This window comes from Herpailurus yagouaroundi, unplaced genomic scaffold, assembly GCF_014898765.1.
Source record: "Herpailurus yagouaroundi ecotype Mexico unplaced genomic scaffold, PumYag 100, whole genome shotgun sequence".
Lineage (NCBI taxonomy): Eukaryota > Metazoa > Chordata > Mammalia > Carnivora > Felidae > Herpailurus > Herpailurus yagouaroundi.
The window spans coordinates 35,051,695-35,117,692 of NW_024412391.1; the positions used below are offsets into that span (position 1 = coordinate 35,051,695).

Sequence of the window (65,998 nt, forward strand, 5' to 3'; positions counted from 1 at the left end):
CCTTCAGGTATCCTCACATTTTAGAACAACTATTATTTTAAAATCTACTTGTAAACTCTTGAGAAGAGGGTAGTAACATGTGGCTAGCATGTCTTCATCTGAGAAGCTCAAACCATTTCACAGTGGCCCTGGGAAAAGAATCATTATTCAGTGCCCTGAAGCTAGGGTTGGAGTATTAGAGAAGAACCCAGTGTCTTCCCATGGCCCTGTGGGGTATTGTGCACTTTGACCTAGGGCAGAGAGAAAACAATGGTAATTTAGAAATTGGAATCTCACAGCTTTTTTTTTTTTTTGGCAGAAATCACATGTTTCCAGAATCTCTGAAGGATGAATGTATTGCTTATTGTGAATCAGGGAATCAGTGGCAGAGTCTATGGGGCCTACCAGATTAACTGTTTTGCCAGCGTTGATTTGTTAAGCAATTAGAACATGTGCCAAATAAAGTCTTACACCCATTATGCCACGCTGGTAAATAGCCAGCTTTAATCTTCAGTACCTTTAAATGGTTGCCATTATATTATATTGTCCTCAGTGGATCATGCATCTGTTTATAATCCTTCTCTTTCTAGAATTGTGGTTTGTAAAGAAATAGATCTGACCAGTGAAACCCATAGTATGGAATTATCTTTACTACATAAATTTATAGGGCTTTATGTTTACAAAAGATTTTGTTGTTGCTGCTGCTAGTTCTTTTCAATGGATCTGTTTAGGTAAGTATGGCTATTTTCATTTCACTCCTGAAGGCTGACAGAGATCACATTGCTACAATTTACCCACTAAACTCATGACCCAAACAGAAGTCATATGCTGACACCCAGCCTAGTGTTTGGCCCATTTTTTCTTTCACTTAGGCAAAAGGTAAAAAAATATGGACAATTAACCAATTTCCACTTAACTAATGATTATAGATATATAGGTTAAATGATTCAGACCAAATCCTTTCCTAATCCTCATTCACATCAGTACTAGTATTTCTGGCAAGAATTACTGACTAAAGTAATTGTACTTTAGTAGCATGTGTACTGGTTTTTTATTTTCTTAATTTTTTTTTTATTTTTAAGATTTTAATTTTTAAGTAATCTCTACACCCAGTGTAGGGCCCTAACTCACAACCCGAGATCAAGAGTTGCATGCTCCACCGAATGAGCCAGCCAGATGCCCCTGTACTGGTCTTTTGGTTTTGCATATTAAGATTTGAGTGCAAACATGCTTTAGACCAGGACTGTACTGGTTCTGTAGGGCCATAAGGGCAAGCACAGGGACTGAAGGCCCAGACCCACTTCAAGTGACAGTGTGCTCAAAAAACCACAACATACACACCTAAAATGTCCTGAAAAACCAATGTACCCAAAAGCATGTGATAACATTCAGGTCAAATCCTAACGAATAAAATCCAACTGTAGAAATGCTAAGAGAAAACTTTCTGAGCCACCGTCAACAGCCACCTGGTTTCAAACAATATTTAGCAAACCAAATTCCAGCATACCAAACAAAGAAGGAACATTCTCTAGACTCTGGTGTGATGATATTTGATAGCATAAACTAAGGGAATACACACTAAAACAGTGGTTCTCAAAGTGTGGTCCCAAACCCCAAACATTAGCATCACCTGGAATTTGTTAGACGTACATATTCCCAGAACCCTCCCCAGACTCACCAAATCAGAAACTTGGGCAGGAGCCTAGCAATCTGGTTTCATAACTTTTCCAAGGGTTTCTGAGGCACACTAAAGAAGAGGCATCTGCTTCAAGTAGAATGAGATCAGGAAAATTTCTTGAAGGAAGATAATCTTGAGTCAGACTTCACAAGAAACAGAAGGCTTGCCCAGTTTTCCCTCTTGATAGAAGGCTCTACAAGCAAGGCCACAAAAACCCAGATTAAATATTTACCCTTTCAGATAAGTTTAGGCTCTGTTTAATGCTAAACTGTATCATGCAACTACTTTGGCTGATCCATTTTCTACTGACGTTTCAGCCTAAAATATATACTCCCCAGGAAGCCAGTGAGCTATCTTTTTTTTTTTTTTTTTAATTTTTTTTTTCAACGTTTTTATTTATTTTTGGGACAGAGAGAGACAGAGCATGAACGGGGGAGGGACAGAGAGAGAGGGAGACACAGAATCGGAAACAGGCTCCAGGCTCTGAGCCATCAGCCCAGAGCCTGACGCGGGGCTCGAACTCACGGACCGCGAGATCGTGACCTGGCTGAAGTCGGACACCCAACTGACTGCGCCACCCAGGCGCCCCGCCAGTGAGCTATCTTAAGAAAACTAATAATCACTCTCAAATACTTGAGATTTCACATGTTATCCTTCAAGATGAAATGTGAATTACTTCCCTTACTGGCAATTGTTACTTCTTTTCTTTGTCCATTTTGCAAACCATATGTTTAGTTCAAAGGTGAAATGTGTAGGAAATTTACAAAGAGGTTAAAATTAATGTGAACATGATACTACAAAGATTGCTGAATTCTAGTCAACATTTTTTAAAGTTCTTATTTCTTGCCACAGAGTACAGTTTTTCTTAACACAAATATACTACTCCCTTTCATTAGGCTCCATTTGATAACAATTTTAGTGTTCTACTTCCCCCTTGTGGTGAAAATTAGCATTTTTACTATTTCTGAAATCGAAAGGTTGACAGAGAACAGCAAAGGCTTATTTATACTCAGCATCAAGTTTAAATGGAAATTGACAAATTCAGCCAATCATTTCATGATTTCTCTATAACATTCAAATTCAGATCTTTTTTAAATACCTGATGGTTGGTAGAATTTGTTCCTTTTCATCCAGATATATGAAATTATCTAGATGCAGACAAAAACAAATGATGGGAGTAGCCAATTTTTTTTCAAACAGCATTAAATTGTTGACTTTTTTAGTGTTCCTGAAAATAGAAATTCAATGCATCAGAATAATGCAATCATTACTGTCAAGTATAAAGTCGCTAATGACTCTACAGAGAATTTGTGGTAGGCTTCTCAACATTTATTTTGTAAATACTGCACTAGTTAATGGATAGCTCACTAGGAAAAAAAAGGCCCAGTTTAGTCAAAATTTCACTATAAAATCTGAAATTTACAGCTGTAGAGTTGACTTCTCAATGGTGCAGGATTAAGTGCCATCACAGCAACAAATTTCAGTCATTTATCAGAATGTATTTTGAGTTGAATTACAGGGGTTATGAATGTGGTGTCAAGACTGACAATTTAAAAATATAAAACCCTCAGAAGTCAAAGAAAATAAGGGAAGAATTGACAATTTCAACAGCTATGTTTGCATTCATGTTGCATTCAAGTTGTCAACTCCTATACAGTGTCTGTGTGATAATCTCAAAAGCATTGATTATGTGGGGCAAATGATGAACCATATAGGGGTCTGATTAATGAGGGTGAACTGGTTAGGATAACCAACCTCAATCCAAGAAAAAACTGGGATAAATAACCGTGGACTCAACCTTCAAATAATTCTAGTTTCCTTCATCTCTGATATTGTTAAGCAGTGACATTTTTTTAAACACTTGCTATATTCAGGATACTGAGCTAATGAACCATCTTCTCCTTCAAGGACTAGCTCAAATGCCAGATCTCTAAAGCCAGACAGAATGAATTCTTCCTCTTCAATGGTAAGATAGTGCTTATTCCTACAACTAGGAATATGCTTCACACATGATTGTATAACTATTTTGTGCCCAGCTGTCTTCCTCACTAGGCTCTGAGCTCTTTGAGGAGAGGAACCACATCTTAATCATGTAGAATTACTAAAATCTAGCATAGTGCCTAGCATATAGTAAGTGCTCGATATTTTTTTTTCCTAAATGAATTGAATAAATGAGGGTGAAGGGTGTAATACAAAGGAGTTGAAAGTATAATATTGGCCTTCAATTAGTTTATGGTTTATCTGCATAGGTTCTCTAAGTGTATATTGACTGGTTTGGTCTTTGTATGATTGTAAGAAGTATAATAAAATGTATGTGATCTCTTCTGGGGTTAAGGAGAACTAAGAGAGGGTGTTTATTTGTTAAATGCCCCTTAAATCAGCTTTTCCACTAGCTCTTCCTTAAAGGCACAGAACTTGCTGTGTAGTCAGATGAAACTGGGCACCTTTAATTTTTTTTAATTTAATTTATGTATTTATTATTTTGACAGAGAGAATGAGCAAATGCAGGAGGAACACAGAGAGAGGGAGAGAGAGAATCCCAAGCAAGCTCTTCACTGTCAGTGTGGAGCGGATGCAGGGCTTGAACTCATGAACTGCAAGAACATGATCTAAGCCAAAGTCAGATGCTTAATCAACTGAGCCACCCAGGTGCCCTGGGGCCTCTTTTCTTGATCAATGTTATTTTATTTTCTCCACAATAGCTGTATGACCTCCAGCTAAGTTTGCACATGGGCAGAATTGGAAAGTGATCAATAACATGTGTTTTTTAAGGACATGAAGAAGACCCAATTATCCACTATTTTCCCCACAACTATGTTAACTAAAAATCCACCAAAATAAAATTGATTCCATTGTGCCATAAGTTTCCTCAACCATTTAAAAATGAAATATCTATCCCCTTGGAGGGGCAACCAACACAGTTCTTGACACCTTGGTGAGTACTGATGTTTATTAGACTACCTCCCATCTGTTCTAACTAGAACTGAGAAAGAGCATGAAGATTCTGGGTACTTAATAAAAGAAGGCAAGTGTCGAGGGGTGAGAATGAACATAAATTCTCTGACAGTGAATCACGGAAGCCCTACCATTCTAGACTTCTGCATTCTTGGACTGAGAGGGGACCCATTCAGTTGGCCTTCCTCTACATTTTCTGCTATCACCTATCCACCCACAGTTTATTACTATGATCCCTCCCCTTCAAAGTGACAACTAATTAGAGAGAAATCATTCCTTATACTATCAACCCTCAGAATGTTCTTCTTCCTTCCCAAGTAACATATGCTAGCTTATGTGATGTGGCAGGCTGTAATTAAACCAAACCCAGCCTCAGCTTAACTTCCAAGCAGTAAATGCCATTCCCACCAAGAAGGTTTGAAAGCTTTTATCACATAGCCTTAGGGCAGAGTAGCCTGGTTATCCAGCTAGAAAACAGTCAGCTAAGAGCACACAGACCCAGGGCGAAATGTAGTGGGCAGCTTCACACAGTCCTGCTTCCTCCATAAACTAGCAAAGCCAGCATCTAGCATTTTCCACAGGACACTGAAAAGACACTATGCCCTGAAAATCAGCAGATGGTAAGATAGTTCTGCAAAACCATACTCTGGGCCAGAGCTTAACTGAAGGCCGACAACTCTCTATGATCAGGAATACAAATCCTAAAGCAAGAGGGAGACCTGCTCTTGCAGACAGGGCTCTAAGAGTAGCCTGAAACACACCAGAGAGGAGTCACCTTGGACGGATCACTAGATCTGAAGCAAGGAACTGGAGTCAAGTCGACAGCTGTCATTGTTGTCATCATTTTTACTGCTGGGCCAAACAAGATTTCTTCTTTCCTTCTAATGTTACCCTAAGTCCCTTCAGGGTAATTGCCTCTCCACCTCTCTATTAAGTCTGAGTGGAGCTGTACCTTTACCCAAACCAGAGATTGGGCACCAAGTCATGGAATGGGTGGACTGTGTCCACTCCCTATATTCTGTATATACTGAGAGGGGTGCTACAAATATTGAATATGGAGAAGAGTAATTTTTATTTAAAAAACAAAGTTTGGGGCACATTCATTCCAGGGCAGAACCTGTAAAAGATGGTCAGATACTTTCTATTGCCAAGACTGGCAAGACTGCCCTGGATTTTGCTCTTATTCTATTATTGTGTGGAAGTCATCGCATTTCTAAGCCTATGTATTCTGTGATGAATCCCTCCAATAAATTTGCTTTCTCTAGAGTTAGCAATAACCAGTTCAGGTTACTTATAACTAAGGAGGCCTAATACTCATTGTAACACATACACATGTACATATATAACTATATAATAAATCTGGTTACTCACCTATACCAGGTACCTTAGACTGATTGAAGATGCCCATAGTAAGCAAAATCAGGTAAGCAGACATGCAATTCATTTTTCTGTGGGTATGTCATGTGCTATGTTTTATCAACGTATTTCCAGCCTCTTATTCTGGATGATCTCTGAGTGAGCCAGAAAAACAGAAGTATAATAGAATGTTGAGCATAATCGTCTTGACCTCATTGCATGGACCTATTGAATGGAGAACTCAATCTCAGTCTCTTGAAAGGGAGAGAGGTTATTTCTTAGATGAAGTAAAGGAATCAATACCCGCGTCAGGCTCTGTGCTGACCGCTCAGAGCCTGGAGCCTGTTTCAGATTCTGTGTCTCCCTCTCTCTCTGACCCTCCCCCGTTCATGCTCTGTCTCTCTCTGTCTCAAAAATAAACAAACGTTAAAAAATAAATAAAAATAAAATGAATCCTTTTGGACTGTCACTGGACTGGATTGCCACTAAGGCTCCCATGCAAGAGCTGAAAAGACCAAGTCTTGTCATTTCTTGTGTGTCTTAGTTCCTGGGTGCTATAACAAAATACATTGAGTGGCTTATAAACAACAGAAATTTACTTCTCACAGTTCTGGAGGTTGAAAGACCTAGATCAGTGTGCCAGCACGACTGGGTTCTGGTGAGAACCCTCTTCCAGGAGGTACACTGCCAACTTCTCATTGTATTTTCACATGGCAGAAAAAGAGCAAGAGAGCTCTTTGACATCTATTTAATAAGGACACTAATCCCATTTATGAGGGCTTATGACCTAATTACCTCCCAAAGGCTCCACCTCCTAGTACCACCACATTGAGGGTTGGATTTCAACACATGAATTTGGGGGGACACATTCAGTCTATTGCACTGTGAATGGCAAAAATGTCCCTATGACATAGTAGTGTTGGGTTGGACCTCAGACCATTTTCTGCTCCATCCACTCCAGGCTAACCCACTCCTCCTCAAAATCAGAGTTCCATTTTCATTGACTTGCTTACCCCTAAGCACCACTCAGAGAAATAGGGGTCTAATAATTACAGGAAGAAAATTATTTTCTCATGGTTCTTTAGGGTAGAAATCCAACATCAAGGTGCTATCAGGGTCAGTTTCTGGTAAGATGTATCTTACCAGCTGGGGGTAGACATACAAGGCAGCCCATAACAAAGGCCCACAGATTGGGAGGCTTAAACAAAAGGAATTTATTTTCTCACAGTTTAGATTGGTTTCTTCTGAGGCCTCTAATTGGCTTGCAAATGGCCATCTTTTGTGAATTCACATGGTCATCCTTCTGTACAGGTTTGTGCCAAAATTTCCTCTTCTTATAAGGACACCAATCATATTGGATGAGGGCTTATCCTAGTGACCTCATTTTACTTAATTACCTCTTTAAAGACCCAGTCGCCAAATACAGTTACATTCTGAGGTACCAGGAGCTAGTTCTTCAACATATGAATTTTAGGGGGGACAAAATTCAGCCCATAACAGTAAAATAATAAGTCAAGAAACTGAAAAAATGATGAGAATAAAGAATGAGACATTTATCAAGGTTGGGCCCCAACTCTGCCTCTGAGGCTCAGAGTTGCTAGCACAGAGAGAGAAGCTTGATCAGTTACAAGACATTCATCATGCTTTGTGCATGGATTTAAATGATGTTCTTCCACAGGCAGTGTGGTGTTGTTGTCTAATTAAAAAGTCATGACTCTAAGGGTGCCTGGGTGGCTTGGTCGGTTGAGCATCTACGTCTTGACCTCAGCCCAGGGTCATGGATTTGAGCCCCATGTTGGACTCTGCACTGGGTATGGAGCCTACTTAGAAAATGTCATGACTCTACTGGTAAGAGACTCAAGCCAGGGAAAAAAAGAATAGTACCATGACAGCCCAGTAGGAAATGCATTCTTCAGCAGTGACAATCTTAGAGATTCCTTCAAAATACACAGTCACAAAATACACAATTCCTTCAAAGTCACAGGGCAACTATCTGCATTTCAAGATTCTGGGGACAGAAAGAGTTCCCCCAAAGAAACCAATACTTCATAAATAATACACATTTATATGTGTTTGCATGGCATAATTTTCAAAAATTACCTACTGCAGTTATTTTAAACAACTTCCTAATATTAACCACAGTTCTAATTTCTCAACTAAGTAACAAAATTCATGAGGGATCATAGATCTAAATAGGCTCTTCATAGTCTCCAGCATAAAGACCATCATAGCTCAATGGGTCAGATATGAGGAATGTCCAGGGACTGGAATCGCAAAATTTAACCTTTGATTCTGTGTCCTACAAACCACTTAAATCCTCTTTGGAAGAGAAATAAATATTTGGGAGTGAGGAAACAAGAAGGCATACATCAGGATGAATGGTATAGCCTAGAGATATGTCAGACCTTCCAGTCACATTCAGAGATAAAGTGTATCTACAAAGTGAAGGGAATTATCAAGTAAGCCTCCTTTTCTGCCACAGATAGGAAATCTTATTTAGTGCTAAAGGATCATGAACTTGGGAGATTGTCTGGGTTTGAATTCCAGAATGATCACTTATTTATTTTTTATTACATTTTATTTGAGGAGAGTTGACACACAATGTTACATAAGTTTCAGGTGTACAATGTAGTGATTCAACATCGGTATGTTATGTTGCACTCACCATAAGTGTAGCTACCATCTGTCATCACACACTGCTATTACAACACCATTGACTATATTCCCTATGCTGTCCCTTTTATTCTTGTGACTTAGGCATTCCATAACTGGAAGCTTCTATCTTCCACTTCCCTTCATCCATATTATCCAACCCTCCCATGCCCCCTTTCCTCTGGTAACGATCAGTTTGTTCTCTGTATTTATAGGTCTGATTCTGTTTTTCGTTTGTTTATTCATTTGTGGGTTTTATTTTGTTTGTTTTTTTTTAGATTCCACATGTGAGTGAAATCATACGGCATTTATCTTTTCTCAGTCTGACTTACTTCACCTAACACAGTACCTCTAGGTCTATCCATGTTGTTGCAAATGGCATGATGTCACCCTTTATAATGTGTAATATTCCATATGTATATCTTGGCTATTGTAAAGAAGGCTGCTGCAAACATAGGATGCATATAACTTTTCAAATTAGTGTTTTTGTTTTCTTTTGATAAATAAATACCTAGTAGTGGAATTATTGGATCATGTAGCATTTTAATTTTAGTTTTTTGAGGAACTTCACACATCTTCCATGGTAGCGGCACCAATTTGCATTCCCATCAACAGTGCATGAGGGTTCCTTTTTCTCCACGTCCTTACCAACACTTGTTATTTCTTGTCTTTTTTTATTATAGCCATTTTGGCAAGTTTAAGGTAATACCTGTGGTTCTGATTTTCATGTCCCCGATGATTAGTGATGTTGAACATCTTTTCATTTGTCTGTTAGCCATCTGTACGTCTTTGGAAAAATTTCTACTCAGGTTCTCTGTCTTTTTAGTGGGATGGTTTTTGGTGTTAAGTTGTCCAAATCACCATTTATTAAATGTATGCCTTTGGGAAGTTTCATTAAGCTCTCTACACCCTGGCTCCTCATTTGTTGAGGAAGAGAAACAACTGCATCTATTTGAGGATTTGTTAAGAGGATTTAGTTAATATGTAAAGTGCTTACAACAGTGCCTGGCACGTAGTAAGTGCTATTATTATTAAATAGTTCCTTAAGCTCTGAAAATTATGGGTTGGTATAATCAAATTTCTATTGTCTGAGTAGAAGTGATAGAACAGTTTCAGCCATGTGTGCATATTTACATGTCCCAGAATGTATTTTGTATTCTGAACAAGGTTCATGTATCCAGAAGAGGTCCTCATTCTGTTAGCATAAGAGGGACATGAGTTCCTTTGTCAATGCCTCCTAATGAGACACCTCTGCATTTAAAACCCCAAAGGGAATTCTCCCCTTATGGAGCTGTTGTAATACCTTGCAATTCAGATAGAATTACCTATCTAATTTCACTCCAGGTCCAGACGTTACACATTTCTTCTCCAACTGGGCATCTTTATTTAAGATTATTTTCCCCAGGTGTATTTGTGTTCACTTTTCTTAGTTGAATCTTGTTATGTTTTTGTTCAAATCTCTGAGCTCCCTCAGTCTTTGTAAATGATCTCGGTCTGTGGTGTTAGCACCGTCATTTGGTGCTATATTGTAAGCTTCATTGCATGTATTCTCTCTGCTAGATCATTAATGATGCTTTTAAAATTTACATCCAAGACTTTTTTCAGTCTTTTTCTTACATCCACATGCTTTTCTCTAGAAAATGACACCGCCTGGCTAGTTCTCTCCCTTTGTTCTCTGTCATTCATTCTCTTTTTGTCCTTTTAAGAATGAAGGGAAACTGTTACCCAAGTAAGCTCTGTTATTCCAAGATGGCTTTTCTCCCTTCATGTACTTAGTGCAGATACATAATTAGTGTAGGACATATTTGAATGGGATAATTTGTTTTATAAATTACAGCCACAGGCTCATCTGTTTTTGTATACTTTCTCTTCGTTCCCCTCATATCTAAAGTAATCGGAATTACGCTGCTGCTTATGTTGACTCCCTGTGGTTCTTGCGACATGTGACATCTGTTATTTTACAGTACTTAACTCACGTGCACTGGCAGCCAGGCACCTATTAGAAATAACAATTAAGGGCATAAATAACACACATCTGCATGAGTTCTGGCGCTCACTCAGGTATTAACTCTGCTTACCATCTTCCAGATTTATTCTCTTCTGCATTGTAAGAATCATTTGATTTTGGAGAGTTTAGCTTTCCTTCCTGTGGAGACTTCAGCATATATTTATATAATTGTTTTTGTAAGTTGGGACAAGTGTGTGGTTGCGTTTGTGTTGTGTGCTCTTTGATAATTGCACATTCAGGAGAGAGAGACACTCCCCATTGTATTCTCTTACTGCAGTGCTCGGCTTCCCACCTGAATAGTTTTTACAACAGCATCAAGCATGACTCATTGGTAATCCCTGCTGATATAAAATTCATATGCCTGTGTGCTTCCTTCTGAAGGCAGTGATTTGCATTTCTGTAGAGGTTTGAAAGAATAGGAGAGGGTTATTATCTGTTATTATTTGCTGACCACCCACAGCACTCACAATGGGGTACAAGAGACAGAAAGGAGAAAGGTCAGATCTTTAAAATGTACACGTAACTAGCTCAGAGCCAATGGAAGCATCTTGGTGGCACTTTAATTAGCAGCTTCCAGGGTCAGAGGACTCTAAAAAGCTTCCTAACATCTACTTGGAGCCCATGGAAACTGTCACTTCACAGACTCACGAGATGAGAGGGCTGGCAGAGAACAGCTGCAAATTCTCTCTGCTTCACTGTGAAACAAGATGGTTAGTGCCACCTCACTCCTGCTTTTCAGAGCTTGGGGCTGGGATGCTCCATGGACATCACTGGCATCTGCTGGGTGCAACAAAAGCTTTAAGTGTTTATCCCCCTCAAGAAAAACAGGAATGAAAAAGGAAGGAACCATCTGAATTCAGTGACTGAAGGAATGGTGCTTCAGTGGATGGCATTGTAATGGCAGGACAGGCCAGATCCATTGGGAGAGAACGGAGCTGGAACAGAACCTGAATAAGGAGGATTCTGATGGTTAAGTCAGACTGGAATCCTAAACCCATGTTTCCCATAATTAGCCATCAGAAAGAGAATGAGGAGGCTTTTTTCTTTTTCTTCAAAACAAAAGCATAACTTATAACACTAACAATACTCTTACAGCAATCTAATTTTTTTCTAAAAACCTTTCAAATATTTTTAAATGACAGAGCATGAGGTCAGAGAGTTTTCTGTTTGTTTAGTTTTGGAAGATGACAGATGAATGAGAAGGTTGAAATAGATCATGTATAAACTATGCTTTCCAAACAATATGCAGGATTCCAGCATCAGAAAGGAGAACAAAGCTTTAAGTACTAAAATATGTCAAAATATGATAATACTAAAGCAAAAAATCCAGATATGTAAATGTCCAATGACAGGGAAATGGTTTAATTATGTTATATCTATGTGGTGGAATTATTAGATAACCATCTTCCTAGATGGTTATCTTCCTAGAATTAGGCTTTCAAGTAATTTTGATGATCAGGGAAATGCTCACTATATAATGAAGTGAAAGCATAATACAAAACTACCCCTGCAGTATGATTTTATTTATGAGAGTGTATGTACAGATGTCTACACACACACACACACACACACACACACACACACACACACACACACAGGAACACTGGAAGGAAACACTCCCAAGTGTTGATAACATTGTTATATCCAGATGGGAGGAGCATTGGGAATGATTTAATTTTCTTCTTGACTTTTTTCAATCTTTCTATGATTAATGTATCTTACTATGAAAATCAAAAATAAATGTTTGTAAATGCCTAGCCTACTCTGAAGAGATAACTCATCTCACAGGACATTCACTCATGTGATACTAATTTAACATTTTTAAAAGTCCGTCTTAACCCAAATCTCTTCTACCAGTATCCTGCAGGTGCCCCAAATTCCTATAATTAGAAATTGATTTCACAACATATTTTGAGCAAACAATACATATATTGTATAATCCTATTTCTTCTTGCCTTTTAAGTAAGTATATATCCTAATACTTATTTATCTTGACTTATTTATATTATTATACATGTGTTGGGAACTGACCCAACCCAGTTGGTTCACAAACGTTAGCTTCTTTTTGATAAACAGCTGTGGGCTCTAAAGGTTGGAAGTAGGTGATAGCAAGGGTCTCTTTTCCCACAGCTGCCTTGTCAGGGGGTGTCTGGTATAGTGAACCCAGATCTCAGATGGACTTTTGTACAGGAGACAAAAATTTATTAGCATACAGGTACAAACACAGGCATGCTCACTTCTCTCTGCTCAGAGTGCACACAGGACAGAATGGAATCCTCAACCTCATATGCCAGGCAAAGAGCATAGGATTGGATTTAATAAATTCTTGCTCCCTATTCATCAAGTGCAGGTGTGCCTGCATAACATTTCTAGCCAATTCACACATCTGGAATACTAATAATTTTACAAAGAAAAATTATTTCTAATATCCATTATATGCTAAAAAATAAATGACTGGAGATTTTATAGTGGTTCTTCTAGTGTGTGGCCTTTCAATGGTAACTGATTGATTAGTATATGTCAAAGATTAACTAATCAGCTCTACGGTATTGATTAAAGCCAACACATATACTTAAGTAATTTATAATAAGTTATAGAGCATATAATCTTATGCCTTTACCTAAATAATCTGAAGAATAACCAGTAAATTACTATTAGTGGTATTCTCCAAAAAGAATGGAATTAGGAAGAAGGGACTTTTTTTTTCACGCTCTCCTGTATTATTTGTTTACAAAAGCAAACATTATTTTTGTAATATATATTTATACTAATGAAATTTTTTAAAGGATGGGATACATGATAATGGAGATTTATTCAGAAATAGCGATTGACCTCTGCATGCCTTCAGAAGTATACAGCAGTGTGCTGGGGATTTGGAAAAGCACAGAATGAACAAGCCACTTTAAGAGTGAATTTTGCTGAGAATTTCAGATGGGTTACAGCACTGAGCAACCTAAATGGTAAGCAATTTAAAATAGATGTTGAAGCAGTTTCCCCCCCTTGGTCTTCCTTTCCCAACCCTTATGGCGCTGCCTCCCGCCCTGCCTCCCCCTCAGCCCCTTGATTTTAGTGGGAACATATGAGAAGTTATGCCTGCTGCATTACTGTGCATTAATTCTTGTTGTGAATTAGCTCATCAGATTATCAGCAATCATGATGCGACAATTACCTACAAGGGCCAAGGAGTGAGAAGAGGATGTAACTGGTGGCAGCTAGTGGTTGGGAGCTTTGAGTAGGAAATGCAAGGAGAGAAAGAATGGTCTGGAACTAAAAGGCAAACTGAGAAGGAATACCCTGAACCCTGGGGGCAGCCAACCCATGAGCTCTCAGGTTAGGGGACTAGAGCTCTGAAGTGGTGTGCCTTGGGGGCTGAATAGGAAGAGTGGAGCAGAGAGGTCAGGGAGCATTAACACCAAATAGTTTTATTACACAATTTTATCCCTTCCCAGAAAAAATACAGATGTAAATTCAGCAGCAGACAGCGCTATGTCAGTCATCAGATTTGCTGCTGCTGAAATACATCTGTCAGCTTGTTTGCATCAAGCAGAAGAGCTGAGACTACAATCCGTGTTCATGATAGATGGAGATTTGGAAGACATTTGCTTTATCCAGCCTTTTGCTTACTTAGGCATCATGCAGATACAAAAGACACCGCCAGAATTTGCTTAGACAACACTGAACATGGGATAAGAGTGAGAAGGAAGGGAGAAAATCACTATGAAATATTGCCACTTCCACTGCAATTCTGGAACCATCATTCTAAATTGTGAAATGCTTGCTGCTGCGTATAAGGAGCAGGAGCCTTTCCTGATTCAAAGGCATTGGCAGAAGGCTTCATTTGTCAGGGAAGGAAAATGCCTAATTCAAAATGAAAGTCACCTGGCCCTGATAACTTGAAACAAATGAAGCAAAACTTCATTCTTTGGTTCAGTGCCAGGGAACCACTCCTGTCCCTCTAGAGAGGGTGAGTTTCCACCCCTCACCATTTCTCACTTGCTATTAGACCCTTATAAGCGTAGTGATGGAAGAGAGAGGACAATGGGATCATCAAGCTAATGAAAATTAACTACTTTTTGTGTATTTCACTTCAGTTGCCTTAGGAAAGTAGCACAAATCTCTCACTCTTGCTCTGTCTGCCTCTGTCACTGCAGGACAGCTTTGATTCTGCCTTCCTGTGTCTGAGTGAGTACAGACCACTCCAGAATGTCGGCTTGCTTCCTTCCCCTGACATTCCTCCTTTTCCCCTTCCCTTTCTTCCCAACCTTCCTTCCCATAAACCTAAAGTCTAATTCAGACAGCTGGTGCATGATAACAAATCCTCTATTCATCCATCCCCCATCTTTTTAACAAATATTTATTTACAGCCTGTTATGGATGAGATGTTTGAGAAGGGAGAAAAAGCACTCCCCCAGACCCCCTTCCGCAGCTTATATGCCTGAGAGATTCTGAAAACTCAGCCCCTAAAGTGACTGTAAACAGTTTGCTGCTGTTTTCTGTATAGATCTATAAAGAGAAAGTATTACATAAAAATTACATATCTATTCTAACAATGCTCAGTGATTCCTAGCTGAATGCTACCCTCCTCCTTCAGCAGCTAAGTAAAATGAACCAGCAGAGCAAATAGAATCTGGTGCCCATGGCAACATACATTCCTGCTTTGAACTTGTCAATCCACCACAAGGAAATCACATTAATGGAATGTTTTTCCGCTACAAATAGCTTTTGTCTTCACATTTTAATTACAGGAATAGATTTTTCTTGATTTCTAAATTCTTCAAAGACCTGGGCAAAAAGGAGAAAAAGTAAAATAAAAGTAGTGTTGTTTCAAAACGTCCTTGAAATTCCAAGCAGCCTTTTAGTTGAGGGAAAGAAGGTGGAGAGAGAAAAATGATCTATTTGTCACCATTTTTCCCCACTTACATGACCATGAAAAGTCAAAGGCTTAGGTGGATACTCTTTCAGCAATTTGTTTGTCTTTTTAAGATAGTTTCCTCATCTGTAAAAACAGAGATAACACAATCTGCCTCATAAGAGTGTCATGAGGTTTAATTAATGTTTACGAAGTGCTAAGGATAACTGTTGAGGATTATCAATTAATACTGCTGGCTAATCCTGGGTGGGAGAGCCTCGGTTTCACCTTAGGCCCTTAGCTATTTCATTCAGTCATTATCGGCCAGAAAATGATCATTTTGTCTATCTTTAATTGCTTAACCGTGGACCATGACTGTAGGAGTTTATGAACACATTTTATGAACAGATTAGTAAGTTCATGAAAAAGATGAAATTAGAACTAATTTCCACTGAGAAAGCTGGGGAAATAGGATATGGCACCTAGATACCACCATGAATTCTACAGGAAACTCCAAGGAGGACAAATTTGGACGACAAGAAGGAAAGAAACAATGAATATTTAAGTTGCAGATTTTAGTAGTCTTCATTCTGACCTCAAAACCAGCTATATGATAAATAAAGGCTCTAATTGAAAAAGAGGGTTGATAATTTCTGATTTGCGAGAGTCTATCTAACTCTTTCTAAATCTTTTAATCTTGATTTTTGAGAAGAATTGAAAGGACAAGACAAACTTACTTGCAGGCCTTGGCTTTACTTACTTTGTAGACCTATAGGCATGGAAGTAAAAAGGTAGAATATGACCCAGAGCTCTGGGCCCTCCTTGCTCTTAGTTCTTAAGAAAAAAGACTTGCTACTTTAGGACGCTATTGACTGAGGAAATTAGACCAGCCTCAGCCACTGTCTGCTGCTCAGTTTGTTGGACAAACCGAACCCCACAGAGCACAGAGTGCAAGCAGAAAAAAGCTACCTGGACTGCCCTCAACTCTTCACACTGGCTCTCACAGTTTGCTCTTCTGTGCCCTTGGAGGAAATCCTGGGCAGGTCTATAGGTATTCAGGTCTATATAGGTAACAAAAAGTCTTCCAAAGTGTTGGTGAGGATGTGGAGATAGTGGAATCCCTGTGCTTTACTGGTGGGAATGTAAAATGGTGCAGCCGCTAAGAAAAAAAGTTTGGCAGTTCCACAATAAGTTAAACAGAATCAACATAATCTAGCAATTCTACTCCTAGGTGGTGTATACCTCACAGAATTAAAAACAGGAACTCAAATACTCGTAGGCCCATGTTCACAGGCAGTGTTATGCATGACAGCCAAAAAGGTGGAAGTCATCCAAGTGTCCATCCGCAGTTAAATGGATAAACAAAATGTACATGTACCTACAATGGAATACTATTCAGCCTTAAAATGGAAGAAAATTCTGACACATGCTACAACATGGATGAACCTTGAAGACATTATGCTAAGTGAAATAAGTCAGTCACCAAAGGACAAAAACTGTATGACTCTACTTATACGAAGTATACCTATAGTAGTCAAATTTGCAGAGTCAGAAAGTAGAATTGTGTTTACAAGGGGCTGAGGGGAAAAGGAATGGGGAGTTACTGTCCAGTGGGTACAGGGTTTCAGTTTAGATGAAGAAAAAGGTCTGGAAATGGATAGTGGTGATGGTTGCATAACAATGTGAATGCACCAAATACCACTGAACTACACACTTAAAATGGTTAAGATGGTAAACTTTCTATTATGTATCTTTTATCACAATAAAAACATTTAAGTCCCTTAAGCACTTTGGGCAACAGAATATCTGACCAAATTTAAGTCTAAAATTTTAGTCTGCATCCAGTTTTACTCCCCTCTCCCTTCCTCCATCAGCAGGACACACCCCTGTGGCCCAAAACATTGCAGCGGAGAAGCTCAATGCATAAAAACTGTTCAATGAACACAGTATTAGATGAACCAGATATACATATGAATCCAAATGAGGAAATAGGACACTGAAAAGGTATGTCTTGATACAGATCAGGAATGCTGTACATGTATCCTGTATATCCAAAAGCAGGGGACAGGTGGGGGTGATGTGATGGGAAAATGGAGAAACTAAAAGAAAACCTCAGCCTTCCTCACAGGGGAGCTTGTACTAGTACGAGTTCTACCCTCTGATTTCCCTGCTCTCCCCGCTTCTGACTTCATCCTCTTTTCCTTTTATGGCCTACTCCAAAGGACAAGAACATGCACAATGCACAATTGATGGTGAACAATAGAAAGAGCAATAGAACACAGAAGGAAAAGGAAAAACCCTGTAGAATGGTATTCATTTTACAGCACACCCAGGCTGCTCATAGCTTTAAAGCAAAGCAAGGCCTCCATCTAGTGGGAAAGCAGAGGTGTCCAACATTGCAAATGTTAGTTGCAAATTTATGAAACCTTCCTCCACCCTCCATATTAAATTTGGCAGCTGTTCTAAAGCTATATGCCAACTAAATCATGCTTGACAATCATATTTGTTTCTGGCTACTTAATTCATTCATTTAGTCCAGTAATAGATATTAACAACATTATATTCCCTACAGCAATGCAAACAATTACAGACATTTGTAATGTTCCAGCTTCTACTGTGTCACAGATGCTAATGCATCAGTTAAACTCAATGAAAAATATCTGTCCCTCGGGGAGTAGGTTAAACAGAATAAAGGTAATTTTTTCTTCTTTACTAGTAATAATGGAAAAAGTGAAGAATCTGATCATTTTGAAAAAAGTCTTTTCACCTTTAGGCAATATATATTTTAATCCATCTAATTAAAACAAACAATACAGTTCAAACTACAATTCAACCAATATATACCAAGTGATTTTTTAAATAAGAAATACTGGCAAGACTGCAAAGTCACTCTTTATGTGTAGTTTAATGTGGAAAATTCTTCAAGACACTGGTAAGACCTTGGTTTGAGAGCATAATTCGTTCTGGAAACATGCTTGTAATCCAAACCTTATAATCCAAGGTTTTACTATAGTCAGTGGTCTAGCAACTACCCAAAGTTTTTAATTAGAAGTTGACTTGAAACAGTTTATTCAGTTTCTGCTGTGTAATAAAAACACGGAAAATTACATTCAATTTCATTTCATGTGGAAACATACCACTAATTGGACTAATAAACTCTTATATTGGTTATATTTTTGCTGGACCACTTTTTCCCCCCATCTACTCTGAGTAGTGATAGGAAGGGGTAGACTACACCCTCAGACCTTTAATTTTACTTGTTGATTGTGTCTTGGGTGGACAGATGCTAATTTTCATATAGATTAAAACCTTGGATTGCAAGTAACTTGTCCTGCAAGTGTTCTGCAAGATGAGCAAACATTTCTAATAAATTTTAACTTGATAAACGAGTGAAGTCTTGCAATATGAGTAGTACATGATGCCGAATGTCACATGATCACAACTGAGCCAATTGTTCTTGAAATTTGCCTTGGATTATAAGCATGTTTCCAGAAGAAATTATGCTCACAAACCAAGGTTTTATTGTATTTTTTTAATAATGTGTTTAGAATTCAGTGGAAAGTTAGAAGAAAATAAAGTTAGAAAATGGAATAAAAAGAAAGCATTCAACAAACTACAACCAATAAGGTTTAGGAAAAAAAAAAAACACAACAACTCTGCCACCCTCTGAGAAATGTACAGGAATCCTGGGCTAACAAGTGACAGCAAAACAGGTCAGGCCTGGCCTTTAGTCCACATCTCTCATCATCCACCTTCTGCTGCCTGATTTTGCCATTAAGCACTGAACCTCTACTCTCTATGAGACACTGTATTATTTCCTATTGCAGCTGTAACAAACTTAGTGTAAATTTAGTGGCTTAAAAACAACACAAATTTATTATTTTATAGTTCTAAAGGTCAGAAGTCTGAAATGGATCTCATGGGTTAAAATCAAGGTTTGGTAGGTCTGTATTCTTTTCTGGAAGCTCTAGGGGAGAACCCTTTTCTTGCCCCATTCCAGCTTCTAGAAGCTGCCCTTATTCCTGTCATCTTCAAAGTCAAGCCCTTCTCAGGATATTCATTTATCAGATCTGACTCTTCTGCTCTCTCTTTCCCATTTAGAGACTCTTGTGATTGCATTAGGTTCACGAGGACAGCCTAGGACAATCTCGTTATGTTAAAGTCAGCTGAGTGGCGATCTTAATACCATCTGCAAATTTGATTCCCCCTTGTTCTGTACCTGAACATATTTACAGACTCTGGGATTAATACAGACATGTTTGGAGGGCCATTACTCTACCTACTACAGACACTGTGACAGAAGCTCTGCATGGCAACCCTCTTCTAGTGCTTCCCAACCTCTTTTTACACCAGGGAACACAGGGGAAATGAATTATTTTATGAAAATATGAAAATGAAAATACTTTATGGAATATTGAGGCTATTTTTTTAACAACTGGATAACCTAGTCATGCCCCAGCACAATTTTTTGGGAACTCCTGAAGTCTACACTGACCACAGGATTGATCATAGCGGCTCACACTACTACTCCTGTTAAGGCTGAGGCACTCATAGACCAGCATGTACTGTCTCCATGGAGTCTTCCAAGGCAGATAAGTGGGAAGGGAAGCTCTGCCATTTGATTTGCCATCCTACTTCCTCCCATTCTCAGGGGATCACTCTCTCCACCAGGCCAGCACATATTCATCTTCCTACCTAAGCATTACCTTCCCTTGTGTTCCCTTGTGTCCCCTTCTTCCTATGGGGGCAACTTAATGTGATTCCTTGCTGCTCCTGACACTTCATGAAGGGTTTGAGTGACAAGTGCTAGAATTCAACTCAGACTATCTTAAGCAAAAAGAGGACATCTTTGGTCTTCCATAACTGAAGAGTCTAAGGGGAGTTCTGGCTTCAGGCATAGCTAGATCCAGAGCTAAATGGCCCTGAAATTCTCTGTGGACACTTTAAGTTCCCTTGAAGTAGCTCTTGACAGAATCAGGTTGACGTCAGTCTTTCTGTTAGCAGTCCCAGGAGAAAAGATATTTTATAATCTAAACATGAATTAATTGAGATTTCTTTTGACCTACTTTGTGATCTGTTTGAAAATACTCTAGAAGTGTTGGAAAAGACAAAAAGTTCTTTTGTTTATAAATACCAAATAGGGGAAATTATCAGTACACCATTTATTATGGCTTTAAAATGAAATTTAAATCACATGTTTAGGTGTCTGTGCCAATGCATATAGCTCAAAGGGGTTGGGAGAAGTAGGATTCTTTTAAAGGTTTTTAAAAGATAAGCTCACCCAACCCTATTCAGGGAAGAATGTCTATTTAAAAAGAGTTAACACTCAACTTTAATTTCTTAACTCAATAAAGGTTTTTCTAAAGTTCCCCTTTGATCCTCTTATACCTGAGGGGCAGTGTCTTAGTTTTCTGACTATCCAAAGATCCACCAGTATCCATATATAAACTGATTTATCTCCTTTCAAGAATGATCTCTTGAGATAGTATCTCTGACAGTTTAGAGATGGTATATGAAAATTATTTTCTAACACTAAGATGTCTGGCAAAAAAATAATAAAAAATTAATAGTAAAAGAGATGTTACTTGGGATTTTAAAAAATGCTGGATGACTAGGTCAGATTATCAGTGTCTTTATGTACAGATGTCCCTTATTTAGTATAATCGAAATAGCTCTATTCAGATTAATCTTTCATGAGTTGAAGGATTCTGTAATGTTTCAGAAAATCAAATTGCTGAGATAATGTGCATTGTGTAAATTATCTAATTCATTCGTTAAGTATTTACTGAGTATTCACTCTATAGCAGTCATAGATCTAAGCACTTAAGACACATCAGTGAACAAAACAGAGATTCCTATCCTCGTGGAATTTACAGTCTATCAAGAGGAAACAGATAACATAAGTAAGCAAATGAGTACTGTGAAAAAATGGAGATGAAAAGAGATAAGGACTGTGGAAGTGGACAGACACTATGGTATTAAATAGGATGGCCCAGGAAGTCCACTGAAAAAATAACATTTGAGCTAAGACTGGAAGAAGGTAAAAGGATTGGCCATATGGTAGAAAAATGACCCAAAAAGAGGAAACACTAGTGCAAAAGCCCTAAAGAGGAAGCATGCCTGGCATGTTCCTAGAGGGGTAAAGAGTTCAATCTGGCAGGAACACAGTGAACAAGGGGATAAAATTAGTGAGTTAAAGGGAAGGGGTGGGATGATTATAAAGGATTAGTAGACCATTATAAAGGATTTAGCTTTTATTGTGAGAAGGGAGTAAATGAAAAGTTTTAGGTAAAGAAATAATAATCTGATTTACCTTACAAGAATAATCCTAGTTGCTGGTTTGATAACAGACTATAAGGGGTAAAGGATGGAAATTTACCTTTACTCAATAATCCATATGAGATGATAATGATATTTGCATTGGAGGTGATATAAAGTTGTAAGATTGTGGATATATTTTGAAGGTATAGCCATTAGGACTGGCTATGGGGTGTGAGTGCAAGAGCACGAAAAGAATCAAGAATCACTCCAAGGTTTCAACCTAAGCAACTGGAAAGGTGGATTTGCAATCATCTGAGATGGAACAGATTTCAATCAGAATATCACAAATTGTATTTTGGACATGTTGAGTAGAGTTGTACTTTATATAGTTGGATATATGAATATGGAGTTTAGGAGAGACCTGACTTGGAGATAGAAATTTGGAAATGCAGGTAAATTGACAGTTTTTGAACTATGAAAAGAGGACACATAAGGAATGAGCATAATCAGAAGAGAATAGAAGAAAGGAAAGGGGAAGGAAAAGGAAGAAGAGGAAAGGGAGGAGAAGAAGAAAGAAGTGGAAGGGAGGGAAGGACTAGGACTAAGAAGATGCAAAGGACAAGGGGAATAGAACAAAAGAGACTGCCAATGAACAACTACTGAGGGACACGAAAGACCAAGAGTTTGTGTTCTGACAGCTAAGTGAGGAAAGAAGATTAAGGAGAGTATTGAATTGTATAAGATGAGGCCTGAGAAATGATCAACTTATTTATTATTTGACACTGATTTTGTACAGTAGAGCTCATCAACAAGAGAACCCCAACAAGAAAGTGTTGGTGGAGTGGTGTAGCTAAACTTCTCCAAAGAAGTATACATATGAGACAGCAACTAGTTGGAAAAATAGAGTAAAGAGAATTTGTTTTTAATGCGGAAGAAACAGCAATAGGTTTGTTTGTTGGTAGGAATTATTGAATGGAAAGCAAAGTCTTGATAAAAGGGAAGAACTTCTGGAGCAGTGTATTGAATGCTCTGAATGACATGACCCAGTGTAGTGGAGGGCTTGGCTTTAAGTGGGAACATGAAGAGTTTGTCGATGGTAATGGGTTCATGCAAAGGCAGAGAGAGTAGAGCTTGTGCTACCAAATGATGGTGGGAAACTTGGGAAGTTCTTTTCAGATTGCTTCAGTTTTTTTCAGTGAAGATAGATTTCCAGTAATGAATGAATATGGATGCATTTACCTTTGCATGTTTTTCCTGTACAGGTGAAGTTTCTAATTTCCCCAGTACTGGCTTTCTACATTCATAATTTTTATGTCATTTTCCAAGTGGCAAACAGAGACATCAAAGAGCACTCTGGGAATAAGGAGGACTTTTGGGCTTCTACTTTTGAGATTATGGCATTGCCATAATCACAGGCAGTCTATCTTTATAACCAACATCCAAGTTTAATCTGGAACTTCCTAATATTCATAACAAAGAAAAATGAGGTAATATATGTGTACTTTGCACTTTTAACATCATAACCCTTCTCAAATCACTCTTCTAACAAATCTCTCTCTACTAACTACAGTAGCTCTGTGGATACATTAGTCCTAATACTTGTGCATGGAAAGCTTCTAAAGTTTTTAGAAGTTTGCCTTTTCTACAAATGTTTGTTCTTTAATGAAAGATATGTCTAGTCCACAGTTTCCAAAGAGTATCACACAGTATCACACTGGTCCAGCAAGCTGCTCTTGCAAAAGGGTTTGTTGATGACAGATTTTAGAAATGCCTCAAACTGTATCTGCTTCATGGAGATATCTAACATAAATTAGCATATTAATGACTTCGAGAAGTCCTAAAACTCATAATCCAGTGTTTCCCGTATTTGACTGTGGAGTTCTTATTTTCATTAAACACACATATTACACACTTTACAAAAAGCTAGTTTAGTGCTGTTCCTTTTGTGAAAATATAGTATTCCTAATAAAATCATAAGACATTTTATTTTGGTAATATTTAAGAAAATGGATGTGATTAATACATTACTGCAGCATGTCTAGTCTATGCCAACTAACATACACCTCTACCTACACAGGGAAAAAAACAGAGAGGAATTGATCATAGCCTTCCCTGAAAAGCAAAGAAAAATGTTTTTCTCCATATCTTATATCCCAGATCTATGTAGGTCTATACAGTGCTCCTGGTCTGTGTCAGAGAAGGAGATTCGGTATTATCTAAATGACAAGAATGAACACAAATAATCAAATAATATGCATTAGCAAACTCTGGTTCATTCCATTTCTAATTATGAAATATATAACATAGAAAATGCTAAGGTAAAACTCATTTAAAACAAGAAAATGTTGTAGCACTTTTAATTATCTACATATTAATACATTTAGTTGTAACTAAAAGTCAATTGTAAAATATTGGCAGAAAATTTTATTTTAATGACTTTTCCCTAATATAGGCAATGAATCATGTAATGCTTCAAGTGACTATTGCTATGCAAAATTATATTTAAATAACAGGAAATTAAGTTTAAAATATTGAATAGTTGAAAATGTTTGCAATACTGATTTAAACTGCTAATTTATTAAGTGATAATTACATAATGTGTCACATCCCAAAAAAGATTCTATCATGAGGCATCCATGGGGCCTCAGCAGCATAGGTTGCTGGGGGAAAAGATGAAAACAATGAGTTGGCAGCATCAAGATTAAGGGAAATAATCCGGATGTAGATTTGACTCCCTATAGGCCAGTAGATAAAAATTCAAAGCCAATATTCAAATAAATGAGGAAAATTGAGGTTTGACTGAGGTAGGATGGGGCGGAACAGAGAGGAGTGGGTGGCGAAAGATATGATCAGGTTAATGGGCCATAGTAGCAACCATCTTCACACACACACACACACACACACACACACACACAAGGAAGAAAGAAAAAAAAGAAAAAATAGAATAGACTTGACTTTGATGAAAGGGACTTGAACCTCTAATTTAGTGTACACCATTTAGCAAATAACTTCCCTCTTAAAATGCCTACATCATGACAAATACAAATTATCAGAAGATCTTTTGATATATAGATGTTGAATAGGTGGCTAGGCCTGCTTTCTACTTAAATGACTGTATCATGAATAGTAGTAGACTAGTAAGGCAGAGAATTCAATTTTGTACTTCAGAAAAATCACAAATTACTATATTATGGAACTTTGAGGTCTGTTCCAAATAGTTGAAAGCATAAATGTTAAACCTACCAATACCAAGATTCTACAGTATTTAAAGTGAGGTTGGTTCCTGACTCACACAAAAACTCAGCCACCACTTGGGGATATAACGAGAAGAGCCCAATCCTCTGTTAAAACACCTATCTCATAGTGAAGAATAAATCATAAAGCAAAACCATTCAAGGCTACCGAAGTCTTTGTTTTTTAGTATTCAACTATTCATAGTATACACATTCTTCCAATTCCTCCCCTCTATTCTTCCAATTCCGAATAGAGTACCTTTTTTCTCCAGGTGTCAGTATTTTTGCAGGACACCATGAGTTTTAGGGGGAGAATAGCCCCAGCCCCAGCAGGTGGTCATGATTGGCCCAAACCAATCATGGTGGTCATATTTCCCTTGTTAGTGACTAGTCTAGCTGTGGACATGTAACAACATAGAACATTTCTGGCCACTAAGATGGGAGGGAAAGTTTTTTTGAAGGTCTTCCAGAGAAGGTTTTATTGCTCATAATGAAGCCAACACTTCCTCTGATCAGAGGAAGACAACTACAAAGAAGCAAAGCCAGATTCCTGGCAAACTCCTAGAGCTGCCTGACTGACCTCTGGACTCTTTGCTAGAAAAGAGAATAAACATTTTATTGCTTTGTAAATTTAATTTTAGGGGTTTTCTATTAGCTGCAGGCATCCTAATTAATAGACCAAGTTTTTTTTCTCTAAATACATGCTAATGTAGAAAAAAATCCTTTCACAAACAGAAATTCAAACATCACAGGTTCAGGGCACCTGGGTGGTTCAGATGGTTAAGCGTCTGTCTTCAGCTCAGGTCATGATCTCATGGTTTGTGGGTTCAAGCCCTGCATCAGGCTTTATGCTGACAGCTCAGAGCCTGGAGCCTGCTTCAGATTCTGTGTCTCCGTCTCTCTGCCCCTCCCCTGCTCATGCTCGGTCTCTCTCTCTCAAAAATAAAAAAAGACAAACATCACAGGTTCCTATAAAATGCAAATAAGTCTTCCCTGCCTTCTCAGTGCCACATCTGAGAAATTATCAGGTTAGCAGGTGCTCTGGTGTTTATCATTAAAATTCCAATGATATATGCTTAAATCACTGGTCTTTGATTACCTTTCAACAGAATCAATTGATTACCTACCATGAAAGATGATATAATTAATACACTAACCTTTTCTTCCACCTTGCCTTGTCTTCTTTCTCTTTCTATTCCCTAATGTGAAGTACATTTTAGATAATTCCTATAAAAATAAATCTTGTGTACAATTTAATTGTAAATTACAACTTACTTGTAAGTTGAGTAATAGATCCATGAAGGAAACAAAAGTTTTGTTTTCTGAATGAGAAATTCCCATGTCAAATTCTAATCTATGCTCTTGCTTTCTAACTTTCCTTATTTCTTCATGAAGATATATACGCACCTGCCACTATCTCATTTCCCATGCTGTACCCTTTCTATTACATTGTAATTTAAAGTAAAAATCAGCATATAGCATATGTGGGTAATAATCTTTGAGTTCTTGGATTTCTTTAAAAGTTTGTCTGTTTATTTTGAAAGAGAGCAAGCATGACCGTGTGTGAGCAGGGTTGGGGCAGAGAGAGGGAGAGAGAATCCCAAGCAGTCTCCACACTGTCAGCTCAGAGCCGACATGGGGCTTGACCCAACAAACTGTGAGGTGAGATCATGACCTGAGCCGAAATCAAGAGTCAGATGCCCAACCAACTAAGCCACCCAGGCATCCTGAGTTCTTGCATTTTTGAAATGCCTTCATTTTTGTCTCCCCTTCTGTTAATAATTTATCTGGTTACAAAGTTTTAAGTTCAAAAGCATTTTTCCCTAAGCTCTTTGAAGACATTGCTCCATTCCACTCCAGTACCTGGTATTATTTTTCAGATATCTATTAAATTAATTCTTGCTATTCTCTAGGGAAACTTCTTTTAACCCCACTTCCCCCACCAAATACTCTTCATTTCTCTGTAGCTCTTCCCAAGAAAACTATACATCGCTTTTCTAGACTTGGTGTCTTCTATCCTCTTTCTCCTTCTCACTATTTTGCAATATTTTTTTTGGTTTGGTTGGGGTTGGGAGAGAAACTAATCCTTATATTCTCCCATAAGATGAGACCATCTTGCCCGCACATGCTAGAAGCTTTATTATGGAATTCTCAAATTGTATTGCAATTCCAAATTGTAAGGAATTCTCAAGAGACTGTGATAAATTATTCACTTATATTAGTATTTTGATCTGTTTCCATTTACCCCGTTATTTTACAGACCCAAAGGATATTTCACCAAGAAAATATATGTATATGTATAGAAGTGGTGTGATTATTCTATTCTTCACTGACTAGATATAACCTGAATTCACTACTCAACTGTCAGAACCTGTTTGATACCACTAACTGCTAATGCTGGTCCAGTTAGTAAAGGATGAGACTAGATTATAAGAATCATTTGCTCTTTATCCTAATAATCTCATTTTGATTCTTCTGTTCGCCAATACTATCTTATTTTAAAAATACGATTTAGTAACAATGACTAGTTTTTATTTTCTTGGGACAATATGAAAGGAATTTTTTAAATTAAATTGTACTGTCATATTTGCTTGATGATGGCTTTTATAGGGTATATAGTCCTGAAAAAACAATGCTATTTAAATAGCTATAGCAGTGATCAAAAGAAAAGCATGGTGATGAAATGTAAGCTAGAATAAATAAAATTATAAAGGGTCTGATGGGATCTTTTTCAGGTCATAGTTAATTCAAATAGAGAGAGAATGGGAACACAAGCATATCATTTTTGCTCTACTTTAAGAACACATACTATTTAATATGTGTTCACAAATGATTCGTTATGATTTTTTACTCAATTTAGGTTGGTATTTACCAAACTTTGTTGGTGGCACACTTGGATATAGTTAAAGGTACTAGGTAAAAATAGTTCCATGGTCCAATAAGTTTGGCAAACAATACTTGGTATATTGACTAGAGATTAATGATATAGACTAGCATATTGAAAGCTCTGAGAAGCCACTAAGACGGTGTATTCTGGGACCCAAACTTCAAAAGCGTGGGAGCATGTTTTCTCTCCACACCACAAAGCAATGCTCTGGACACTAGCTGGGTGTCCTACAATTCAGCTCAATTCTGACACTATCTACCCGTAGACAGCATCAGATCCCATAGGTTAAGGGCTCAGTCCTATAAGACTGCCCCTCCCTTCAGATGCCAAATGCAAGCCCAGCACATTGTGTTTCTAACCAACTAGCTACATGATTGGAGTTTCCCACCTCTCCCTCCTCAGGTTTGATTAATTTGTTGAGCAGCTCATAGAACTCAAAAACATTTTATTTCCTAGATTACAGGTTATTGTAAAGGATATAACCCAGAAACAGCCAGATGGAAGAGATATAGGGCAAAATATGGGGACAGGGAAGGGACATTCCATGTCCTCTCTAGACACACCACTCTCCCCAAATCTCTATGTGTTCCCCAACTGGGAAGGAAGGTCTCTGAACCTTCTCTTTTTGGGCTTTTATGGAGACTTCATCACTTAGGCATAATAGATTCAATCATTGCCATTAGCTATGGATTCAACCTCCTGTCCCTGTGCCCTATCTGGAGGACTGGGGATGGGTGTGAAAATTCCAACCCTTTAAACACAGGGTTGGCTCTCCTCGCAACCAGCCCCCTTCTTGGGTGTAGTCCCAAAATCACTGCATTAATAAAACAAGAGACAGAGTTATCACTCTCATTACTGGAAATTCCAAGGGGTTTGCAAGCTGTGAGCTAAGAACTGGGGACAAAAACCAAGGATATATGAGAAACATATTATGATCATTTAAATGACCAAATACATATTTCTTATAATTCACAATATAGTGCCTACCTATAAACATATTTAACAAGGTTTGAATCTTAACCTGGATTTCACAAAATTATTTAAACATCATTTTTTTTGCAGCATACTTATTAACATCCTATATAACACTATTCTGAACAACAAGCTATTTGCTACACAGATGGAGTCATAACTGAAACTCAATTAAAATATCCATGTTAAGAATTCTGTCCAGAAATATATTCGCTATAAATTACTTTCCAAATAATTTCTTTGAAAGCACTTAGTTTGGCCACCATTGTCTCTTCAACCTGCTCCAAACAGGTGGGGCATCCCCACCACCTGACAGGAACTGGTCTTGTCAAAGTCATTTCTGACCTCCATATGCTAAAAAACAAACAAACAAACAAACAAACAAACAACCCACAATGGTCAGTTCTCAGGGATTATCTTATTGTACCTAGTGGCAGCATTTTACAAAGTTGATCAGTTTCTACTTTTTGATAGATTTTAGTTTTTGTTTTTCCACTTTCTCCCAGGACACAAAACTCTTAATGCACTGGCTGTTTCTTCTCATGTACCTTTGTAGGTTCCTCATTTTCTCCTTGCACTTTTAGAGTGCCCTGAGGGTTCGGTTCTTAGATTGCTTCTTTTCATATCTAAAAATATTCCCTTGGTGATTTCATTTAGTCTCAAGGTTTAAAATATTTTAAATTATATTTTGACAATTAAATTATATTCTGACAATTCCAAAGTATACATTTCAAGTTCAGCTCTCTTTTCAAATTCCAGGCATATCTCCACCCTCTAGATATTTTCTCAAAGTTGATATGTCCAAATTGAACTTCTGATCTTCCCTCTCAAATGTCTTTCTCCTTTAGCCCTCCCCCTCTTGTTAACAGCAACTATCTTTCTAGTTCTCTATAAACACAAAGCTTGGAATCATCCTTTTCTCTTTCATGTCTATATCCAAACCATAGGCAAATCTTGCTGGCTCTACCTGCAGATTGCACGTGGAATCCAACCACTTTCCACCATCTCTACTGCTATCATCCTGGAACACTGCATGAGCTACACCAATTTTTCATTCTGGAATACTAAAATAATTTAACTCACGTCTCTATTCCACTGTTGCCCCTCCACAGCCCATTATCAACACAGTGCTAAAATGATCTAACATGTATGGAAGATAAAGTCATTTATTTGTTCATAACTCAGTTATCACATCACATTGCAAGGCCAACTTCTTTATAAAAGGCAAAAGCCCTATGTGATATGCTCCTAATCCTCACCACATTTATAAACTCATGTCTAGCTACTCTCCTTGTTCACTGACCTCTAGCTACACTGGCTTCTTTGCTGTTCCTAGAACGTGTCACACATGCTTCCATCTTCCATGCAAATAACTCAAACCTGCGCAGATTCACCTTCTTAGTGAGGCCTGCACTGGCCATTCTGTTGAAAATTGCTTGATCTGCCTGCCCTCTCAATATCCCATATCCCTCCTCCGTGCTACATTTTTTCTGTAGAGTTTATCACCTAACATAGTAATTTACTTATTTGTTGTGGTTATTGCAGGTCTCCTTCCACTAGAATGTAAGCACTGGCACCCTATTATTATAATGAATAACAATAAATAGGACTGCACAACAAATTATCTAGCATGGAGGAGTAAAAATAATTTTCCCTCTTCCTCTCTAGGTTCTTGACTGAGACTCCTCTTTCCCCATCCCTCACCCTGTAATAAAAAAAAAATAAAAAAATAAAAATAAAAAAACCAGATTAACAGGAAAAAAAACCAAAGATATTTAATAACATGTATACCTCCAGTATACATGCGAGACACTCAGGAAAACTGAGTAACTTTCCAAAATGGCCCAACCATCTCCAGAGAAAGACAAAAGATGTTACGGTTGGGGGAGCCAGTTATGGAAGATTTTCAGGTAAAGCACAGTAAAAAAGAGTAAGGTTATTACACAGGTTTAAGTCCACATCTTCTCCATTCATCAGAGTTTCTAGTGATTTAGTTATCTTCCTCTTCCTAGTACAAGGGGAGACACCCTTACAAATTGAGATATTCCTTTCAAATATAAATATCTTTTACAAAAACAACATCCTCTTGTTTTTCAGAGCGTCTCCCATGTCTATAGTTTTTGTTTTTGTTTTTGTTTTTAAAGAAAAGTAATCAGCCTAAAATACTTTTTAGACCTAAAAGGCATATTTAGAGGTGGCAAATTCTGCTCTTCACTAGGTAGTTCCCCATACAGCAAGGTCTGGAGAAAAGCAGGGGAGGAGTTTGAGTAGCAAAGTTGACAGGAGAAAGAATCTGAATTTTGTAGTAGAAGGGTCCAAGTAAGTCCTGCATGATAGGGAACATATATACCACACATCTACAGTTATCTCCCAGTGACTTTGGTTGTAGTTGATGTTCATGTAAATTCATACCGCTTCATCTATCCTGTCTGACACCATCATCACATGGAAAGAAATCTTGGGAGAAGCAGGTTAAGTAAGACAAGGACCTCTGCCTGATTCACTGATGAAATATTTTATCATAAGTCTAGTACTACTAAATTTTTAAATTTAAGTTATCTCCTATTATCCCAATTATTTCCTGAATTATAGTTCTTTGTCAGGGTTGGATGTTGGGTTTTCCTTAAATGTCTGACATTCCTTGGACATCTGTGTTTAAGAAGGACTACATCAAATTCCAGATTGCTGTGAAAAGCAAGTTTCCTCAGAAATTAGATAGCCATTTGAACAGAAACTATGGTTCTGTGTAAGTTGTCAGGGCATCTCAACCAGCAGGCACCTGCAGGTATGTGGATGGCTTACAGAAGCTATTGTTTCCTACACATGCCCAAGTAAGGAGGCTTTACTCTGGGAGTGGAATGGTGTCATTACTCATCCTTCCCTTCCCCAAGCGAAAATTTACTTCACCTCTACTCTACCTTCTATAGCACCCCAATACCCTCACTGAGGAGCCTCCCTGGGAATAGGATAATCTGTTTCCTTGAAAATTTATTGTTTTAGGTTTTATCCTAAAGAAAAAGCTATCTCAGTTAATAGCAGTTTAGCTGGAGGAAAGAAGGGCAGGGGTTCCCAATGCAGTTCTTCAATTAATCAGCATGACTGAACACTGGCCCATTCCTTTTGTCTCCCCCCACCCCCCCCACCCAAACCTGAGCCTTAAAATTTCTCTAGGATACCTGGCCATGGTTCTCTTTTCTCTCAATCCAATCCCTTCTGCTTTATTCCCTCCTGGAATGTCTCAAAAATCCTCCTCTTCTCCAGAACTTTTAGGACTTCATTCTTATATTTTCTGTTATTGGGACCAAGAAAGAGGGAAAACAATCAGGGTTGATTATACTCAATCTGTCACCTGGAATTGAAGGTACCAGCATTAACATAAATATAAAAACTTTGGAGATCTACTGGTGGTACCAACATCTTCTTTCCTAGTGTGTTCTTTTAATTGCTAAATAAACTTTCACTTCAGAAAATTAAAATAACTACCCTAAGAATGTACAAATTTTTAATTGTCCTTCGGCAACCTGAATTCTCAAAGAACTAATCTCAGAATTGAAACTGAAACTCATAGCACAAACAATTGCCTAAAACCAACCGTCAGATCAGGAGTTAATTATGCCAATTCTGGAACACCAAAAAAATCTCATGCCTACTATATGCCCTATAGTATCTAATTCAAGACATATTCAATCCAGAAAACTTGGAAGAATTACAAAAATTCATTCAAGAAAAAGACTAAAAGTCACGTTATGGATATTACTATTTTGCTCAGAAGGAAAAAAAAGACTGGTAGATTTCCTGTATCGATTTGTGTAGGGAGGATAGATTAAGCTATTGTATTGATCATTTCTTAAATATAGTTTTCTATTTTTTACCATACACCTGTACAGACTAAAAAGAAGAAAATGCGTAAGTTATTGAGAAAACTTTTATGTTGATTACTGGTCTAACTTCCAGTTGCTTATATATCAAACTATACACACATAATACACATACCCCCATAGATTACCTAAGTATATTTTTGATATTTAGTTTGTATCTAAGGTGTGCATGACTCAGGGTCCATTTTTTCCTTGCAAAAATTATACCAAAGAGTCAAAAGGGAGGTTTAAAAAAAAAAAAAAGGGACATTCAAATAAATGTTCAGAATGGGAAAACAAGGGGTAATCTGGCCCAGAAGAAAAAGGGGACAGATGCTGACAATGTAAAGTTAATCCTGTTTGAGGTTTTTTGTTTTTGCTTTTTGCTGCATTTGTTCTGTTCATAGGCTACAGATAATCCTCAGACCAAAATTCAAGGTATGGCCATTTTCTTATCAAGCAAAAGAGGTAGATGGGGCATTTGGGTAGCTTAGTCAGTTAAGCCACCAACTCTTGATTTCAGCTTGGGTCATGATCTCACAGTTCCTGAGGTTCATGAGATTGAGCCCAGCATGGGTCTCGGAGCTGTCAATGCTCCCGTTCTCTCTTCCTCCTTCTCTGCCCCACCCCCTGCTCTCTCTCAAAAACTAATAAACATTAAAAAAAAAAAGTAGTAGGTATATCTTCCAGGAAATAATTAAGATTCATTAATTAATAATTTCATTTTCTTCAGTTTGAAAATTAAAGATGATTATTAACAAATATAGCTTTATGTAAAATCTCTTTTTCCCAATCAGGCCTAAAGAGGAAAGAATACTTGCTCCTAGCAAGCAAATACATCAAAATCATAATTAACAAAATCTTTAAACTACAAAAACTTGTGAGGGAAGGATGATAAGAAAGTAAGAGTTTTTCAGGGTTTCAGGTCAAAAATAACTTCTGGAATATGGTCTATGGTCAGCATAAGAAGCCCCATTGTTTATATATCCTCCATAGGTCCAGACTACAGAATAAACTTTTAACAATGACAACTGACGTCATATTGTAAATATTATATTTCTCTCACTCACACACAAGGTTTTATGAGACATTTACTAGTTTTAATGTATCCATAGGATTAATACTCATATGGAGTAGAATGCAAAAAGTGCAGAACTAAAGAAGTCAAATGAAAACAAAAGCACACATTTCTTAGGATTTAAAAATATTGCACATAATAAGTTTGCACAGAAATTACTGGCTGTTTGTATAAACAGAATGAGGTATTAGTCAATCTCTAGATAAAGATGAGTGCAAAGAAGAGGAACCACACACGAGATACATAAATTCATAGAAGACCTAGAGCGCCAATGACTAAGAGAAATGTGAAAAGATGTGTAAATAAGCTATGATTTCAACACTACAAAATCATTAGCCAGGGACCAAACATGTAACAATGTCTTGGCAATATTTCAAAAGTTTTCAACTGTCTTTCAGCCTAAATGGCTATAAGCAATACAATCATTTCCCTTACTCCAATTTTACTACAGAAAGGTATGGTTCTGTGGTAAATATTAAACCGTGACTTTCTGAAACTTTCAGTGGAAAGATACTATTATCCTTTGTTGAGTGACTCAATTACAGTTTCATGTACATTTAGCAACCCAAATCAGAGATGCTGCAGAGCATGCAACTTTAAATTAGCAAAGGTTTCACTGCAAAAACCACTGAAGTTCACAAATTTAAATCTACAGTAAGTTTTAAAGTTTAACTTTTAAATACGTATCAGGTGAACTCAATCTTTTCTCGGTAATAAAACTGGCCACGCAAGTAAGCCCAAGGGCAAGTAGAGAAAAAAAGACCAGGCAGAATTATAATATCTTTTGTTTTTTTTTAAAAAGAATGTTTCCTAATCAGGAAAATTAATAATTATCTATTTCTCTAACTGAATGTTGCTGAATTTTCAAAAACCATTTAAATACATTTAATATCTATATCAAGTTAAGTGAAATCATGCACTTGTCAAAATAGTTCACAGAAAACTGTTTTGCATCAAAGATATTGAAGAAGAGTCAACTAGTTGGATTTAGTGAGGACAAACAGTGAACTACTGTCCTGAACAGTCAGTGTATGTAGTAACCATATTTCCTCTTCGTTGTGTGACAGTCCTGCAGTGCTTGCTAGATCCATGGAATCTATTTTCAGTCTGTACTGTGTGCCGATTGGTGGTGTCAAAACCACTAAAAGAAAACATTTTCTCCATATCTTCAAACATGTCATCAAACAGTCCACCTCCAAAAGAAAACTCCTGGAAATGATGTCTTTGTCTACTGGAACCATCCTGGCGTGTCTGGAAGTGATTTTCAAAATGCTTCTTGGACCGAGTGTTTTGGTTTTGACCAAAAAATCCAAAGTCTTTAAATAAGTCATCAAAATTAAAGTTAAATGATTGCTCAAAAGGGCTTCCGTTACCTCTTTGTCCTTTACCATTAGTAAAAGCACTGTGTCCAAGTGTATCATACTCTTTTCGCCTGTTAGCATCTGAGAGTGTTTCATATGCTGAAGGAAATAAAAATATTAGTAACTGAAGGTAATCAAAATTACATATAACCCAACCTCTTCAAATAAGTGAATTCAATTCTCTATTTTAGGGAAGAATATCATACCATCAATAAAACCAAAACATTATAAACGCAGGAAAAAGGTAAAATGAAAGTTACAGTAGGCAGGGCCTTTGTCTTGTTCACTGTACAGTATCGGCCGTTAGCATATGCCTGCCCCCAATAAATATCCAATAAATACTTGTTAAATGAATGCTACCATTAGTTAAAGGTAAGCATATGGGTAACAATTAGTTATTTTTCATATTATTTGGGTAAAACCATTCTTGTATTAAATAACTTAATGGCTCAATATAACTTTAATTAGTTATATTTAGAAGAATTAAGATTTCTCACTTCCTTACGAGTTGAAGTCAATGTTTAACTCCAACTCTCTATTCAATTACCCCCATCCACCATTAATTACCATATGCTCAGTGCAACTTGTTTCAGGGCTAGTCTTAAGCTAAAATTTGTTTCATATTTTTTCTTTAAAGACAAATGTCGTTTTTAAACATAGATGAAAAAAAAACCCACATTTCAAAGTCTATTTAAACTTTTTATACTTAATATTTTTATATTTAATCTCCACACTTAGTAAAAACCATGTTTCATAGGTTAGCTTATAAGTTTTGGGAACCTAAAATTCCTTTTAACATGTAAACAATAAGCTACTTCATAAACAATAAAAGAAAGAAGTAATACATTATCAACATTTTAAGATCTATAGGTCAATAAAAATGCATACTACCATTTATCCATCCATCCAGGAATCAAAGTATTTATCATAAGAGTCTCAAGAATCTCCCTTTATTTAAATGTAGATCCCTCTCTGCCACCCACCTCCACAGTATCTCCAGATACATACACTTCTTAGCTATCATTCTCCTTTACTAGTTAATATCTGTGAGACCTCAGAGACAGTCATTTACTTACCTTCTGCAATCTCTCTGAATTTTGCTTCAGCATCAGGGCTCTTATTTTTGTCAGGATGGTACTTCATGGCCAACTTGTGAAAAGCTTTCTTGATTTGGCGCTCTGATGCTGATTTTGGCACACCTAAGATATCATAGTAACTTTTGGAGGCCAAAATTAATTCCGTTATCATTAAAATGCAGATTGCAAAGACGAAAACTGACTGGGGAGTAGCCATTTTTAATATCCTAAAAAAAAAAAAAAAAATTATCCATGGAGCTAACGTTAAGATTTTTTAAAAAGAAGCTCAGTGAACTTTTAGGATACAAGCTATACTTCCTGCAGTATTAACATTGTTAAGCATATAGTATCTTGTACTTGTTTCCATGTTATTTCATTTTACAGGCTTTATTACCCCTACATTGGTTGTAATCTTCTTGAAGGCAAATATAATTCAACCAAAGTGGGAAAAAAATCTTCTTTGCTTTACCTTTCCACTAATACTCTGGTCATACACAGAGTAGACACAAAAATACTCAATAACTGGGGGCGCCTGGGTGGCGCAGTCGGTTAAGCGTCCGACTTCAGCCAGGTCACGATCTCGCACTCCGTGAGTTCGAGCCCCGCGCCGGGCTCTGGGCTGGTGGCTCGGAGCCTGGAGCCTGTTTCCGATTCTGTGTCTCCCTCTCTCTCTGCCCCTCCCCCGTTCATGCTCTGTCTCTCTCTGTCCCAAAAATAAATAAAACGTTGAAAAAAAAAATTATAAAAAAAAATACTCAATAACTGATTTTTGCCAGTTAATACTGAAGATTCATCATTTGTAAACATTGTAAAAAGGGTGGGAAATCCAAATAATTTTTCAAAGGATGTCAATTTCCCTTTCAAAAATTCATATTCTAAAAGGATTAAAAATAAGAGTATTTAACTTCACAGAAAAAGTACATTACCAAGGTAAACAGCCCAGTAGGTCTGAATTGATAATCTTCCCTTCCTAAGAATGTACCAACTTCAGCCTTCATTTTGGCAAGGTGAGCCAAGTATTGCAAATAGAAAATCTCATCATAATAGTATTGACAATACAGTAGAATGTAATGATTTTTTAATTGTAACATCCCAAATATTTAACAGAAAAATGGATAAATGGGTTTTGTTAAAAACTTGTAATTAACAGAATTTAACATTTCTCCTAAGGCTACCAGAAAAACGAACTGTCATAGTCGTTACTTTGGATAAGCTAGTTATTTTCAAACTTCTCAGTAGTCATTAAAATATCTCTCTAACCTTAAAGAAGTTTTACATTAGATTTCAACTTAGAATTCTGGGTAGTATAGATTTAATGACTTGGGATTCAAAACGAATGTGATCCTGTTTTTTGAACTCTACTACAGGAGTTCTTAATAACCTATGATGACATTACAAGGCTGACGAAAGACATTACGGTTTGTGGAAACTGCCTGCCTTTCTCTCCTGTGGCATTTTCTGAGCGTAATTAGCAGATGGATTCCTCCTTTCCAGAGAGTTACTCATAGTCACGGGCACCGAGGATCAAGTACGACCGTCTAAAGAACGCAGAGGGAGTACTGCGGACGCCACAAAGACTGCAGGTACTTCCCTAGTCAAAGGGTGGGTCTGAAACTGACAGGGAGGCACCTATTACTGGTTTAATGAAGGTTACTCCACAGTTTAGTATCTGACACTTTTTTAGGAGACCGACTTTGTATTATACTGACTTCTCCTTCCCAAGAGGGACCCATCGGACAGCAGCCTGGGCCTTACTCCCCAGAGCCGGTGGCCGGTTGGGCTGCACTGTCCATCCCTTACCCCAAGACGACCCCATACGCGTCCAGTCCGTCCAGGCACCGCCCTCGCGGCTGTCCGCGGCCCGGAGGCCAGCCCTGGGAGGAGCTGTCCGACGCCCGAAAAAGCCAGCGGCCAACCCAAAACACAAAACGCCCTGTTCTGTGGTTCGGTCATCTCCTTTTTCCTCGTCCCTCAAGAACACCAGGCAGCCTGAAGCGCTTGCGACGACCGTGGCAACCACCGAGAGGTCAGTCTACAAAAACCGGCCGAAGCCCTGGGGACACTCTAAACACCACTCCCCGCGACCTCCCGGCCTCTCCCCACATCCTCACCCTCCGACTGCTGCTGCTCAACAGAGCAGAGGCGCCGGGAGACTGACGACCGGCTCCACACAGCTGCTCGGCCCGGCCCTTCGCCCAGGTCTCCACGGCCTCCCCTAGCCGGCGGGCGCCCCACTGCCGGTTGCACACCGACCTAACGCTCCGCCTGCCGCCGCCGCCGCGACCCCTCTCAGCCCGCTCCCCACTGGCCGGCGGCCGCTGCTAGCGCCGCCACCTCAGAAGACCTACACGAAACGCTTCCCTATTGGCTCCCGCTTCCCCACCTGACCCTGGCGCCCTACGCGCACGTGGAAAACTGTTGTTGCCGCTCAGCCTGTGCGTCACTTCCGGCCCCAACCTCCCGAAAGGGCCGTGCTGAAGCCTGAAGAAGCGGAAGTGAGTCGACTTTTGCAGCGTCTTTCCTCTCGGCCTATTCCGGCGCAGGCGCGGTGGCCTCGGACGGCCTGGACTTGCGGCACCACCTTGGCAAGGAGGTTCCGCCAGCGCCCCTCGTCGGCCTGGGCCTTCTGGGCCGCACCTGAGCGATGCCTCGCTATTGCGCAGCGATTTGCTGTAAGAACCGTCGGGGACGAAACAGTAAGGACCGGAAGCTGAGTTTTTATCCGTAAGTTGTCCTTCGAGCAGAAGCGTCAGACGCCTTGTCTTTGGGCCACTGTCCTGTGGCCGTTGTAGCCACGGTTTGGGGTTATCTGGAAATTCGTCCTCGGCTCTCCGGGCGTGGCTCTTCACTGCGCGGGAGAAGGATGTTAAGGGTCGAGTTGAGTTTACCTAGAAATGCCCTGGGCTAGGACACTGGGCTGGTGGCGAGGCATATAGGGGCCTTTTTGGGTGTTAAATAGCCCCCTAAAACAGTAGAGTTTGGGCGGTGCTCCGTGGATTTCCGAGCGTTTCCCCACCTCACCTGATCTCATTTTATTGTACGACGTTAACCACCACTTAAGGCACACATCAAACCCGCCGAGTGGGACGTTGCATTCACAGTTAATTTACACCTTCTGTGAGTTAGGTTGCATAGATGTTCTTAAGTCCTTCTTCTCCCGACGAAACTAAGGCCCTTCAGAAAGTAGGTTACCTTGAAAGTTCTGTGACAAAGCCAGGATTACAACCTGTGCCCTGCTCAGGGCTCTGTAGACTTTTTATTTGTACAGACAACAGGCTAAGTGTTGTTCCAAACTACTGCTGCCACGAAATATTTCCGTGAACCCACAGAAGTGTTCATTTTTATTCAGAAGAAGAGGGAAGCAGTAGTGACTCGGAGTCCAAGCTCCAAAGCCAGACTTAGTAGGTTCACAACATGGCTCCACTACTCTGTAGCTGAATGACCTTCTGCAAAGTTTGAACTCTCTGTGCCTGAGATCTCTCACCCGTGGAGTTATTAATTGTACCTACTTCACACTTTGTGTGTAAATAGGTAAAGCTGCACTTGACAGTCAATACGTGCTTAATATATGTGAGAATCAACATATTTGCAATATTCTGTTTCCTTTTTTTCTTGTTTGTAAAAATAATTCATTTAGCTCTAACCTGGTCGTCTTTTGTAGATTTTCACCAGCTATTTTTTGAAGCCTGTTTTACTTTAAACCAGAAACTCTGTGTTCGTGGATGATACAGTTGCTTTCCATGATCTTAACTAATGGAAAAAAAAAAAAAAAAAACCTGGTAACCCAAAATAACTTACATATGGCAATATTTCCAGGATTGTCTCCCACCCATAGCCCACAAGATGCAGAGTGACTTTTGAGAGGAATTGTTAGTTATCAATAGCTGTGGCTCTGAGAAGGTTTATAGCAAAAAATCATGTTAAACTTGATTTAGCCTCATATTTCCCAGATTTATTTGGCCTTGGATTTAGGGGGAATAATGCCAGACTCCAAATTCTTTTAAGTTAATCTTTCCATAGTTACTGTTTTTAAGGAGGGAAAAATAATAATGCCAGAGGAGGTCAATTGTAAAGATTTTTTTCCTCCAATTATGAATTTACTGAAAGTGGGTTTTTTATGTTTTTTATTTCCATATGTAGTCTGAAAAATAAAAATTGAATTAGTTTTAGTCCCCTAATAGCACCAAACTTGAAGAATTGAATTTGTTAATGCTAACACTGTAATAAGCTCTACTGTATACTAATTTGATAATTCAGTTTACATATGTATATAATATTCAGTTTATACTGTGATTATTTTATACTTTTGGGGGGATTAATACGGCATTGAAACAAAATTACTGAGCAAATTGAACCACACTGTAAAGATATGAAGTTGTTCAGGAAACCTATTCCAGGAGATTTCTTAGAGATTTACCTGCTGAGGAAGTATTGCAGTCCAGTTACTAATGAGGATATGCACAAACTGATTTTTTTAAATTATTTATTTATCTATTTATTTTTTAGTTTGGTAACTTAGTATAGGTACAATAGAAATAATCTGCAAACAGCGTGCTTATACATAAAATGACATTTAAAAATATTGTAAAAGGCATATTCCCTTTTTAGATGTAGCAGAAAAAGTATGAACTTACCTATGGCTAACAGAATTTAGGTCTTCTGAAAAGAAAATTATTTTTGCCTTTAAATGTCTTTTCTGGTTATGTGTGTTATACTTCCAACCTAAATTACTGATACATGCAAGGTTAAAAGTTTTTCAAACCATGTATGAATATTGTATCTATGGTAAGAACTTACAAAGGTAGATCATCTGATTATTCCATATAAGGGTATCTGGGTTAAAAATTATTTCCTACAAAGTACCCAGACTCCTTTTCCTTAGCATCTTCTAAAAAATTTTTTATTTTAATGTTTATCTTTATTTTTGAGACAGAGACAGAACATGAGTGGGGGAGGGGCAGAGAGAGAGGGAGACACAGAATCCAAAGCAGGCTCCAGGTTCTGAGGTGTCAGCACAGAGCCCGACGCCAGGCTCGAACTCGTCAACTGCAAGATCGTGACCTGAGCTGAAGTCGGATGCTCAACCGACTGAGCCACCAGGCACCCCTCCTTAGCATCTTATAAAGTTATCAATATTTGCAGGGGTGCGGGGGGAGGCATGCTATTACAAAGCATAACCTAAATGGTTGGTATTGAGAGGGAATGTATAATTGCTGCTTTCTATATAAGAAACCTTATGTCGTTACCATTTTTTAAAAATAAGAATTTAGACTTCTCATAAAATCATTGAAATATGAATTACTGTTAACTCTTGTTTAATGGAGTTTAACTGAAACCTATTTAGATTGGTAGGAAAAGTTTTCTCTCAGATTCTGTCATTAGCCTAATTTTGCCTATAACACACATTTCATTATGTTAGCACCAACTCTAAATAGAGGTTATTTTCAGTCCAGGAACAGCACAGAAAGAACTGTCTTACTTTTCTCTGTATTTTCTCTTTGATTTCAATTTCATGTTATAAAATATGAGTCTGTTCTTTACAATATTTTTAGTTCTTGTGTCAGTTCTCTTTCATAACTTGAATTTTAGGGTTCTCAGTTTATTGATCATATAAGTTTAGAAATAGTAGACTAAATTATGTATGGATAGATTTGAGGCTGATTCTGGTAAAGGGCATGGAATATTAGTACTTTTATAAAATATAGTATTCATTGTCAACTAAATCACTTACTTGAACTAACTTTTAAAAAAAATATTAATATTAATAAGGGCCTAAAGTTTAATACTTCCTTGAAATATAGAAAAGACACCATTTGACTTATTAGTATATAGTATCAGTATAGAATACATTTGAATAGGACTTTGTAGTTTATGCCAAGCTCTTTCCCAGTTCTAGGCAAAATATACAACAAAATAAAAATATAATATAATCCACAGAAAATATGAGTAGATTTTATCCTTTGTTGGAACACACATATTTTACTTGAAGAGACTCTGAGTTCTGTTTTACCAGCCAGTCTTCTCAAAAGCTTTGGCTACATCTCTTAGAGCTTACTCATCTTTCCTCGAGAGGGGATGTAGTAATTATCACAAAGATGCTCTTACATGGTAGGGACTGTTGCCTTGCTTTTGCAGCACTCAGTGCATAGTTTACCCTATGTATGCAGTCCTGGAACTTGGCAAAATTGTAAAAATATAGCAAAGTTTTCCTTTTTTAATTTCAGGTTTCCTCTACATGACAAAGAAAGACTTGAAAAATGGTTAAAGAATATGAAACGTGATTCATGGGTTCCCAGTAAATACCAGTTCCTGTGTAGTGACCATTTTACTCCTGACTCTCTTGACATCAGATGGGGTATTCGATATTTGAAACAAACTGCAATTCCAACAATATTTTCTTTGCCTGAAGATAATCAGGTATTGGAGGCAGAGCATAGGGGAGAGGGGGATAATGCAGGGTGGTAGGTTGCAGGGTCGCAGGTAATGAGGTTAAGGGAGGGAGAGGGAAAGATAACTGCTGGGGAAACAGATGCTTGAGAAAAAGGAAGAACTAATTTATGCTTTTACTAAAAGTATGATAATTAAAAAAATTAAACCATTGTGAAGCATACCTTAAGAACCAAAGATAACATGTGCATAAATCATTAAGTTATTGACATAAGATAGTGATCTAAGATTTTGTTACTGGTCTTTGAGTGATCTGAAATATTTCCATCATATATTGAATGTGCTTAATACTTTATAAAAAACACTTTGAAGTAATTTGAGTTGTTATATGCTTAGAACTTTTTTTAATTGCACATAAATTTGCTTGGCCAATTTATAATTAAATATTCAGCACTGACTAATAAGAGAATAAGGTTAGTGAGGACATCTTTAGAATTTGAAAATATTATTTTCTAGGAAAACGACCCTTCCAAAAAAATATCTCAGAAGAAAAAATTAGATGATGAGAAAGAAGTATGCCTAAAAGCCAAGTCACAAGAATCATTTGCATCAAATGAGCTAAAGAAAAATACAGTTAATACAGACATTCTCCCTGAACACACAGAATTACTTAATTCTACCTTGGTGAAGCCACCAGCTGCAAAAACAGAAGGTATACAAAATAACATATTAACTCTTAATCTGATTAAACAAGATATTGGAAAACCAGCATCTACCTTGGAAACATCAGTTACCCAAAACATAGGTGGTTTTCACACATCTTTTGAGAATCTCAATTCTACAACTATTACTTTGACAACTTCAAATTCAGAAGATATTCAACCATCTTTGGAAACCCAAGAAGTACTCGAAATCACTACGAATCATCTTGCTAATGCAAACTTTACAAATAATTCTGTGGAAATAAAGTCAGCACAGGAAAGTCCATTCTTATTCAGCACAATTACTCAAACAGTTGAAGAATTAAATACAAATAAAGAATCTGTTATTGCCATTTTTGTACCCACAGAAAATTCCAAACCTACGATTGATTCTTTTGTACCTGCTCAAAAAGAAACTGTGGAAATGGAAGATCTAGACGCTGAAGACTCCTTTTATAAGGATGTAGACTATGAGACAGAAGTTTTACAAATTGAACATTCTTACTGCAGACAAGATATAAATAAGGAACATCTCTGGCAGAAAGTCTCTAAACTACATTCAAAAATAACTCTTCTTGAGTTACAAGAACAACAGACTCTTGGAAGACTGAAGTCTTTGGAAGCTCTTATAAGGCAGCTAAAACAAGAAAACTGGCTCTCTGAAGAAAATGTCAAGATTATAGAAAACCACTTCACAACATATGAAGTTACTATGATATAGAGTGTTAAGAGGTTTTAAAGCTGTGACTTTTATATAAGCTTTTTGCAGCCAAACCAAATTATATGTAAAGTGAACTTTTTCCTGTATAAAGTTCTCATCTTAATGAAGCTAAGCGTTCTAATATTTTGAACTGTATCCTGTTCTTATAATGTTCATTTTTGGGAAAAACTAGAGAGTTGTTGGGCTGTAGAGAAAAAGTTTCACTATTTGGTAATCTTCTAAATTAAAGTTAAAATAGAGTGAATAAATAATATGGTAATATGATTCATAAAATGGGAGAGCATGGATATGGTGAAAGGGATCCGGAAGAGAAATAGACTCAGGTTATCAGTCCTGGTTCTACCATTAGCTTATGACTTGGGCAAGTTACTATTGAATCTCAGTCTGTAATCTGTAAAATAAGGGCACTTCCTAAATCTAGTCTGTTTATAGTTCTTTTCCTTTCTATTCAGGTACTTCTAATAGAACAGATTTTCTATAAGGTAATAAATACGTAATAATAGATATTGGCTAGCATTTGATGTTATTAACTATTGGATTATCCTCAAAATTCTGTGGTGTGTGACATTTTGACTATATAGTAATCTGTAGTAACAAAGGAAGGTACTCTTTTTATAATTTTATCCACTTGAACTAAAATAGCCATCCTTTAGCCAGTTCATAGAAGAGGTACATTAAACTTGAAAGAACATGTATTTCAGTACCGTATATGTAGCTGACCATCATAATACAGAGTCACTTAATCTTAACATTCTGTATTTAAGGTTATAATTTGCAAACCAAAGTTTTAATGAGGTTAATTTTTAAAAATCTATATATTACTTTATTTTAGAAATCATACCTTTTATCTGTTTAATGTGTAACTTTTAAAAATGTGTGCTTTTGTCATTTTTAAATTCCAGAATGATAGAGTAGTACTTAATATTCTACATGCCCACTTACATATATTTTATTAAAATACATAAGAAATTATAGATATTTGGTGATGTTCTTAGGCAAGTAGGAGAGAAATGGTGATATAAATAAAAATACTGCTTATATCCATATGAATTTTTTAAAATGTGAAAGCAAAGACTTAATGGGAACACAAATCTTGTAAATGTGAAATGTGAAAACAAAAATCTTGTAAAATTGTCACTTCATATAATTAAAATATGTTACTGATGGTGGTATTGAGCAAGTTCTGATCAGTGTGATTCATATTTTTTTCATCTTTTTTTTTTTTTAAATAAAAAATACTATTACTTATCTTCAAGAAAGATTTTGAGAATTCTTGAGGTAGCATGTTTTTGGTCCTCGAAGATAGGAGGTGCTCAATAAATATTAGTTGACTGCACAGCAAATAGTATACTAATTGTTTTGTAAATTCATGGTGATTGTTTTTGGCCACATTTTAGTTTTTTTAAGCTGATAATTGGTATTATATAAATATGTGTCTGCTAAATACAAAAAGTTGATTTAGACATGTCCTTATGTGATCATGGGAGAAAAAAAGAAAAAAACTTTAAATTTTTTCATAAATTGTGTGCAGATAATTGGTAGATTTAATATTGTTACCTTTAAGTATTCTTATATTTCATTTTTACAGTACTTTAATAAAAATAGTATAGATGTAAATAACCTTGATAAGTCATTATGAAGTAATGTTTCAACTCTGTTTTTAACTGTGTATATTGTAGTTATTTTCCATTTGTTTGAAGTTGTAGTTTACTCAGGAATAATTTAAACTCATTGTATTTCTTTAAATTTAATAAATTATAAATATTTAAGATATTTTCTTGGCCTGCCTATATTCAATTCGGGATGTTTCCAACCTGTTAACTTCTAAATATATTTGGGGATTCTGATGAATTTTATTTCTTACTTGCATTATTATAGCAATCTCTTAGCTAATCTTGCCATATTTTTAATCCCTTCCATATCATTGTGGATTCTGTCAGCTTTTTACTTCAACTATAGATCTAACTATAGCATCCACCCACTACTTAACTTTCCCAACTCAGAAATCTGAAATTACTCTTGAATACCTACAGAATAAAACCAAACTTGTTACTATATGTGATCCTATGTGATTGGCTTCATCATGTGTTCTAGCTGCACTACTTATTTAGCATTTTCCAAATATAGAGGTGACTTTCTTCCTGAAATTTAACCAGTCAAAATTGCGGTTTGATTGAATTCCATCTCCTTTTTTCCATTCAAAATTGTTTTCTCTCTGCTCCTACAGGGCTTCATTTTATAACACCATAACAGCGTTTACTGTATACTTTTTTACTTCATGATTTTTATGGGTGTTTTTTGACCAGATTGCAAGCTTTATAAGCAGAATTTTCATTAATCACTTATTTCTTTGACAGTGTAATATTCACTCAATAAATGTTTGGATGAACATTTTGAATTTGCCTACTTGATTCTTGTCACTTAAAATCAAGAACCTTCTTAACAGAATGGGTCCTTGATACCTTAGAATGTTTAGGGAAAGTTATAGATCTTTACATAATCGTTGAAACATTCTATGTCTCCAGTGGACAATACAGTTTACCAATTATCTGCCATGCCATCTCTGAATTTTGTGTGTGTGTGTGTGTGTGTGTGTGTGTGTGTGTGTGTGTGGTAGACTATCCCCACTCAAATATTTTCTGTTTTCTATCCTATATAATTAAAGAGGAAGTAAGTCCAAGTATGGCTATGGAATATATCTCATTCTGTATTCTTTCCTACACTGTGACCTTACCACTCTCTTATCAAGAGGTGAAATTTATTTCTCTACCTTTCTTAATCTGGTGGGCTATGTGAATGCTTTGACCAATAGAATACAGTGAAAGCGATGCAGCCAGTTCCAAACTTAGCCCTTAATTGGGTTGGCAGCTTTTACTTATTTGGAACAGTATCTCTTCGAATGCTAGATGCCCTCTAAAATGTGTGATTACCCTGATACCATACTGGAAAAGCCAAAGCCACATGGAGAGGCTCTAGAAGATGTGAAGAAGCCAAAAAGCAACTCAGTTTGTATCACAGAGTCCTGAAAGACCGTAATTGGAGTCAACAGGTATCTCTGGAATTGGAGGAAGAGGTGTGAAGACATGTTTTTTTAAAAGAATAGAATGGATATTAACAAGCAGTAGTCCTCACACAGCTTGGCAGGTGTCCCTTTCCTAAACTCAAAAGTTTGCAAGTTTATTCTCTGGAGAGGACAAAACAAATTCTTCAGAAAAGATCATGGGTATCCCTATACTATACTGAAAAAGAGGTATTAAGTGAAAGTTTATAGTGAAAGTTTGTATCATTAAGTGAAAGCTGAATAGTGAGCTCCAACCTAGCCTCTATCATATATTCAGTTCCCAGAACTGTGGCAACCAAACTTACACCCTTTAGTTTTCTCTTGGGAATTTGACAAACTCATGATGATGAAACAAGATTTCACATTGAGAGTTCCAGCTGGGTCCAGCTAAGTCACTCTTCAGTAGTGATTCTTAACCCTTAACTGCATCAAAATCACTCAAGAGGTTTTAAAATGTTTCATTACTCAATCTGATTCAGTTAGGTATAAAACCTGAGTATCTGTGGTTTAAAATTTTTCCCAGGTGATTCTCCTATACAGAAAAGTTGAGAATCCTTGCTCTACAGTAAAGCTTATGGACATGGCTCATCCCCCGAGTAAAGAGTTTCTCATCAGTGTCCTGCTGACAGTTGACAGTCAATTGTATTGGAGATAGCAACCAAAATAAGTACAAAACAGCAATTTAGAGAAAATACTGTTAAGTAGAAGAGTTAGGGGAAAGAACCAAACTATACTTAATACTCTTACTAAAAAGAGATGTATATTGTATACCTGAAAACAAAAACAATACATTTTTATTTCTTTAAAAAAATTTTTTTTTTAATTTTTTTTTTTAACGTTTATTTATTTTTGAGACAGAGAGAGACAGAGCATGAACGGGGGAGGGTCAGAGAGAGGGAGACACAGAATCTGAAACAGGCTCCAGGCTCTGAGCTGTCAGCACAGAGCCCGACGCGGGGCTCGAACTCACGGACCGTGAGATCATGACCTGAGCTGAAGTCGGCCGCTTAACCGACTGAGCCACCCAGGCGCCCCTCTTTAAAAATTTTTTTAATGTTTATTTCTGAGAGAGACAGAGACAGAATGCGAGTGGGTTGGGAAAGAGAGACAGGGAGACAAATCTGAAACAGGCTCCAGGCTTTGAGCTGTCAGCACAGAGCCCGACACGGGGCTCCAACTCAGGAGCTGTGAGATCATGACCTGAGCTGAAGTCGGACACTGAACTGAGTGAGCCCCCCGGGCGCCCCAACAATACATCTTTAAAAAGGAGTATTAAAAAGAACCCTAGTAATTTAGTGTGATATTAGGGACACACCGAGGCACATTCTTTTTAAAAATCAAAACTTTAGACACAAAAAGAGGATCTTATTTCATCAAGAAAAAATCCACAAAGGGTCAAGAATAGGACAGCTTCAAACCTCTGAATGGCTACACTGGAAGCAAGACAAGAGATCAATGATTTGCAAATTATGAGAAAAAGGTTTCCAAGATCAAATCCTGTATCCAAAGTCTCAAAATACTGCATCCTCTCTTTTCTAAGGCAGCTATTGGAAAATGCATCCTAGGGAAACAAGGCTGTAAAAGAAAATTAAGAGAATGGCCTGTCTTATAAAATTATACCTGTGATGATATTTTATCATTCAATTGATCCCGAGATTAGAAATAGGAAAAAGGAAATTCAAACTGAGAAAGAAGCAGAGAGAATCCCAAGTTGGTAGTTAAGGGAGGTCCCAATTTAATAGCCTGACCACCAGTCCAAATTAGAGTAGGGCAGAAGGCTCAGGGAGTTCTTCAAGAAGATAAAAATTGATAGAATAACTGACTGGGGTAGAATTTAGAGTTGAATGAATAGTAAATACAGAGAAAACTATGCAAACAAATCGGAACAAATACACAAAATATGTAGAATGGTCAAGCCGTTATTTCTTAGTACATACTAAGATACATAATTAAAATAATGTAGTTAAAAAATACATAGTTAAAAATACTTAGTACGTCGTTAAAATAATGTAAATACAATATAAGCACTGATGTATTAGGAAGATAATATGGGGCAGGGGGGGTGTGTGCCATGCACATCCATAGGCGTGCATATATAATTGTGCTGGGGCCAGGAGCAAGGAGTGGGATGATGTAATTGAAGCAAAATCCTCATCAACCATAGTGGGATATCAAAAGATAATGCCTAAATGCAAAAACTCTAAAAATAGCAAATTAAGCATATTATTTTGAGTTAAATAGGTAAATACATAAAGAATCCACATATGTCATTGGAAATTGTTGACTCAGGAGTAAGAAATGGAGAAGGACTGCAGTTTTTTGTTACAAGGCTTATAGGATGCTGACTTTTTAAGCACATGTTTAAGAGTAATGGGTTTATTTCTATACATCCTTTAGGACTGACCTATTCATTATTTTATCTACAAAGCCTTCATTTGCCTTTCCAGATGCCCTTTTTAGTCTATTAGCTACCTTTACTTTTCCTATTATAATACCTATCTACCAGTATCATTATTGCTTCTTTACTTGTTCTCATATCCCCAGTATAATTTTTCATACCTTCAAAGTATAAGCTTTTTACATGCTTTTAATAAAAGCTTCATTGTGTAGCACAATTTCTCATACAGAGTAGGAGCTCCATAAATACTTGTCAAGTAAGTAACTTGTCACCTACTAAACCATTTTTCAGGAATTATTTTGTTGGGTCTAATTCTGTCTCCACATTGAGATAATCACTGGATAAGTTAACCAATTTGCAGCTCCATGATGCATTATTGCCCCATTATTCAAGCAGGCTCTGTTAAATTACTAACTTGAATTATAATGTAAATAATGCTACTTTATTTTTAATTTTTTTTTTTTTATATTTGGAGACATTATAGCATCCAGTGGCCTGCAGCTTATAATCCACACAAATGTTCTGTAAATCTCACAAAAGCTTGAGAACATAGCTTTGACATATGGAATGCTACTTTAAATCTTTCATTGGCATGCTATAAATAGTACCTAGTAAATGTGAAGTACCATTTCTTCCAGACTAGAGTTTTGTAACTTGGAAGTGTGGACTTTAGGAAGTCTCCAGGAGGGTCACTGTACCCCCTAAAATTTAATGTGACATCTTATGTATATAGACATTTTTCTGGAACGAGAAGCCATAATAATTTCTATTATATTAGAAAAGGGATAAATGACTCCAAAAAATTTAGACAATGCAATAATACCTTACATTCTACATTGTGCCATAGATCATAAAGCTCTTTACATACTTTATTTCCTAAGCACTCTGCAACAAAGACATAAGAAAATGTGTATTCTAGATTTGAATACACAAAACCCCCACCAATTTAGCTATGTGGAATAGAACTGGGATTAAAAGGATAATCGGCCCATATCCGAAAATGGGCTGGGTAAATTCTACACAATTTTTAAGAGTTTCCAACCAGTGTTATTTCATATTTTCTGAAAAATAGATTTTAATGTTCAAATTAGTATATAGACTGTCAGAAAAACAAATTCAGAGATTATATAAGTACTGTTTTGATTTTTGGAAAATACTATTTAAGTACACTTGTTTCTTGGTTATTGAAATATAATTCAAAATAAGAAGCAATGGAACAGGAGCCAATTTCAGAGCGAGCCTAATCTTTGTTTTCCTCAGTGCATGGTTCAGGTTTTACATTAATAAAAATGCATAGTGTTTTTAATATGCACGACAGACTAGCATATCAAAAATGTGAAATGAGGTTAATTTTATTGAACTTGCCAATATGCTTAGTCTAGGGAAGATGAATTTACTGACATGAGACTAGAACATAGCTGAACCATGGATGAAAAAGAAGTCAATCAGTTCAATGATGGGGTATTAAAATATGAGGAGTTTGGGAGGAATGAGGTGGGAGAGCAAAGAGCCTCCTTCAGATTTTCCAGATAATCCTCAGGCAATCATTAAATAAGAAAGCATTCATCTATTCCTCCCTGGAACACTAAGTACTATGTTAAAGAGAGATTTGGTTTGCTGTGTTAAAATTTGGTGCTTTGGAGGTCTGAAACATCTTTTGGCATATTAACTTACAGTCCACATGCAAGTTTAGTTTTATTAACTTGGGAAATGAGAAAATATGAAGGGAAAATATGTGGTAGAATATAGGAGGGGCATAGAGCTGAGACTCAGAAGACTGAGCAGTCCGTCTTGCCTCAGAATTATAATCTGATCTCCTTTGTCAGGCAGAAGCACATTACTGGGTATCATCACAGAAATGCATTCCTGAAGACAAATACTATAAACAAAGCCTTTTACTGAGAAAGACAGCAAAGCCAGTCCAAGGCACAGTGAGGTAAGCTGCTCCTTCTTTAGCAATAGCAAAATACTGAGGATGAAGAGACACCATTACTAAGAACAGGGAGTGGAGCATTTGGTTTTAACAAGTAATGTTTGGCACAGGAGAAATTGCTTCCAAACTTAGATTAAGTATTCCCACAAATCTTCCCTTTCTGTCTTTCTTTTGTTAATCTGGGCAGAACTGAAACAAGAACTTCATGGGTGGTGGGGCCTATGTATCACTGAAGAACCAGTTGCAATGTCACCTTTTCCATGTGGACACACACACACACACACACCGCTTAGTTTTTCACTCCTCTGTCTTTACAAACTCTATATCATTATAACTAGATAATTCTTTGTTGTAATTACCACCTTACATATCAGGTCTCTCTGATTACATTGCAAGTTACTAAGAAGTGGAGATTAACACTTACTCATCTTTGTCACTATAGGGGAGGAAAAAATTTCTCTGCCTTCTTAGATTGAGTGTGTGGGCCTGTGAAACAAACTGACAAGAGAAAAACAGTTTATTAGCACATTAACACATGCATGGCACATACATGTGGGATAACTCAGCAATGGGTAACTAAAACGGGTGGTCAGAACTTGGGGCTTATATAGCATCTTAACAAAGAGAAGTGAGGGGCACCTGGGTGGCTCAGTTGGTTGAGCGTCCGACATTTGATTTTGGCTCAGAATATGATCCCAGGGTTGTGGAATTGAGCCTTGCATTGTTGCAGAGCCTGTTTAGGATTCTTTCCCTCTACCACTCTCCCCCACTCATTCTCTCCCTCTCTCTCTCTCTGTCTCTCTCTCGGGTAAAACAAAAAAACAAAGAGCAGTGTAAGACAAAGGTAAAGGGGTTTAGGTCCGTAGGGATGGCAAGTTATGGCAAGGTAAATATATGGAGGAAACTTAGGGAAGATAAGGGTTGTTTTAGTAAGTTTTTTTATGTAGCTTACTCTGATGCTGGTAAGTCTAGAGTTGTCTCTAGTAATTAAGAATTATCGTGCTCTTCCTAATATAGGAGAGAGCCAGAAGGTTTTGTGTGTGTGTGTGTGTGTGTGTGTGTGTGTGTGTGTGTGTCTGCGTGTGTGTGTGTGTCTGCTTCTTCTCAGTTGTCCTCAACTGAAAGCAAAGTGATATGTTTTGGGTTGACATAATCTGACCCCCTTTAGCACCTAGTAGGCCCTCAATTAGTTTTGGGAAAACACAATAATATGCTGTCTCTTGTGGCTATATTTGAATGACGGATGGTGGATAAAGTATATAGCATTATGCTTATGTCTAATTACTTTTAAATGCTATAGAACACTAACTTAATAAGAATTTTAAATTGCTCAGTTTCAAAGCCTATTCTAATTCAGTGCTGGCTCTTTTGCCCTAATGTGTATCTCAAATTTACCTGTTAACAGCAAATAGAAGTTTAAGATAGTTAAGAATAGGCAGGGGCGCCTGGGTGGCTCAGTCGGTTAAGCGTCCGACTTCAGCTCAGGTCACGATCTTGCGGTCCGTAAGTTCGAGCCCCGCATCGGGCTCTGGGCTGATGGCTCAGAGCCTGGAGCCTGCTTCCGATTCTGTGTCTCCCTCTCTCTCTGCCCCTCCCCCGTTCATGCTCTGTCTCTCTCTGTCTCAAAAATAAATAAAAAGGTAAAAAAAAATTTAATTAAAAAAAAAAAAGAATAGGGATATCACTCTTTTCAATTTGAGGCCTCATCTAGAAAGTCACAAAATATTTACTCCAAGATTTCAGTTTTCAATTGCAATATGTAAAATAATTTAAAAATAAATAAGACTCAAAAATCTAAAATCTAGTAGTGCTAAAGATACCTTACTGGTGATTACTAAATCTTCCTTATGTTGGATTTACCTAAAATCTAAGTTGAAATTTTTTAAGTCAAGCCTTTAATTCTTTATTAATTATCGTCATCTTAAGTAATTTACCTCTTGATTTAGATTTTATTTTATGAAGTTTAAACTTCACCTACATTTATTCTATAACTTCAAATACATATTATTTCTAGAAGTGTTTATTTTAGTCCGTCTTGATTTTCACAACTGAACTGAGAGCATATTAAGTGTACTTTGTTTGAGCTTTATAGAGAACCTGCCATTCGGTCTTGTTGCCATGGAATGTTTTCTACCGACTCTCTTAAAGTGACACATATTTACTGTTTATGATTGTTCTGGGAACTACACTTACCTATTTAGACATGAAAAATCACTTTCGGGGCGCCTGGGTGGCGCAGTCGGTTAAGCGTCCGACTTCAGCCAGGTCACGATCTCGCGGTCTGTGAGTTCGAGCCCCGCGTCGGGCTCTGGGCTGATGGCTCAGAGCCTGGAGCCTGTTTCCGATTCTGTGTCTCCCTCTCTCTCTGCCCCTCCCCCGTTCATGCTCTGTCTCTCTCTGTCCCCAAAATAAATAAAAAACGTTGAAAAAAATTAAAAAAAAAGAAAAGAAAAGAAAAATCACTTTCATTACACTATAATAGAATATGGATTTTCTGAAACCTCATTTTAACCTGAATAATACTTTGCTTCATTTGCTTATCTTAAATCTTGTATCAGTTCATTTTCTGGAGTAATTCAACTGTTTTGTCATTCTTAGAAGTGTGTCTATTTTTTTTAAATATAGCATCAAATCCCACATAAACTATGGCAAGTTACATTTCTTTGAATAAGGCAAAATTAAACCAAATATAATTTGGAATTATCTTTCCTGAGACATGTATCTAGCAAGTTTGACTATCTCTTCCTCCTAAACTTGTTTTACTGCATTTCCTGTGTTGGTTTTATTTATTTGTTTATTTGTTTGTTTGTTTATTTTTAGAGACAGAGAGTGCAGGAGCATGCATGAGAAAGGGGAGGGGAGGGTGAGCAGTGGAGGTGGTAGAGGGAGAGAGAAAATCTTAAGTAGAAGAAAATCTTTACACCCAGAAAGTTTGTTTCACACTCATTCTTACAACTCCTTTGGTTTTTTGTCTTTTGTTTTGTTTTTTTTTTTAATCTTATTTTAATGTTAATGACCTTTTTTATTTAGAAGATTGAAAGTTTTGGAGCACCTGGATGGCTCAGTCAGAGCATCCAACTCGTGGTTTCGGCTCAGGTCATATGATCTCATGTGGTTTGTGGGTTTAAGCCCTGCATCGGGCTCTGCGCTAACAGAGTGGAGTCTGCTTGGGATTCTCTCTGTCCCTCTGTCTGCCCCTACCCTGCTCGCGCTCTCTCTCTCTCTCTCTCTCTCTCTCTCTCTCGCTTTCTCTCTTTCTCTCTCTCTGTCAAAATGAATAAATAAACTTAAAAAAAACCCCTGAAAGTTTCAATTATGGATTACCTTATTTTCTCCCTTTAATATTTGGTTGCAAAATTCTCTGGACCTAAAGGTTTTGTTTTGTTTCATTTGTTTGTTTGTTTGTTTGTTTGTTTGTTTGTTTTTAAAGAGGTTTCTGAGAACAAATTCATTTTTTTTTTAATATTTGTTTATTTTTGAGAGAGAGAGAGACACAGAACATGAGTGAGGGAGGGGCAGAGAGAGAGGGAGACACAATCCAAAGCAGGCTCCAGGCTCTGAGTTGTCAGCATAGAGTTCAATGCAGGGCTTGAATTCACGAACCGTGAGATCATGACCTGAGCCAAGGTCAGGCGCTTAACCAACTGAGCCACCCAGGCACCCCTCAATTTTTAAAATAGAAATGAGGCTATTCATATTTTCTTTTGGTCATGTGTTTGTTTTGGAAAGATCTGTTTTTCAAAGGTTTTGTCCATTTCATCTAAGTTGTCAAATGTTTTGTTCATAACACCCTTTTATTATCTTTTTGATGTCTGTAGGATTTGTAATGATATCTGACCCTTTTTTTATTCCTGTTATTGATTGACCCCTGCATTAAGTAACATCTTTAACCCCCTTTACATGTGGGAAAATGAGCCCCAGTGGTGACTTACATAACTTGCTGGCTCAAGATGGTATGATTTGTTATTAACCTCTGATTTGCAGTGCACTGTGTTTTTCTGTATATATGTTTACCTGAAATATCTCACAAAATTTTATTTGACAAGCAGTCAAAACTATAGCTGGGATGAAAAATAATATGAAGGAAAATTCATGCCATGTAAGTCTTGGATAACTGTTGGCTAGAACAATTCAGTGTAGCTATCAAAAATACTTGGAAATATTTCAGACCTAGAATTGAAAAACTAAAGATAACAGTTGCTATAAGTTGCAGAATTTTAAAGATAACTTTTCTTTTGGAAAGTAATCATTTGGTGATGGACTGCTTGGCATTGGTCTATAGTCATTATGATTCTAGTACTATCATGATGGTAGATGGCTATCATCAATTTTTTCCCTCTCCATATAAGCACATCATACTCCCATCAAGAAATAGCAGATAGAACCTATTCCTTACCTTCCCTTGAATCTGCGATGGCCTTAGTGACTTGCTTAATGAATAAAATGTGACAGATGCAATGTTCTGGGACTTGCACAGCTAGGGCATAAAAAGCCTTGCAGCTTCTGCTTGGGCCTCTTACAACACTTTGTCTTGGGGAAACCGGTTACAACATAGGAAGTCAGGGTATCCTGATCTCACCACATTCTAGAAGCTATATGAAGGTACTTCAGTTAGTAGTCTGAGCTTAGAGTTCTGGCCATACCCACCAAGGCACCAGACATGTAAGTGAATCCACCTTGAACCCTCCAGACTGGCCCATCTGCCAGCTGAATGCCACCAAGCAACTTCAGTCAATGCCATATGGAACAGAAGAAACCAAGCTATGCCCGAATACCTGACCCATGAAATTTTGAAATGTAATAAAATGCTTATTGTTCTAAACCACTAAGGCTTAGGACTGTTACACAGAGGTTAACCAGAACAATGACTATTATGTAAATGATGGAAAACATCCCTAACATTTAGCTTTATAAAGACTTATGTGAGACTCCTGATTAGTTGAAAGAGAACCTAGAAAAGTACCATCAAATCTGACATGCTAAGTGGTATATCCTAGACAACTTTGTTCTCCTCCACAGAGCTAAGATGACAATACGGTTTCTAAAATTTATAACAGTTCTTGCCAACACAGTTATTTCAATTTAATATTATTGACTATTTCTGGTTTTCAGCCAGTAAAGACTTGTTTTTAGGGGCAGCTAGGTGACTCAGCCACTTGAGTTTCAGACTCTTGATTTGGCTCACGTCATGATCTCGAGGTTAGTGGGTTTGAGCCCGCATCAGGCTCCATGCTGACAGTGCTTGGGATTGTCTCTATCGCCTCTCTCTCTGCCTCCCCACCCCACCATGCTCACTCTCACTCTCTCTCTCTCTCTCTCCTCTTCTCTCTCTCTCTCTCAAAATAAATAAACTTAAAAAAGAAAAAAATAAAAAGACTTGAAGGGCACCTGGGTGGCTCAGTCGGTTAAGCATCCTTTTGATTTCGGCTCAGTTCATCATCTCCCACTTCATGAGATCGAGCCTCACATGGGGCTCTACACTGACAGCATAGAACCTGCTTGGAATTCTCTCTGTTCCTCTCTCTCCGCCCTTCTGCATGCACATGTACACATGCTCGCTCGCTCTCTCTAAATAAATATATTTTTAAACTTGTTTTTATGTTTAAGATATTATAATGAACAAGACTTTCTGATTATTGGTTGTCATCTTGGAGAGAAAATAAAAACATCTTCATGTGTAAGGATATATTCGAGTTGTAATGTAAGGCTTGAGCTTTTAGATTTTGGCTCTAAACATACTGGACTAGCTCATATTTCATGATGCTTTGAAACAAATCTCTGAATGAATGGATCTGTAATAGAGGATTTGCTTTCTGAGATAATTATCTCTTCCTGGAGTGTTAAAAAGCTTTATGTTGGATATCCATGGTGTCTCATGCAACTTAAGATTAGTCTGTGCTTTGCAGCCCCTTTAGCCAATAAGATCATAAACAATATAACAAAGGTTAACATATAAAAAGCAATGACTGCTAAATTTAACCAAATATCTAGTGCTTTTTAAACAACATCCTGGATCATAAATTACTTTTAGTAAAAGCCTCATACCTAATTTGGCTTGGTGAGAATTTAATTGGAAAGTGTATATAAAGTAATTCAGTGTGTCTGTCCTGAGTTTTTAATCCTTCTTTTTATTCTTTAATGAAGAATAATTGTATAGCAACAGAAAACACAGTCAGTATCTAAAGTCATTGATTCCTTCTTGGCTCAACCAGGAATCATTCTCATTAAACAAAAAAAAATACATGTGGAGAAATAGTTATCATTAAAGAGTCCTTTCCTTGATGCATATTAAAAATCATTATAAGCCTTCAATGAATGCCACGTTTCTATATAGCTCTTTTTATGCAGCTTTAAAGTGCTACTATCACAATTGTTCAGATCTGAAGAAAATAAGAGAAGGTGAACTGGCTCACATGCCCACTGAAAGGAAACAGCTGAATGACTGAAATTTCCAGCCTTGTTTTTAGCTCATTAGGCAATTGTTAAAGTGTTTTTCCATTGCCATAACAAAAGTAATTAAATCCAGGACAGACTTTTTAAAGAAAATGGCTTGTAAACACTAAATCATATCTATCCCAAAGCTCAATGGCTTCAGTAGTTCATAATAGTCACCATAGAATACATCCATTTCTCAGGATACACAAAGACCCATATCAATAGTCAAGTGGCTTGTATTTGACAACTGTTGCTGGCAAATGAGTAGAAAAGCTATCTTATCACTTAAGGCTAGTAAAATATAGATATACTTTACTTACTGAGCAGACCAAATTGTTTCATGGCTTATGATTACATTGTAATGCAATAAAAGCCATAATAAAAGCTGTTACTTCTGGTTATTTATGTATATATAAAAAGGTACATTATGGATTATTCCTGTGCATTGTGGAAGCTATTGCTCCCTCACGCACCCTGGAGGATTCATTAATTCATTTGTTCCTTTATCAACATTTAATGAGCATGTATTGCTAAAAACTGTTCTATATTCTGAGTTTGCAACAATAAACAACCCAGAAAAAAAAAATTCCTGTTATCTTGAGGCTGACATTCAATCTAAAGAGAGAAAATTAACTTAAAATTTCAAATAAATGAATTATATAATGCCAGAGAGTAAGAAATAGTGTGAAGAAAAATAAAGCAAGGTATGGAATAGAATGTAAAAGGAGTACATTTTTGATGAGATGATCAGTGAAGGTCTTTCTGGAGAGGGGACACTTCTTTTTTTAGATATTTGTGTGTTTTGTTTTGTTTTGTTTTGTTTTGTTTTGTTTTGTATGGAAGTAAGCTCTGTGCCCAATGTGAAGCTCAAACATAACAACCCCAGAGATCAAGAGTCACATGCTCTACCAACTGAGTCAGCCAGGTGCCCTGAGGTGACACTTTAGATGAAATGTAAATGAAATAAAGGGGAAAACTCTGGGAATATCTGGGGAAAGAGTGTTTCAGGCAGGAACAGCAGGTGTAAAATCCTGAGGCTGGAACTTGATTGGTAAATTCAAGGAATAGCAAGACCTGTGAGGTTGAAGTGACCTAGGGAATGATCGCCATGATGCTGGAGAAATGCCCAGTAGCTTTGGATTTTACTGTGTGATAAGAAGCCATTAAAAAGTTTTGAGCAGAGAAATAAAAGATTCCTTTAACTGCTACATAAATGACAACATAGTGGCAAATGAGAAAACCCTGAGAGCAATCAGGAACCTGCAGGAGGCTATGGCAAAAGAAGATGGTGCCTTGGATAAAGGTGTGTTCTAGATGTTTTCTGTTTGCTTCTCCAGATTCACTTTCCATCCTTCCCCATGGTGTTTGTGCCCTAGGAGGCTGGTTTGATTCAGCCAGTGGGGGACACTGGCAGAAATTGGAGAGCAAGAAGAGAGTGAGGAGGGTTATTTATTGTCCTGATTCACTTCCTGCAGGGTCACAGGAATTGATGTGTGCCTCTATCCATAGCTCCTCCTAGGCAACCCTCTTCAAATGCCTTTGCTTTCTAGGTTCTATAACGTCTAACATTCACCCCTTTAACCTATGCTAATGAGGGCTCTGCAAGGTTGCTAACCCTGAGATTTCATACTATCTCTTGTTGAGTTTTCTAACTCAATTTATACCTTTAAATAGTGCCTTTCATACACCCTCCCCAAATTACTGTGCTTTAATGAGCGACCTGTTTCTTGCTGGGCCGTGATGGCACAGAGTGATAATGGTGATAAGAAGTGCTTGGATTTGGGATATATTTTGACAGGATCTGCTTATAGATTGGTTGTGTGCATACAACCTGAGATATGAAGAAGGGATACAACTTGCTTTTTTACCCTTAATAATATGGAGGTTTTCTTCCAAGTCAAAACCTAGACTTCTGTTTTCAGTTAATTCACACAATTCCAAAACATGAATATGCCATGGCTTATTAATCACCCCACTTGAAGACATTTAGTTCCTTTCTGGCTTTTTGCTAATATAATGCTGCAGTATACTCTTGCACTATACATCCTGTATCTTTGTGCATTGTGGATTTCTTGAGGACATATTTATAGAAGTAGAATTACTATACCAAGAGATAGGTACCTTTAAAACTTCTATAAATATTTCCAAATTGCTCTCCCAAAAAGCAATATTAATATGCCCTTCCAACAACAGTGACTTTTACCCTCACAATGAAGAACTATTATTAAACTTTAAAAAATCTTCTGATAAAAATGTTATTTGCTTTTCTGAATGCTAGTGATATTGAGCATCTTTCCATGATGGCCATTGTTTGATGAGGAATATGATTACACATAGATTCAAGATAGCTCCCACAAAATACTTAATTACAAAGAGTAAAAAAGGAACTTCACAGTGGAGAAATCTGGCAAACACTACCTTAATTAAGTGACCAAAGTGACTGTCATCAGTAATGGTGATGTGGTTTGAAGTGTTGGGGTTCAGAGCTGACAGCCAAGAGAGAATTCTTGAGACATCTTTGTTACAAAAAGGTGATTTTATTAAAGCATGGGGACAGGACCCTTGGGCAGAAAGTGCTACACTAGGGTTGTGAGGGGTGACTGATTATATACCTGATTATACAGTTGGGGGAAGTAAAGATAAGGGGAAGTTTTCAAAAGGACTTTCATATGCCAAAGACTCACAGGATCCTGAGGGTTGTGCTAAGATTTCGTTTTGTCCTTAGCAAAGTGTCAGCCTCAAGGCAGCTAAGGTCCCAAAGGAAGGTTGCTCTGCCTGTTTCAAGGACTTGTCAGTGGGTTGTAGGCAGTAAGGTAATTTAATTTTTCATTTGCCTTTGTTTCCCACATCAATGGGACAAGTCAAAATTGTAGACCACCTCATGGTAATGAGATATAATAAGAAACAATGTGGTACTGTTATGCCCAGAATTCGTGATCCCCAAAGACCACCAGGGAGCCGAGTCCGATGCAAAAGCAAAGAGCCTTTATTCGAACTAGTTCGAGTTCAATCCCCTACCTGCACCGACGCAGCGGTGAGATGCCTGGGAGAGATGGCGAGTTTCAAAAGCACAAAGGTTTTATTGGGGTCTAGGGGCAGTTGGTGACGTAATGGCTGTGGCCTCGGCCGATTGGCTGGGGAAGGGTCGGAGTCCTGTTACGCAGGTCGCCGGGTGTGTTTTGATCGGGAAGTTTGAACCGGTGAGCTGGAGGTTACTCAAGGGGAGGAGGCGTGGTCTGAGGTTTCTGCGATTTTCTCGGAAAGGGGGCAAGTCGGGGACGTAGTCACTCAAGGTGGAGGACACAGAACAAGATGGAGTCAGCGGCGTAGGTCCGCCCTTTCAGTACCTGGGTGAGTCAACCAGTTAAGCTAAGTGTCCAACTCTTGGTTTCAGCTCAGGTCATGATCTCACAGGTTCGGGTTTGTGAGACCAAACCTGGTGTCGGGCTTCTCACTGTCAGCTTGGGATTCTCTCTCTCCATCTCTCTCTCCCCGTCTCTCCGCCTCTCCCTCTCTCTCCCTCTCTCCCTCTCTCTCTACCCCTCCCTGGTACATGCACTCTCAAAATAAATAAACTTTAAGAAAAAAAAAAGAAAGCAGCAGCATTTCTGTGATATTACTACCAAAGATACATAATCTGAATCTAATCATGAGGCAAACCCAAACGAAGAGATAAACTAAAAAACACGTGTTTGTATTAAGGTCGTGTAAAATAAGGAATGACCAAAGAACTATTCCAGAGTGAAGGAGACAGAAGCAGTGGGGTCTTTGGATTAGATAGTCATGAATAACTTCCTGATTTTTAAGCTTGTGTAATCATTTATAGGAGAAACAGACCTTGTTGATGAGAAATTCTCACTAAAACATTAGGAAGTGATATGGCAACAGGTCAGTAACTTGTCCTGAAATTGTTCAGGAAAAAGCAGTTACTTATATTTTATTTGTAATTTTTCTTAAAGCTTGAGATTATTAAAACAACGACCAACTTTTTCACATCAGAAATCACAATACATATTCCTCAGGAATACTTCTCTACTTGGCATCCAACGGACACCATACATTTATTCTTGTGACAGAGAGGATAAATCTTAACTTGCTTTCTCTTCCCTGGATTGTTTTTTTTCTGATACAGGTTTCAGCAGTGATAAATCATATCATAGTGGTTAGAGAAATATCTCATCACACTATCTAAAAGTTAGAAAAATAAAGGTTCTGAGAGCTATTCAAAGGCTGTGTCATTGGAGAGAAAGACTTAAGTAAGGTACTGGCTTGCTTCTCATAAACTCTAGCCTTTTCAGGATTTCAAATGTAGGGGAGTTTCCTGAAACCCTGTCTTTTTTTTTTTAATTTTTTAAATGTTTTATTTTATTATTTTTGAGAGACACAGTGTGAGCAGGGGAGGAGGGGCAGAGAGAGCCAGAGACACAGAATCTGAAATAGCCTCCAGGTTCTGAGCTGTCAGCTTAGATGGTTAAAAGACTGAGCTACCCAGGAGCCCAGAAACCCTGTCTTAAAAGTATTCAAATGTTTTGCTAATTGGCAAGCATTCAAAACAAAATGAAACAAAAACAGGTTACCAAAATCCCAATCCTCTACAAAAACAATGGTGTTTTGTTTGTGCTCTATACATTATTTCTAAGAATTAATTTGGGATCAAAAAATTAGTTGCAACAAACCATTATTAAAATAAAGTACTAAAACGTCTAAATATGAACTAACTAAAAAAAAATTTTGCTTTCAGAATTATTTTTGCTCTTATAGCTAGAGATAAATTTTAACAGTATCTTCTCAACCAACCTGCTACAAAAAAAAACAAAGTTTTTATGAAATAGTTTTTTTTAAGAAAAACAATCTTTTGTGTAGGGTTCTGAAAATGCTAAAAGTTTTTCTTACTTAATTTTCTCTTCTCCCCAACCTCCTTTTTTTTTTTTTTTTTTTGATAAGTAAATTAAGCTTAAAACTCAAGTAAACAAGCTTTGAAAAGCAGATACAATTGGTTACTTTGGGCTGCCATCTAGTGTTAAAATATTTACCTTTTTTATATTGACAGCGGTTTCAATATGACAAAAGGTGAAAGCAAATACTATCATTAAAATATTTAAAAAAATTTTTTTAATGTTTATTTTTGAGAAAGAGAGAGACAGGGTGTGAGCAGGGGAGAGGAGAGAGACCGGGAGGGAGACACAGAATTCAAAGTAGGCTCCAGGTTCTGAGCTGTCAGCACAGAGCCAGTTGCTGGGCTTGACCTCAGGAACTGCAAGATCATGGCCTGAGTCCCAAGTTGGATACTTAATTGACTGAGCCACCCAGGCAGCCCCTTTTTTTAAAGTTTATTTATTTTTGAGGGGGGAGGGGCAGAGAGGAAGACGCTAAAAATTTTTTTTTATTTGTTTTAATGTTTATTCATTTTTGAGAGAGAGAGAGACAGCACAAGTTGGGGAGGGACAGAGGGAGACAGAGAGAGACAGAATCTGAAGCAGGTTCCAGGTTCCAAGCTATCAGCACAAAGCCTGACGTAGGGCTCAAACTCACAAACCATGAGATCATGATCTGAGCCAAAGTTGAACACCCAACCGATTGAGGCACCCAGGTGCTCCCAGGATAAAAGATTTTTTAAATAAAAATTAAGTATATTTGAAGTATATAACATGTTGATTTGATACACATATACATAGTGCAAGATTACTACAGTTAAGCCAGTTAACATATCTCCTCACATAGTTACATTTGTGAGGAGTGCGCTTGAAATCTACTCTTGTAACATATTTCCAGTGTTCAAAACAAAATCAAATATAGTCATGCCTTTACATTAGATCTCTAAACTTATCCTATATAACTACAAATTTGTACCTTTTGACCCACATCTCCCCATTTCCCCACCAACCACCATTCTACTCTCTACTTCTATAACTTTTACTTTTTTTTTTTTTTTTTTTAACTTCACACACATCTGACCCTTGAACAATACAGGGGTTGGTGCATTAACCCCTTGCCTAGTCGAAAATGCATGTATAATTTTTAACTCCCCCAAAACTTAATACTTAAAGTCTGCTGTAGACTTGGAAGCTGATGAGGCCACATAAGGCAAGCTGACCCCCCACCCCCCAAATCACCTTCCCCCAGGTGGGATATGTGTGACATTCCTCAGGCACTCCTGGCTACCTAAGAACAAAGGAAAGGAGAAAAATGGTTAACTGGTTAACTGATAGAGATCCCAGTCATGCAAGGTATGAGTCTCCATCAGTTTACAAATGTCTTAGTAAATTACAAGAAAAAGGCAATCTTATCAATAGCCTAATCTCCAGGAACTCCCCACTGTCTTAATGATAGTGCTTTGCTAGAGGGAAAAACAGCCTTAGCTTGACAATAGTAATCCAGTAATACTTGAATCTTCTTTAGCATATGGAAATCCCATTAAGAAACTTCCTCTTGACTTTATCTCCCCCAACTCCATGTGTATAACCAGTCACTCTTCACAATCCCAGTGCCTGTCTTTCTGTCCACAGGCTTTAATAAAATCACCGTTTTTGCACCAAAGACATCTCAAGAATTTTTTCTTGGCCATCAACTCTGGACCCCCATTACTCCCCATCAGAAGCCTCACCAATAAAAAAAAAGTTGATTAACACATATTTTGTATGTTACCTGTTTTATATATGTATTCCTACAAAAAGTAAGCTAGAGAAAAGAAAATGTTAAGAAAATCATAAGGAAGAGAAAATACATTTACAAAACTGTACTGTATTTATTGAAAAAACTCTGTGCATAAGTGGACATACCCAGTTCAAATTCACCTTGTTCAAGGGTCAACTGTACATATCTTCTTCATCCATTTATCTGTTGATGGGCACTTGTGTTGTTTCCATATCTTGGCTATTGTGAATAATGCTGCAATGAATATGGGAGTACAGATATCTCTTTGAGATCTTGTTTTCAACTTCTTTGGATATATGCCCAGAAATTGGATTGCTGGAACATATGATAGTTCTATTTTTAATTTTTTGAGGAACCTTTGTACTTTTTTCCATAGTGGCTCTACCAATCCACATTCCAGCAACAGTGTACATAGGTTATCTTTTCTCCACATCCTTAGCAACATTTATTATCTCTTGTGTTTTTGGTGACAGCAATTCTAACAGTGCAAAGTAATATCTCATTTTGTGGTTCTGCTTTGCATTTCCCTGAAGATTAGTGACACTGAGCATCTTTTCATGTACCAGTTGGCCATTTGTAAGTCTTAATTAGAAAAACACCAGTTCAGTTCCTCTGCCCATTTTTAATCAGATTGGGGGGGGGGGGGGGTTGCTATTGAATTATGTGTTCTTTATGTATTTCGGATTTCAATCCCTTATTGGCTATTTGATTGCAAATATTTTCTTTCATGTGACAGGTTGCTGTTTCATTTTGTTGATGGTTTCCTTCACAGTAAAGATGCCTTTTAATTTGATGTAGTCCCACTTTTTTATTTTTGCATTTGTTACCTTTACTTTTGGTTTCAAATCGAAAAAAAAAAAATCATTGCCAACACCAGTGTGAAGGAGCTTAGTTCCTATGTTTTCTTCGAGGAGTTTTACAGTTTCATATCTTAAATTTAAGTCTAATCCATTTTAAGCTGATTTTTGCACCTGGCATAAGATAAGAGTCCCATTTCATTATGTTGCATGTGGTGGTCCAGTTTCCCCAACCATTTACTGGAGATTGTCCTTTCCCCATTGTATATTCTTGGCTCCTTTGCCATAAAGTAATTGATTATAAATGCATTAGTTTATTTCTGGGCTCTATTCTCCATTGATCTATGGGTCTGTTTTTAAGCCAGTATTATGCTGTTTTGATTACGATAGCTTTGTAATATAGTTTGAAATCAGGAAGAGTGATGCCTCCAGCTTGGTTCTTCTTTCTCAATATTGCTTTGGCTTTTGGGGATCTCTTGTAGTTGCATACAAATTTTAGGATTTTTTTTTTCTATTTCTGTGACAAATGCCATTGGAGTTTTGATTTTGCATTGAATCAGTAGATTGCTTTTGGTGGTATGGACATTTTAACAATAATAATTCTTCCAGTCCATGAGCATGGAATATCTTTCCGTGCATCTTCCTTAGTTTCTTTTATTAATGTCTTAGAGTTTTCTTTGTACAGCTCTTTTACCTCTTGGTTAAATTT

The 65,998-nt window shown here is 37.4% G+C and overlaps 2 protein-coding genes across 2 annotated transcripts; one reads left to right on the top strand and one right to left on the bottom strand.

Annotated features, from left to right (window-relative positions):
* Nucleotides 1–33,724: 33,724 nt before the first annotated feature.
* DNAJB9 (DnaJ heat shock protein family (Hsp40) member B9) lies at nucleotides 33,725–38,463 on the bottom strand. The gene is made up of 3 exons (XM_040472237.1): nucleotides 38,314–38,463; nucleotides 36,203–36,429; nucleotides 33,725–35,225 (listed from the first exon to the last, which is right to left on the bottom strand). Exons 2-3 carry the CDS (start codon nucleotides 36,417–36,419, stop codon nucleotides 34,774–34,776), a joined length of 669 nt encoding a protein of 222 aa, XP_040328171.1. The 5' UTR covers nucleotides 36,420–36,429; nucleotides 38,314–38,463; the 3' UTR covers nucleotides 33,725–34,773.
* A 188-nt stretch (nucleotides 38,464–38,651) lies between these two features.
* Nucleotides 38,652–46,068, top strand: THAP5 (THAP domain containing 5). Its single transcript, XM_040472234.1, has 3 exons — nucleotides 38,652–38,926; nucleotides 42,427–42,619; nucleotides 43,106–46,068. The coding sequence occupies exons 1-3, from the start codon at nucleotides 38,847–38,849 to the stop codon at nucleotides 44,009–44,011; spliced, it is 1,179 nt and encodes a 392-aa protein (XP_040328168.1). The 5' UTR covers nucleotides 38,652–38,846; the 3' UTR covers nucleotides 44,012–46,068.
* The last annotated feature ends 19,930 nt before the right edge of the window (nucleotides 46,069–65,998 follow it).

Coding starts and splice junctions, on each gene's coding strand:
- DNAJB9 (XM_040472237.1), bottom strand. CDS start 36,419: ATGGCTACTCCCCAGTCAGTTTTCGTCTTTGCAATCTGCATTTTAATG. Junction 35,226..36,202: donor ATTCAGAGAGATTGCAGAAG/GTAAGTAAATGA, acceptor TATTTCCTTCAG/CATATGAAACACTCTCAGAT.
- THAP5 (XM_040472234.1), top strand. CDS start 38,847: ATGCCTCGCTATTGCGCAGCGATTTGCTGTAAGAACCGTCGGGGACGA. Junction 38,927..42,426: donor CGGAAGCTGAGTTTTTATCC/GTAAGTTGTCCT, acceptor TTTTAATTTCAG/GTTTCCTCTACATGACAAAG. Junction 42,620..43,105: donor CTTTGCCTGAAGATAATCAG/GTATTGGAGGCA, acceptor ATTATTTTCTAG/GAAAACGACCCTTCCAAAAA.